Raw genomic sequence first — 72,089 nt, 5'->3', positions numbered from 1 at the left:
AAAATACCCAGGATCTGGCCAACAAGTATGCGAAGAAGCCAAAATCATGAGCCAGATGCGGGCATAACCCAGACCTAACCCAGACCTAACCGGTGTTATCCTCTAAAATATTGATCGAAACCAGGTTTAATTGACTGCTTCAGTGTGTTACCACATTACTACGTGATTCAAACACGAAAAAAACCCAAGATCTGGCCAACAAGTATGCGAAGAAGGCAAAATCATGAGCCAGATGCGGGCATAACCCAGACCTAACCCAGACCTAACCGGTGTTATCCTCTGAAATATTGATCGAAACCAGGTTTAATTGACTGCTTCAGTGTGTTACCACATTACTACATGATTCAAACACGAAAAAAACCCAAGATCTGGCCAACAAGTATGCGAAGATGGCAAAATCATGAGCCAGGTGCGGACATAACCCAGACGAAACCCAGTTCTAACCGGTGTTATCCTCTGAAATATTGATCGAAACCAGGTTTAATTGAATGCTTCAGTGTATTACCACATTACTACGTGATTCAAACACGAAAAAAACCCAGGATCTGGCCAACAAGTATGCGAAGAAGGCAAAATCATGAGCCAGATTTGGGCATGACCCAGACCTAACCCAGACCTATTCGGTGTTATCCTCTGAAATATTGATCGAAACCAGGTTTAATTGACTGCTTCAGTGTGTTACCACATTACTACGTGATTCAAACACGGAAAATACCCAGGATCTGGCCAACAAGTATGCGAAGAAGGCAAAATCATGAGCCAGATGCGGGCATAACCCAGACCTAACCCAGACCTAACCGGTGTTATCCTCTGAAATATTGATCGAAACCAGGTTTAATTGACTGCTTCAGTGTGTTACCACATTACTACGTGATTCAAACACGGAAAATACCCAGGATCTGGCCAACAAGTATGCGAAGACGGCAAAATCATGAGCCAGATGCGGGCATAACCCAGACCTAACCGGTGTTATCCTCTGAAATATTGATCGAAACCAGGTTTAATTGACTGCTTCAGTGTGTTACCACATTACTACGTGATTCAAACACGAAAAAACCCCAGGATCTGGCCAACAAGTATGCGAAGACGGCAAAATCATGAGCCAGATGCGGGCATAACCCAGTCCTAACCCAGACCTAACCGGTGTTATCCTCTAAAATATTGATCGAAACCAGGTTTAATTGACTGCTTCAGTGTGTTACCACATTACTACGTGATTCAAACATGAAAAAAACCCAGGATCTGGCCAACAAGTATGCGAAGAAGGCAAAATCATGAGCCAGATGCGGGCATAACCCAGACCTAACCCAGACCTAACCGGTGTTATCCTCTAAAATATTGATCGAAACCAGGTTTAATTGACTGCTTCAGTGTGTCACCACATTACTACGTGATTCAAACACGAAAAAACCCCAGGATCTGGCCAACAAGTATGCGAAGACGGCAAAATCATGAGCCAGATGCGGGCATAACCCAGACCTAACCGGTGTTATCCTCTGAAATATTGATCGAAACCAGGTTTAATTGACTGCTTCAGTGTGTTACCACATTACTACGTGATTCAAACACGAAAAAACCCCAGGATCTGGCCAACAAGTATGCGAAGACGGCAAAATCATGAGCCAGATGCGGGCATAACCCAGACCTAACCCAGACCTAACCGGTGTTATCCTCTAAAATATTGATCGAAACCAGGTTTAATTGACAGCTTCAGTGTGTTACCACATTATTACGTGATTCAAACACGAAAAAAACCCAGGATCTGGCCAACAAGTATGCGAAGAAGGCAAAATCATGAGCCAGATGCGCTCATTTCCCAGACCTAACCCAGACCTAACCGGCGTTATCCTCTGAAATATTGATCGAAACCAGGTTTAATTGACTGCTTCAGTGTGTCACCACATTACTACGTGATTCAAACACGCAAAATACCCAGGATCTGGCCAACAAGTATGCGAAGAAGGCAAAATCATGAGCCAGATGCGGGCATAACCCAGACCTCACCCAGACCTAACCGGTGTTATCCTCTAAAATATTGATCGAAACCAGGTTTAATTGACTGCTTCAGTGTGTCACCACATTACTACGTGATTCAAACACGGAAAATACCCAGGATCTGGCCAACAAGTATGCGAAGAAGGCAAAATCATGAGCCAGATGCGGGCATAACCCAGACCTAACCCAGACCTAACCTGTGTTATCCTCTAAAATATTGATCGAAACCAGGTTTAATTGACTGCTTCAGTGTGTTACCACATTACTACGTGATTCAAACACGAAAAAAACCCAAGATCTGGCCAACAAGTATGCGAAGAAGGCAAAATCATGAGCCAGATGCGGGCATAACCCAGACCTAACCCAGACCTAACCGGTGTTATCCTCTGAAATATTGATCGAAACCAGGTTTAATTGACTGCTTCAGTGTGTTACCACATTACTACATGATTCAAACACGAAAAAAACCCAAGATCTGGCCAACAAGTATGCGAAGATGGCAAAATCATGAGCCAGGTGCGGACATAACCCAGACGAAACCCAGTTCTAACCGGTGTTATCCTCTGAAATATTGATCGAAACCAGGTTTAATTGAATGCTTCAGTGTATTACCACATTACTACGTGATTCAAACACGAAAAAAACCCAGGATCTGGCCAACAAGTATGCGAAGAAGGCAAAATCATGAGCCAGATTTGGGCATGACCCAGACCTAACCCAGACCTATTCGGTGTTATCCTCTGAAATATTGATCGAAACCAGGTTTAATTGACTGCTTCAGTGTGTTACCACATTACTACGTGATTCAAACACGGAAAATACCCAGGATCTGGCCAACAAGTATGCGAAGACGGCAAAATCATGAGCCAGATGCGGGCATAACCCAGACCTAACCGGTGTTATCCTCTGAAATATTGATCGAAACCAGGTTTAATTGACTGCTTCAGTGTGTTACCACATTACTACGTGATTCAAACACGAAAAAACCCCAGGATCTGGCCAACAAGTATGCGAAGACGGCAAAATCATGAGCCTGATGCGGGCATAACCCAGTCCTAACCCAGACCTAACCGGTGTTATCCTCTAAAATATTGATCGAAACCAGGTTTAATTGACTGCTTCAGTGTGTTACCACATTACTACGTGATTCAAACATGAAAAAAACCCAGGATCTGGCCAACAAGTATGCGAAGAAGGCAAAATCATGAGCCAGATGCGGGCATAACCCAGACCTAACCCAGACCTAACCGGTGTTATCCTCTAAAATATTGATCGAAACCAGGTTTAATTGACTGCTTCAGTGTGTCACCACATTACTACGTGATTCAAACACGAAAAAACCCCAGGATCTGGCCAACAAGTATGCGAAGACGGCAAAATCATGAGCCAGATGCGGGCATAACCCAGACCTAACCGGTGTTATCCTCTGAAATATTGATCGAAACCAGGTTTAATTGACTGCTTCAGTGTGTTACCACATTACTACGTGATTCAAACACGAAAAAACCCCAGGATCTGGCCAACAAGTATGCGAAGACGGCAAAATCATGAGCCAGATGCGGGCATAACCCAGACCTAACCCAGACCTAACCGGTGTTATCCTCTAAAATATTGATCGAAACCAGGTTTAATTGACAGCTTCAGTGTGTTACCACATTATTACGTGATTCAAACACGAAAAAAACCCAGGATCTGGCCAACAAGTATGCGAAGAAGGCAAAATCATGAGCCAGATGCGCTCATTTCCCAGACCTAACCCAGACCTAACCGGCGTTATCCTCTGAAATATTGATCGAAACCAGGTTTAATTGACTGCTTCAGTGTGTCACCACATTACTACGTGATTCAAACCACGGAAAATACCCAGGATCTGGCCAACAAGTATGCGAAGAAGGCAAAATCATGAGCCAGATGCGGGCATAACCCAGACCTAACCCAGACCTAACCGGTGTTATCCTCTAAAATATTGATCGAAACCAGGTTTAATTGACTGCTTCAGTGTGTTACCACATTACTACGTGATTCAAACACGAAAAAAACCCAAGATCTGGCCAACAAGTATGCGAAGAAGGCAAAATCATGAGCCAGATGCGGGCATAACCCAGACCTAACCCAGACCTAACCGGTGTTATCCTCTAAAATATTGATCGAAACCAGGTTTAATTGACTGCTTCAGTGTGTCACCACATTACTACGTGATTCAAACACGGAAAAACCCCAGGATCTGGCCAACAAGTATGCGAAGACGGCAAAATCATGAGCCAGATGCGGGCATAACCCAGACCTCACCCAGACCTAACCGGTGTTATCCTCTAAAATATTGATCGAAACCAGGTTTAATTGACTGCTTCAGTGTGTCACCACATTACTACGTGATTCAAACACGGAAAATACCCAGGATCTGGCCAACAAGTATGCGAAGAAGGCAAAATCATGAGCCAGATGCGGGCATAACCCAGACCTAACCCAGACCTAACCGGTGTTATCCTCTAAAATATTGATCGAAACCAGGTTTAATTGACTGCTTCAGTGTGTCACCACATTACTACGTGATTCAAACACGAAAAAAACCCAAGATCTGGCCAACAAGTATGCGAAGAAGGCAAAATCATGAGCCAGATGCGGGCATAACCCAGACCTAACCGGTGTTATCCTCTAAAATATTGATCGAAACCAGGTTTAATTGACTGCTTCAGTGTGTTACCACATTACTACGTGATTCAAACACGAAAAAACCCCAGGATCTGGCCAACAAGTATGCGAAGACGGCAAAATCATGAGCCAGATGCGGGCATAACCCAGTCCTAACCCAGACCTAACCGGTGTTATCCTCTAAAATATTGATCGAAACCAGGTTTAATTGACTGCTTCAGTGTGTTACCACATTACTACGTGATTCAAACATGAAAAAAACCCAGGATCTGGCCAACAAGTATGCGAAGAAGGCAAAATCATGAGCCAGATGCGGGCATAACCCAGACCTAACCCAGACCTAACCGGTGTTATCCTCTAAAATATTGATCGAAACCAGGTTTAATTGACTGCTTCAGTGTGTCACCACATTACTACGTGATTCAAACACGAAAAAACCCCAGGATCTGGCCAACAAGTATGCGAAGACGGCAAAATCATGAGCCAGATGCGGGCATAACCCAGACCTAACCCAGACCTAACCGGTGTTATCCTCTAAAATATTGATCGAAACCAGGTTTAATTGACTGCTTCAGTGTGTCACCACATTACTACGTGATTCAAACACGGAAAATACCCAGGATCTGGCCAACAAGTATGCGAAGAAGGCAAAATCATGAGCCAGATGCGGGCATAACCCAGACCTAACCCAGACCTAACCGGTGTTATCCTCTAAAATATTGATCGAAACCAGGTTTAATTGACTGCTTCAGTGTGTCACCACATTACTACGTGATTCAAACACGGAAAATACCCAGGATCTGGCCAACAAGTATGCGAAGAAGGCAAAATCATGTGCCAGATGCGGGCATAACCCAGACCTAACCCAGACCTAACCGGCGTTATCCTCTAAAATATTGATCGAAACCAGGTTTAATTGACTGCTTCAGTGTGTCACCACATTACTACGTGATTCAAACACGAAAAAACCCCAGGATCTGGCCAACAAGTATGCGAAGACGGCAAAATCATGAGCCAGATGCGGGCATAACCCAGACCTAACCGGTGTTATCCTCTGAAATATTGATCGAAACCAGGTTTAATTGACTGCTTCAGTGTGTTACCACATTACTACGTGATTCAAACACGAAAAAACCCCAGGATCTGGCCAACAAGTATGCGAAGACGGCAAAATCATGAGCCAGATGCGGGCATAACCCAGTCCTAACCCAGACCTAACCGGTGTTATCCTCTAAAATATTGATCGAAACCAGGTTTAATTGACTGCTTCAGTGTGTTACCACATTACTACGTGATTCAAACATGAAAAAAACCCAGGATCTGGCCAACAAGTATGCGAAGAAGGCAAAATCATGAGCCAGATGCGGGCATAACCCAGACCTAACCCAGACCTAACCGGTGTTATCCTCTAAAATATTGATCGAAACCAGGTTTAATTGACTGCTTCAGTGTGTCACCACATTACTACGTGATTCAAACACGAAAAAACCCCAGGATCTGGCCAACAAGTATGCGAAGACGGCAAAATCATGAGCCAGATGCGGGCATAACCCAGACCTAACCCAGACCTAACCGGTGTTATCCTCTAAAATATTGATCGAAACCAGGTTTAATTGACTGCTTCAGTGTGTCACCACATTACTACGTGATTCAAACACGAAAAAACCCCAGGATCTGGCCAACAAGTATGCGAAGACGGCAAAATCATGAGCCAGATGCGGGCATAACCCAGACCTAACCCAGACCTAACCGGTGTTATCCTCTAAAATATTGATCGAAACCAGGTTTAATTGACTGCTTCAGTGTGTCACCACATTACTACGTGATTCAAACACGGAAAATACCCAGGATCTGGCCAACAAGTATGCGAAGAAGGCAAAATCATGAGCCAGATGCGGGCATAACCCAGACCTAACCCAGACCTAACCGGTGTTATCCTCTAAAATATTGATCGAAACCAGGTTTAATTGACAGCTTCAGTGTGTTACCACATTATTACGTGATTCAAACACGAAAAAACCCCAGGATCTGGCCAACAAGTATGCGAAGACGGCAAAATCATGAGCCAGATGCGGGCATAACCCAGACCTAACCCAGACCTAACCGGCGTTATCCTCTAAAATATTGATCGAAACCAGGTTTAATTGACTGCTTCAGTGTGTCACCACATTACTACGTGATTCAAACACGAAAAAACCCCAGGATCTGGCCAACAAGTATGCCAAGAAGGCAAAATCATGAGCCAGATGCGGGCATAACCCAGACCTAACCCAGACCTAACCGGCGTTATCCTCTAAAATATTGATCGAAACCAGGTTTAATTGACTGCTTCAGTGTGTCACCACATTACTACGTGATTCAAACACGAAAAAACCCCAGGATCTGGCCAACAAGTATGCGAAGACGGCAAAATCATGAGCCAGATGCGGGCATAACCCAGACCTAACCGGTGTTATCCTCTGAAATATTGATCGAAACCAGGTTTAATTGACTGCTTCAGTGTGTTACCACATTATTACGTGATTCAAACACGAAAAAAACCCAGGATCTGGCCAACAAGTATGCGAAGAAGGCAAAATCATGAGCCAGATGCGCTCATTTCCCAGACCTAACCCAGACCTAACCGGCGTTATCCTCTGAAATATTGATCGAAACCAGGTTTAATTGACTGCTTCAGTGTGTCACCACATTACTACGTGATTCAAACACGGAAAATACCCAGGATCTGGCCAACAAGTATGCGAAGAAGGCAAAATCATGAGCCAGATGCGGGCATAACCCAGACCTAACCCAGACCCAACCGGTGTTATCCTCTAAAATATTGATCGAAACCAGGTTTAATTGACTGCTTCAGTGTGTTACCACATTACTACGTGATTCAAACACGAAAAAAACCCAAGATCTGGCCAACAAGTATGCGAAGAAGGCAAAATCATGAGCCAGATGCGGGCATAACCCAGACCTAACCCAGACCTAACCGGTGTTATCCTCTAAAATATTGATCGAAACCAGGTTTAATTGACTGCTTCAGTGTGTCACCACATTACTACGTGATTCAAACACGGAAAAACCCCAGGATCTGGCCAACAAGTATGCGAAGACGGCAAAATCATGAGCCAGATGCGGGCATAACCCAGACCTCACCCAGACCTAACCGGTGTTATCCTCTAAAATATTGATCGAAACCAGGTTTAATTGACTGCTTCAGTGTGTCACCACATTACTACGTGATTCAAACACGGAAAATACCCAGGATCTGGCCAACAAGTATGCGAAGAAGGCAAAATCATGAGCCAGATGCGGGCATAACCCAGACCTAACCCAGACCTAACCGGTGTTATCCTCTGAAATATTGATCGAAACCAGGTTTAATTGACTGCTTCAGTGTGTTACCACATTACTACATGATTCAAACACGAAAAAAACCCAAGATCTGGCCAACAAGTATGCGAAGATGGCAAAATCATGAGCCAGGTGCGGACATAACCCAGACGAAACCCAGTTCTAACCGGTGTTATCCTCTGAAATATTGATCGAAACCAGGTTTAATTGACTGCTTCAGTGTATTACACCATTACTACGTGATTCAAACACGAAAAAAACCCAGGATCTGGCCAACAAGTATGCGAAGAAGGCAAAATCATGAGCCAGATGCGCTCATTTCCCAGACCTAACCCAGACCTAACCGGCGTTATCCTCTGAAATATTGATCGAAACCAGGTTTAATTGACTGCTTCAGTGTGTTACCACATTACTACGTGATTCAAACACGGAAAATACCCAGGATCTGGCCAACAAGTATGCGAAGACGGCAAAATCATGAGCCAGATGCGGGCATAACCCAGACCTAACCCAGACCTAACCGGTGTTATCCTCTAAAATATTGATCGAAACCAGGTTTAATTGACTGCTTCAGTGTGTCACCACATTACTACGTGATTCAAACACGGAAAATACCCAGGATCTGGCCAACAAGTATGCGAAGAAGGCAAAATCATGAGCCAGATGCGGGCATAACCCAGACCTAACCCAGACCTAACCGGTGTTATCCTCTAAAATATTGATCGAAACCAGGTTTAATTGACAGCTTCAGTGTGTTACCACATTATTACGTGATTCAAACACGAAAAAACCCCAGGATCTGGCCAACAAGTATGCGAAGACGGCAAAATCATGAGCCAGATGCGGGCATAACCCAGACCTAACCCAGACCTAACCGGCGTTATCCTCTAAAATATTGATCGAAACCAGGTTTAATTGACTGCTTCAGTGTGTCACCACATTACTACGTGATTCAAACACGAAAAAACCCCAGGATCTGGCCAACAAGTATGCGAAGAAGGCAAAATCATGAGCCAGATGCGGGCATAACCCAGACCTAACCCAGACCTAACCGGCGTTATCCTCTAAAATATTGATCGAAACCAGGTTTAATTGACTGCTTCAGTGTGTCACCACATTACTACGTGATTCAAACACGAAAAAACCCCAGGATCTGGCCAACAAGTATGCGAAGACGGCAAAATCATGAGCCAGATGCGGGCATAACCCAGACCTAACCGGTGTTATCCTCTGAAATATTGATCGAAACCAGGTTTAATTGACTGCTTCAGTGTGTTACCACATTACTACGTGATTCAAACACGAAAAAACCCCAGGATCTGGCCAACAAGTATGCGAAGACGGCAAAATCATGAGCCAGATGCGGGCATAACCCAGTCCTAACCCAGACCTAACCGGTGTTATCCTCTAAAATATTGATCGAAACCAGGTTTAATTGACTGCTTCAGTGTGTTACCACATTACTACGTGATTCAAACATGAAAAAAACCCAGGATCTGGCCAACAAGTATGCGAAGAAGGCAAAATCATGAGCCAGATGCGGGCATAACCCAGACCTAACCCAGACCTAACCGGTGTTATCCTCTAAAATATTGATCGAAACCAGGTTTAATTGACTGCTTCAGTGTGTCATCACATTACTACGTGATTCAAACACGAAAAAACCCCAGGATCTGGCCAACAAGTATGCGAAGACGGCAAAATCATGAGCCAGATGCGGGCATAACCCAGACCTAACCCAGACCTAACCGGTGTTATCCTCTAAAATATTGATCGAAACCAGGTTTAATTGACTGCTTCAGTGTGTCACCACATTACTACGTGATTCAAACACGAAAAAACCCCAGGATCTGGCCAACAAGTATGCGAAGACGGCAAAATCATGAGCCAGATGCGGGCATAACCCAGACCTAACCCAGACCTAACCGGTGTTATCCTCTAAAATATTGATCGAAACCAGGTTTAATTGACTGCTTCAGTGTGTCACCACATTACTACGTGATTCAAACACGGAAAATACCCAGGATCTGGCCAACAAGTATGCGAAGAAGGCAAAATCATGAGCCAGATGCGGGCATAACCCAGACCTAACCCAGACCTAACCGGTGTTATCCTCTAAAATATTGATCGAAACCAGGTTTAATTGACAGCTTCAGTGTGTTACCACATTATTACGTGATTCAAACACGAAAAAAACCCAGGATCTGGCCAACAAGTATGCGAAGAAGGCAAAATCATGAGCCAGATGCGCTCATTTCCCAGACCTAACCCAGACCTAACCGGCGTTATCCTCTAAAATATTGATCGAAACCAGGTTTAATTGACTGCTTCAATGTGGTACCTCATTACTGCGGTATTCAAAACCGAAAAAAACCCAGGATCTAGCCAACAAGTTTGCGAAAAAGGCGAAAGTATAAGCCAGATGCGCGCATATCCCAGACCTAACCCAGACCTAACCGGTGTTATCCTCTGAAATATTGATCGAAACCAGGTTTAATTGACTGCTTCAGTGTGTCACCACATTACTACGTGTTTCAAACACGGAAAATACCCAGGATCTGGCCAACAAGTTTGCGAAAAAGGCGAAAGTATAAGCCATATGCGCGCAAATCCCAGACCTAACCGGTGTGTTCCTCTAAAATATTGATCGAAACCAGGTTTAATTGACTGCTTCAGTTTGTTACCACATTACTACGTGATTCAAACCCGAAAAAAACCCAGGATCTAGTAAACATAGTAGTATAGAGGGTGTTCGGCCAGCCCTGAGAAACATTTTAATAGGATATTCTAGAGGCCAAACTAAGACGAAAATCAAGAATACCAATTTGTTGATGGAGGCTTCGTTAAAAAGTTATTAACAATTTGATTCAAAAATTTCAAATCGTTCCAGGAAAATTATTTTCGGCTGCGGAGGTCAATTACAAGCATTTTTAGTGAATAGACATATATTCGAAATCCTACTCAGTTTCGAGAAAAAAATTCGAGTATGTGTTGATATTTTTCGGCGAAAAACAAATTTTTCAAATCGTTCTAAAAAAATTATTTTCGGTTACAGGGGTCAATTACAATCATTTTTGGTCATTACACATACCCCCGAAATCCTACGCACTTTCGAGAAAAAAATTCCTTACCGAAAATCTAATCGGGTGCCTATATTTTTCGATGAAAAAGAAAGATTTCAAATCGTTCTGTGAAAAATTATTTTCAGTTGCGAGGGTCGGTGACAATCATTTTTTATGTATAGACATACCCCCGTAATCTTGCGCATTTTCGAGAAAAAAATTCAGTACGAGCGGAACTTTAAACATTAATAACTTTTTAATAGTGCCTCCATCAACAAATTGGTATTCTTGATTTTCGTCTTATTTTGACCTCTAGAATCCCCCATTAAAATTTTTCCCATGGATGGCCGAACACCCTGTATGTAGGGAACCGTGCAGTTGAAAATTATTAAATCGCGCACGAATTTTTGGCCGAACAGCGAATCGTTCGCTGTCCACGAGCTTGCACGAGCGAAGACGGTTACCGCCGAAAAAGCCGTCAACACGCGGCGAGCGTACGGCCGAACAGCTGATGGGTGAATAACCCAGAAAGCGAGAAAAGACAGCACGGAAGAGAGAAAGATTGAAGAAAAGTACGTAGTAGGTGTGACTGTGTTTAACGAAATAAATACGAGTGTGCCGATTAACGAACAAACACGGTTCCTGATAATCCCATACATACATACGTACAGTGTTGTTCCAAGTGGAGTTTGAAAAAGATGCTAATAAAAATGTTGCATAGTCATAACCACCTGGTTCAGTTACTACATTCACCCTGTAAAAACAACACAATAATATTATTTATTATTTTCTTTTCACGTTCTTAACTTTATTTTTATTTTTAGTTTGAGTTTTACATTTCTCCTTCTCTTCGTCTTGCTTTTCTTTCTCCTTTTCCTTTTCATTTTTCTGTTTTTCTTTCTTTTTTCAATAGCTTTTCTTCTTTTAATTTTTCGGCTTGTTTTTTTCTTTTCTAATCGTTCTTCTTTCATTCTTTGTTTTTCTTTTTCCTGGTTATCAATTGCTTCTATTTTTTCAAGCTGAGTCTATTTCCATGTCTTTGATGTAACTTTGATTGCACACACCTTTCTATATTTCTTTTCTTTTCTTTTCTTTTCTTTGTTGTTTTTTCAATTTTTTGATAATGTTGATAATGTTTATCCAGAATAGATTCTGAAGAATCTTTGTCTTTACGAGAAAATAAGTAAAGTAACGTTGTAGAATTAATGTAGTTTGATTTCAGTACCATCGGAAACAAAACAATTCCCATTAGAAAAAAGTAAAAGCATCATTGTCATGAAATATTAAAGTTAATTAATGATCAGTATATCATATATTAGTTTCTTCTAGCGAAACGTTGTTAAATTAGTCTTCTACACTGGTATTGGTTTTACTGTTACTATGAACTGCACTGCGTTGAACATCAGCAGTGCTTTCTCTCTGCGAGTTGTGTCTTGTGTTGTGTCTTAGTTGTGTCCCGATTGTATTTTAATATTTTCTATATAGAAAAGAAAATTGTTCCCCTCTCAGATCATCTGGAATATGCTCTTGAATGCTATGTAAAACTACCTATATTGCTGTCATTGATGTCAGTTTCATCTGGCGACATGAATTCTAATTTATTTTCTTCTTTCTGAAATACGTTTTGTCTAGTAAATTGTATTTGAGTTAAACGGTCATAGGCCACCACAAGCTTTAAAAGCATTTCCTTCTTCATGGAATTTATATATGGTATGATATATATATTGGTGCGAAATTCACCTTCGTAATGGGTTTAGTCTACCTACGTACTTTGTCTATGTTCCTGTACTACCTTTCGCCATGCAACTTTTAATCGTCTAAATATTTCTACATCGCATGGCTGGAAAATATGAGTTGCATTAGGTAATATACAAAAAAGTAAAATGAGTTTACTCAAAACAAAAATTATGTAAATTGAAATTTATGCAGGACCTGCGACCATCTAATAATACCAGTATAGGAAAGGTGACTCCATTCTCAACCATTTATGGGCTACACACAATATATGTATTAGTGTGGGGGGATTGAAATGAATTCGGTCAAGGTGTAATTTCATTAATATTGATTTAATATATACAGGGTGTTTGGCCACCCCTGGGAAAAATTTTAATGGGAGATTCTAGAAGCCAAAATAAGACGAAAATTAAGAATATCAATTTTTCGACTGAGGTTTCGTTAAAAAGTAGTTATTAATAACATTAAATAAAAAAATTTCAAATCGTTCTGAAAAAATTATTTTTGGTCGCGGAGGTCAGTTAGAATCGTACCCCCGAAATCCTACTCAGTTTCGACAAAAAAAATTCAAGTAAAAAAGAATTTCGAATCGTCTTGGAAGAATTAGTTTTCGTTGCAGGGGTCAGTTACAAGCATTTTTTTTTTTTGGTCGACAGCCGGATTGAACGATTTTAATGTTTCAAACAGCAACACAACGCATATTTTAATGGAGAATATGTAGAGATGTTGGAAAAGTTGTTCCTTGACCCCGTAAAGTGAGAAAAATCCCATATAACTGGTCAAATTTTCAAACAGCCCCCGCAACTCCTACTGATATAGTGAATAGTGAATATATTCCAATGAAACGTTTTTTTTCGCGAGTAGAGCTCATGGGTACCTACACAAAGAGTATTATTAAACAACTATTTTACAAACTGAATAAAAATCAGAAAGGAATTTTTAAGAAAAATCGACAGACAGTGCCTAAATTTTTCGACGAAAGAAAAAGAAAATTTCAAATCGTTCTGAAAAAATTACTTTCGGTTTCGGGGGTCAATTACAATTATTTTCGGTGAATAGACATACCACATACGAAATCCTGCGCATTTTCGAGAAAAAAATTCGAAAGTAAGAGCGGAACTTTAAACGTCAATAACTTGTTTAGTATCGTATTACTCCATCAACAAATTGGTATTCTTGATTTTCATCCTACTTTAACCTCTAGAATCTCCCATTACAATTTCTCCCAGGGGATTCTAGAGACCAAAGTAAGACGAAAATCAAGAATACCAATTTGTTAATGGAGGCTTTATTAAAAAGTTATTAACGTTTAAAGTTCCGCCCGTACTGAATTTCTTTCTCGAAAATGCGCATGATTAGGGGGGTATGACGATTCACCCAAAATGGTTGTAAGTAACCCCCGCAACCGATAACAATTTTTCCAAAACGATTTGAAATTTTTCTTTTCCATCGAAAAAATTTCACACATTCTCGAATTTTTATCTCGAAAGTGGGTAAGATTTCGGAGGTATGTGTATTCACCAAAAATGATTGCAATTGACCCCCGCAACCGATAACAATTTTTCCAGAACGATTTGAAATTTTTGAGTTTAATTGTTAATAACTTTTCAACGTAGCCTCTATCAACAAATTGGTATTCTTGATTTTCGTCTGTATTTTCGTATTTTGGCATCTAGAATCCCCCATTAAAATTTTTCCCAGGGGTGGCCGAACACCCTGTACATATGTGTTCCCCGAGCAGGAAAACGACTTTTCGCTAAAATCATGAAAGTAAAAATTCTGTCCAAATGAGGAGTAGGAGTGATTTTCTAAGTAATTTTTATGTAAAAGTATAGATTGAGAAAGTGGCACGTGAGGAACGTACGTAACCTAGATCGATGCACGTGTTTTACTGCACCGGGCACGAACGTACGACGATTTACACACACACAGTCAATATCGCCGGTTTTTACAAAAGGTAAAGTCTTAAGTAAACATTTTGTTTTATAATTTTCTATTAAAGCCTCTGTAAGTTTTATCGCTTTTGCATTCTTGCAACTTAATTTAATTGGTTGTTTTTTGGAAAACAGATAAAACTATAAAAAGAATAAAAAACGGTTTTGACGAGTCCTGTACCTATGTTTAGTTCAGAATTTCGAATTCAGCGGTAAAAGTATGTAAATCTATATTATCCAATACACAGGACATAAAGGTAAGAGGAATGGATATTTTTACCAATATATTCATATTCTTAAATATCTGAATATTCTTCCTACTTGACCGACTTACTTTATAAATATATTTTTTAGGGACACATGTCGTTCGGTTGAAGGAAACAGGATATCTATACAGTGTATAGGTATTCAAAAACCCTTGGGAAAAATTTTAGACTTTGTTGAAAAGTTATGGAACATTATATTCCTAGCAAACGCTAGGCCCGTTCACGGATCGGGGTGAGTTATACATTATTCGATTCGCCTAATTCAGTACATTATTGATATGCATTTCTATGCATCTGTGGAAATTCGTTATTTTTTTATAAACTGTTACTGTTATTGTTAGAAATATGACTTAAAATTCGTTAGTTTGTTTAGTGTTTAGGAGTGTGTGTGTGTGTTTGTGAGAGAAGCACACGTCGAGGAATGTTCTTTTAGTTTTTAAGTTTTCTTTTCACAATGGAAAATAAGTGTGTTTGTTTTGTAACAAGATTCATTATAATAAATAATATAAACAGTATTTTAACATGGTAGCAGAGGTCCGTGGTTTGTTCGTTAACAGTAAAGAAAAGAAATTTAGTTGTGAAAGGAAGATAACCTAAGTTTGAAGCATGGCAAGTGAAAAAAAGGACGATTTCATGTTACAAATATTTTATGGAACTGGAAATTCAGGCTAAATTTATTTTTAGAAATGAAAGACTGTAACGAGGTTATTCTACATGATGAAAGACCGGCTGAAATAAGAGTCGAAGATTGGAATAAAAAAGGAAATTAAAGCAAAAAGTTACATCGTAAACAGTATTTCAAACACTCAGTTAGAATTAATAATATCAGAAACGACTGCGAAAAATATGATTGCAAAGCTTGACGAAATTTATCTAGTTAAAAACAGTGCAGTAAAGCTATTGTGTAAAAGAAGATTGTTAGAATTAAAAATGAAAGAAGGTGAAAATCCAAGTGACTTCTTTAACGAATTTGAAACGCATATAAATAGGCTCAAAAATACTGGTGAGACTGTGAATGAAGAGGATAAATTGAATTATCTGTTATTAACGTTAACTTCTCACGTATTGTTGATATTATTGATGCACTGCCAACGAAGGAGAAAACAGTTGAGTATGTAAAATCTAAATTACTGTTAGAGTATCAAAAGAGAAACGGTAAAAGTTACTACTTTGAGTACAGCAGAAATTACACTCGCACGTTTAGTTCAAATTTAACTAAAAATCCTAGAGGTCATAGGTTTCGACACGTACAACGCAATCAGAACAAGTATCTCAATTCAAAGGATAATCAGCATAGCAGTGCAACGACTACTGAAGCGGTATGTTAAGTCAGTGTAATAAGTCAGGGCACATCCAACGTTACTGCCCAGAAAACTTTAATAATTATTACAAAAGGCAACCTTTTCAAACATATACAAAATAGACACGATAGAAAAGTGGCTGGAAATTCGAGTCTAGATGACAGTAGAAATTACAATTCATTCAAGGTTGAAGTAATGAAAAGTAGCAAAATAGAAGAAGTAGAAATATTAAATGGCTACTAGATAGTGGTTGCTCAGATCACATAATAAACACAGATGAGTACTTTTATGAATCCAAAAATCTACAAAACCCGGTTGATATTAAAGTTGGTGATGGTTTTAAACTAATATCTGGAAAGATTGGTAATGTAATGATTAACATTAAATCGTTGCTATGTTCATTTTAAAAATTATAAATAATTTATCTAATTGGATCTATTCTACATTGTCAAATGGGAATTTGTAGAAGAATTTGTATGATGCATAAAAATCATTTTTTTAGGCATAGAACTTCCACGAGTCGGTCAGGTGGACAGTATTAAAACCAGGTATGTAGACAGTACATGCAGCAACAGTAAAAAATGTCTCCCCGCCGCTGACAGTGTTTACAATATATAGTAAATTACTATTGCACGCAGTACGTTGGCTTAACTTGTTTTTATTATTAAATTTCATTATCATCTAAGTCTGGTATATTTTGATTTTTTACAGAATCAATCATCATCAAATGAAATTTCTGAAATTTCTTTTAAGAACTGATTAAATAAATCATCCTTTCCTTGCTTGGAAGGTTTATAAAACACGTAATGGCTTAAGTACCCAATGAAATTATCTTTTTTGCTGAAAATAGAAAATATAATATTTATTATTTTGTATTATATGTTAGAAAAACATATTAAAAAACGTGTGGAACTGCAAATACTAACCGACAATATTCAGGCAAAAAGTGTTTACTATGCTTCCACGTAGTTTCTGTTTTATTCGTATGAGCGCCTGTTTCTGGATCTTTAAAATGTAAACTATTTACGGTTTACGGTGAGATGTTTATACCCTTAGTTTTTAAAAGCCATTGCATTATATAAAGATATTTGAAAAGCAAAGAACGTGGTTTTCTAAAAACAAACTCAGTTACAGATATTGTTTTAAAATTACCATATATGCTAACGTATAATTATGAGCAATGTCGTGATATATTATATAACTAACATTAAATAAAAATACTGCGCAGCAATTGTGGAAGGGTAGAGTAGATAGAGACTGATGAATCAACATTTTGTTGTAGAAATAATGGCACAGAGGCCATTTGAAAATTAATCACAGCGTCAATTTTCAAGATCTCATTACTGATGCTTACATGAATTAAATTGAAGACACCACTTTTTTCTAACATATAATACTATCAATATTTTATATTTCCAATAAGAGTAACTTCATTGGATACCTGAGCCATTATGTATTTAGTAAATGTATATATAATAGAAAGATGGTGATTTATTCAATGAGATATTTGCAGAAATAGCAGAAATTTCATTCAACAAATGTTATTGTTAACAAATTAGCATTTTACTAGCTGGCATTTTGAACACAGGTAACGACAGTCACTTGTTTCCACCTGCGAACCTATCAGAATATATTTAAAATACTTAGTTACTTTGTAAAAATACCGAATTTCCGCAGATAATGAAATGCATATACTAATGAAATAATATACTGAATTAGACGAATCGAATTACGTATAACTCATCCCGATCGTTGAACGGGTCGTTTGCTAGGAATATACCAAAAAACGTTCTTGACAAGTCTATAAAATACTTCAGTTCACTTTCATTATTAGATGCGTTGACTTTAATTCTATAAATTATAATGATAAGTTCAAGATTTTACAGAAAGAGTTTATTTGTAATATTAAAGATTTCCTATATAAGGACAAGAAGAATACTTTTACCAATATCTATCCATCTATCTTAATATTCTTCCCACTTGGCCCACTTACTTTAACGAGCCTGAGTAAATCATCAGTACTATCTCTATTTTTATTAATAAAATGAATCTGTGATTCCATATCCAAAGATATAGTAAAAGCTACAAAATTCAGATTATTCAAGTTACTTCTATCACTCATCAAATTTTTTATGAAATTCTATGCTAATTCATGCTCTTTAAAATATTTATAATCTACTGGGACTTCATTAACTTTATGTTTTAATAAATCAATAATCAAAGTATCTATAATTAATATTAAAATCAAATAACAGTGTCAAAATAGTATTAATATTATCTTTTATTAATACTACTGGTATTTAAATTTTATTAAATATTTCAAATCTGTTATCACCTTGTTCAAATAATTTATTACTAGTTTTGATAATATATTTTGGGATGGATTTTTTTAGAATGATAGCAATTCAGTTGTGAATTTTTATGAGGAACAAAGGGTTATTATTATACAATTAACATGTATATAATTCATTAACTAGCCCATTTAGGGGTAACATGTTATGCATAAATAGAGATTTACATACTTGTATAAATACCCACACTAAAATCATGTAAATATCTAAATCATTTTTAAATCTATGATTTGGAAAATTTTAGGGACTTGGAACTTAATTCATCCTTTATCTTACAGTTTTATCGTCAACACGTGGCCAACACGTATGCGAAGAAGGCAAAATCATGAGCCAGATGCTGGTATAACCCAGACCTAACCAAGACCTAACCGGTGTTATCCTCTAAAATATTGATCGAAACCAGGTTTAATTGACTGCTTCAGTGTGTTACCACATTAGTACGTGATTCAAACACGAAAAAAACCCAGGATCTGGCCAACACGTATGCGAAGAAGGCAAAATCATGAGCCAGATGCGGGCATAACCCAGACCTCACCCAGACCTAACCGGTGTTATCCTCTAAAATATTGATCGAAACCAGGTTTAATTGACTGCTTCAGTGTGTCACCACATTACTACGTGATTCAAACACGGAAAATACCCAGGATCTGGCCAACAAGTATGCGAAGAAGCCAAAATCATGAGCCAGATGCGGGCATAACCCAGACCTAACCCAGACCTAACCGGTGTTATCCTCTAAAATATTGATCGAAACCAGGTTTAATTGACTGCTTCAGTGTGTTACCACATTACTACGTGATTCAAACACGAAAAAAACCCAAGATCTGGCCAACAAGTATGCGAAGAAGGCAAAATCATGAGCCAGATGCGGGCATAACCCAGACCTAACCCAGACCTAACCGGTGTTATCCTCTGAAATATTGATCGAAACCAGGTTTAATTGACTGCTTCAGTGTGTTACCACATTACTACATGATTCAAACACGAAAAAAACCCAAGATCTGGCCAACAAGTATGCGAAGATGGCAAAATCATGAGCCAGGTGCGGACATAACCCAGACGAAACCCAGTTCTAACCGGTGTTATCCTCTGAAATATTGATCGAAACCAGGTTTAATTGAATGCTTCAGTGTATTACCACATTACTACGTGATTCAAACACGAAAAAAACCCAGGATCTGGCCAACAAGTATGCGAAGAAGGCAAAATCATGAGCCAGATTTGGGCATGACCCAGACCTAACCCAGACCTATTCGGTGTTATCCTCTGAAATATTGATCGAAACCAGGTTTAATTGACTGCTTCAGTGTGTTACCACATTACTACGTGATTCAAACACGGAAAATACCCAGGATCTGGCCAACAAGTATGCGAAGAAGGCAAAATCATGAGCCAGATGCGGGCATAACCCAGACCTAACCCAGACCTAACCGGTGTTATCCTCTGAAATATTGATCGAAACCAGGTTTAATTGACTGCTTCAGTGTGTTACCACATTACTACGTGATTCAAACACGGAAAATACCCAGGATCTGGCCAACAAGTATGCGAAGACGGCAAAATCATGAGCCAGATGCGGGCATAACCCAGACCTAACCGGTGTTATCCTCTGAAATATTGATCGAAACCAGGTTTAATTGACTGCTTCAGTGTGTTACCACATTACTACGTGATTCAAACACGAAAAAACCCCAGGATCTGGCCAACAAGTATGCGAAGACGGCAAAATCATGAGCCAGATGCGGGCATAACCCAGTCCTAACCCAGACCTAACCGGTGTTATCCTCTAAAATATTGATCGAAACCAGGTTTAATTGACTGCTTCAGTGTGTTACCACATTACTACGTGATTCAAACATGAAAAAAACCCAGGATCTGGCCAACAAGTATGCGAAGAAGGCAAAATCATGAGCCAGATGCGGGCATAACCCAGACCTAACCCAGACCTAACCGGTGTTATCCTCTAAAATATTGATCGAAACCAGGTTTAATTGACTGCTTCAGTGTGTCACCACATTACTACGTGATTCAAACACGAAAAAACCCCAGGATCTGGCCAACAAGTATGCGAAGACGGCAAAATCATGAGCCAGATGCGGGCATAACCCAGACCTAACCGGTGTTATCCTCTGAAATATTGATCGAAACCAGGTTTAATTGACTGCTTCAGTGTGTTACCACATTACTACGTGATTCAAACACGAAAAAACCCCAGGATCTGGCCAACAAGTATGCGAAGACGGCAAAATCATGAGCCAGATGCGGGCATAACCCAGACCTAACCCAGACCTAACCGGTGTTATCCTCTAAAATATTGATCGAAACCAGGTTTAATTGACAGCTTCAGTGTGTTACCACATTATTACGTGATTCAAACACGAAAAAAACCCAGGATCTGGCCAACAAGTATGCGAAGAAGGCAAAATCATGAGCCAGATGCGCTCATTTCCCAGACCTAACCCAGACCTAACCGGCGTTATCCTCTGAAATATTGATCGAAACCAGGTTTAATTGACTGCTTCAGTGTGTCACCACATTACTACGTGATTCAAACACGCAAAATACCCAGGATCTGGCCAACAAGTATGCGAAGAAGGCAAAATCATGAGCCAGATGCGGGCATAACCCAGACCTAACCCAGACCTAACCGGTGTTATCCTCTAAAATATTGATCGAAACCAGGTTTAATTGACTGCTTCAGTGTGTTACCACATTACTACGTGATTCAAACACGAAAAAAACCCAAGATCTGGCCAACAAGTATGCGAAGAAGGCAAAATCATGAGCCAGATGCGGGCATAACCCAGACCTAACCCAGACCTAACCGGTGTTATCCTCTAAAATATTGATCGAAACCAGGTTTAATTGACTGCTTCAGTGTGTCACCACATTACTACGTGATTCAAACACGGAAAAACCCCAGGATCTGGCCAACAAGTATGCGAAGACGGCAAAATCATGAGCCAGATGCGGGCATAACCCAGACCTCACCCAGACCTAACCGGTGTTATCCTCTAAAATATTGATCGAAACCAGGTTTAATTGACTGCTTCAGTGTGTCACCACATTACTACGTGATTCAAACACGGAAAATACCCAGGATCTGGCCAACAAGTATGCGAAGAAGGCAAAATCATGAGCCAGATGCGGGCATAACCCAGACCTAACCCAGACCTAACCGGTGTTATCCTCTAAAATATTGATCGAAACCAGGTTTAATTGACTGCTTCAGTGTGTCACCACAGTACTACGTGATTCAAACACGAAAAAAACCCAAGATCTGGCCAACAAGTATGCGAAGAAGGCAAAATCATGAGCCAGATGCGGGCATAACCCAGACCTAACCGGTGTTATCCTCTAAAATATTGATCGAAACCAGGTTTAATTGACTGCTTCAGTGTGTTACCACATTACTACGTGATTCAAACACGAAAAAACCCCAGGATCTGGCCAACAAGTATGCGAAGACGGCAAAATCATGAGCCAGATGCGGGCATAACCCAGTCCTAACCCAGACCTAACCGGTGTTATCCTCTAAAATATTGATCGAAACCAGGTTTAATTGACTGCTTCAGTGTGTTACCACATTACTACGTGATTCAAACATGAAAAAAACCCAGGATCTGGCCAACAAGTATGCGAAGAAGGCAAAATCATGAGCCAGATGCGGGCATAACCCAGACCTAACCCAGACCTAACCGGTGTTATCCTCTAAAATATTGATCGAAACCAGGTTTAATTGACTGCTTCAGTGTGTCACCACATTACTACGTGATTCAAACACGAAAAAACCCCAGGATCTGGCCAACAAGTATGCGAAGACGGCAAAATCATGAGCCAGATGCGGGCATAACCCAGACCTAACCCAGACCTAACCGGTGTTATCCTCTAAAATATTGATCGAAACCAGGTTTAATTGACTGCTTCAGTGTGTCACCACATTACTACGTGATTCAAACACGAAAAAACCCCAGGATCTGGCCAACAAGTATGCGAAGACGGCAAAATCATGAGCCAGATGCGGGCATAACCCAGACCTAACCCAGACCTAACCGGTGTTATCCTCTAAAATATTGATCGAAACCAGGTTTAATTGACTGCTTCAGTGTGTCACCACATTACTACGTGATTCAAACACGGAAAATACCCAGGATCTGGCCAACAAGTATGCGAAGAAGGCAAAATCATGAGCCAGATGCGGGCATAACCCAGACCTAACCCAGACCTAACCGGTGTTATCCTCTAAAATATTGATCGAAACCAGGTTTAATTGACTGCTTCAGTGTGTCACCACATTACTACGTGATTCAAACACGGAAAATACCCAGGATCTGGCCAACAAGTATGCGAAGAAGGCAAAATCATGTGCCAGATGCGGGCATAACCCAGACCTAACCCAGACCTAACCGGCGTTATCCTCTAAAATATTGATCGAAACCAGGTTTAATTGACTGCTTCAGTGTGTCACCACATTACTACGTGATTCAAACACGAAAAAACCCCAGGATCTGGCCAACAAGTATGCGAAGACGGCAAAATCATGAGCCAGATGCGGGCATAACCCAGACCTAACCGGTGTTATCCTCTGAAATATTGATCGAAACCAGGTTTAATTGACTGCTTCAGTGTGTTACCACATTACTACGTGATTCAAACACGAAAAAACCCCAGGATCTGGCCAACAAGTATGCGAAGACGGCAAAATCATGAGCCAGATGCGGGCATAACCCAGTCCTAACCCAGACCTAACCGGTGTTATCCTCTAAAATATTGATCGAAACCAGGTTTAATTGACTGCTTCAGTGTGTTACCACATTACTACGTGATTCAAACATGAAAAAAACCCAGGATCTGGCCAACAAGTATGCGAAGAAGGCAAAATCATGAGCCAGATGCGGGCATAACCCAGACCTAACCCAGACCTAACCGGTGTTATCCTCTAAAATATTGATCGAAACCAGGTTTAATTGACTGCTTCAGTGTGTCACCACATTACTACGTGATTCAAACACGAAAAAACCCCAGGATCTGGCCAACAAGTATGCGAAGACGGCAAAATCATGAGCCAGATGCGGGCATAACCCAGACCTAACCCAGACCTAACCGGTGTTATCCCCTAAAATATTGATCGAAACCAGGTTTAATTGACTGCTTCAGTGTGTCACCACATTACTACGTGATTCAAACACGAAAAAACCCCAGGATCTGGCCAACAAGTATGCGAAGACGGCAAAATCATGAGCCAGATGCGGGCATAACCCAGACCTAACCCAGACCTAACCGGTGTTATCCTCTAAAATATTGATCGAAACCAGGTTTAATTGACTGCTTCAGTGTGTCACCACATTACTACGTGATTCAAACACGGAAAATACCCAGGATCTGGCCAACAAGTATGCGAAGAAGGCAAAATCATGAGCCAGATGCGGGCATAACCCAGACCTAACCCAGACCTAACCGGTGTTATCCTCTAAAATATTGATCGAAACCAGGTTTAATTGACAGCTTCAGTGTGTTACCACATTATTACGTGATTCAAACACGAAAAAACCCCAGGATCTGGCCAACAAGTATGCGAAGACGGCAAAATCATGAGCCAGATGCGGGCATAACCCAGACCTAACCCAGACCTAACCGGCGTTATCCTCTAAAATATTGATCGAAACCAGGTTTAATTGACTGCTTCAGTGTGTCACCACATTACTACGTGATTCAAACACGAAAAAACCCCAGGATCTGGCCAACAAGTATGCGAAGAAGGCAAAATCATGAGCCAGATGCGGGCATAACCCAGACCTAACCCAGACCTAACCGGCGTTATCCTCTAAAATATTGATCGAAACCAGGTTTAATTGACTGCTTCAGTGTGTCACCACATTACTACGTGATTCAAACACGAAAAAACCCCAGGATCTGGCCAACAAGTATGCGAAGACGGCAAAATCATGAGCCAGATGCGGGCATAACCCAGACCTAACCCAGACCTAACCGGTGTTATCCTCTAAAATATTGATCGAAACCAGGTTTAATTGACTGCTTCAGTGTGTCACCACATTACTACGTGATTCAAACACGAAAAAACCCCAGGATCTGGCCAACAAGTATGCGAAGACGGCAAAATCATGAGCCAGATGCGGGCATAACCCAGACCTAACCCAGACCTAACCGGTGTTATCCTCTAAAATATTGATCGAAACCAGGTTTAATTGACTGCTTCAGTGTGTCACCACATTACTACGTGATTCAAACACGGAAAATACCCAGGATCTGGCCAACAAGTATGCGAAGAAGGCAAAATCATGAGCCAGATGCGGGCATAACCCAGACCTAACCCAGACCTAACCGGTGTTATCCTCTAAAATATTGATCGAAACCAGGTTTAATTGACAGCTTCAGTGTGTTACCACATTATTACGTGATTCAAACACGAAAAAAACCCAGGATCTGGCCAACAAGTATGCGAAGAAGGCAAAATCATGAGCCAGATGCGCTCATTTCCCAGACCTAACCCAGACCTAACCGGCGTTATCCTCTGAAATATTGATCGAAACCAGGTTTAATTGACTGCTTCAGTGTGTCACCACATTACTACGTGATTCAAACACGGAAAATACCCAGGATCTGGCCAACAAGTATGCGAAGAAGGCAAAATCATGAGCCAGATGCGGGCATAACCCAGACCTAACCCAGACCTAACCGGTGTTATCCTCTAAAATATTGATCGAAACCAGGTTTAATTGACTGCTTCAGTGTGTTACCACATTACTACGTGATTCAAACACGAAAAAAACCCAAGATCTGGCCAACAAGTATGCGAAGAAGGCAAAATCATGAGCCAGATGCGGGCATAACCCAGACCTAACCCAGACCTAACCGGTGTTATCCTCTAAAATATTGATCGAAACCAGGTTTAATTGACTGCTTCAGTGTGTCACCACATTACTACGTGATTCAAACACGGAAAAACCCCAGGATCTGGCCAACAAGTATGCGAAGACGGCAAAATCATGAGCCAGATGCGGGCATAACCCAGACCTCACCCAGACCTAACCGGTGTTATCCTCTAAAATATTGATCGAAACCAGGTTTAATTGACTGCTTCAGTGTGTCACCACATTACTACGTGATTCAAACACGGAAAATACCCAGGATCTGGCCAACAAGTATGCGAAGAAGGCAAAATCATGAGCCAGATGCGGGCATAACCCAGACCTAACCCAGACCTAACCGGTGTTATCCTCTGAAATATTGATCGAAACCAGGTTTAATTGACTGCTTCAGTGTGTTACCACATTACTACATGATTCAAACACGAAAAAAACCCAAGATCTGGCCAACAAGTATGCGAAGATGGCAAAATCATGAGCCAGGTGCGGACATAACCCAGACGAAACCCAGTTCTAACCGGTGTTATCCTCTGAAATATTGATCGAAACCAGGTTTAATTGACTGCTTCAGTGTATTACACCATTACTACGTGATTCAAACACGAAAAAAACCCAGGATCTGGCCAACAAGTATGCGAAGAAGGCAAAATCATGAGCCAGATGCGCTCATTTCCCAGACCTAACCCAGACCTAACCGGCGTTATCCTCTGAAATATTGATCGAAACCAGGTTTAATTGACTGCTTCAGTGTGTTACCACATTACTACGTGATTCAAACACGGAAAATACCCAGGATCTGGCCAACAAGTATGCGAAGACGGCAAAATCATGAGCCAGATGCGGGCATAACCCAGACCTAACCCAGACCTAACCGGTGTTATCCTCTAAAATATTGATCGAAACCAGGTTTAATTGACTGCTTCAGTGTGTCACCACATTACTACGTGATTCAAACACGGAAAATACCCAGGATCTGGCCAACAAGTATGCGAAGAAGGCAAAATCATGAGCCAGATGCGGGCATAACCCAGACCTAACCCAGACCTAACCGGTGTTATCCTCTAAAATATTGATCGAAACCAGGTTTAATTGACAGCTTCAGTGTGTTACCACATTATTACGTGATTCAAACACGAAAAAACCCCAGGATCTGGCCAACAAGTATGCGAAGACGGCAAAATCATGAGCCAGATGCGGGCATAACCCAGACCTAACCCAGACCTAACCGGCGTTATCCTCTAAAATATTGATCGAAACCAGGTTTAATTGACTGCTTCAGTGTGTCACCACATTACTACGTGATTCAAACACGAAAAAACCCCAGGATCTGGCCAACAAGTATGCGAAGAAGGCAAAATCATGAGCCAGATGCGGGCATAACCCAGACCTAACCCAGACCTAACCGGCGTTATCCTCTAAAATATTGATCGAAACCAGGTTTAATTGACTGCTTCAGTGTGTCACCACATTACTACGTGATTCAAACACGAAAAAACCCCAGGATCTGGCCAACAAGTATGCGAAGACGGCAAAATCATGAGCCAGATGCGGGCATAACCCAGACCTAACCGGTGTTATCCTCTGAAATATTGATCGAAACCAGGTTTAATTGACTGCTTCAGTGTGTTACCACATTACTACGTGATTCAAACACGAAAAAACCCCAGGATCTGGCCAACAAGTATGCGAAGACGGCAAAATCATGAGCCAGATGCGGGCATAACCCAGTCCTAACCCAGACCTAACCGGTGTTATCCTCTAAAATATTGATCGAAACCAGGTTTAATTGACTGCTTCAGTGTGTTACCACATTACTACGTGATTCAAACATGAAAAAAACCCAGGATCTGGCCAACAAGTATGCGAAGAAGGCATAATCATGAGCCAGATGCGGGCATAACCCAGACCTAACCCAGACCTAACCGGTGTTATCCTCTAAAATATTGATCGAAACCAGGTTTAATTGACTGCTTCAATGTGGTACCACATTACTGCGGTATTCAAACCCGAAAAAAACCCAGGATCTAGCCAACAAGTTTGCGAAAAAGGCGAAAGTATAAGCCAGATGCGCGCATATCCCAGACCTAACCCAGACCTAACCGGTGTTATCCTCTGAAATATTGATCGAAACCAGGTTTAATTGACTGCTTCAGTGTGTCACCACATTACTACATGATTCAAACACGAAAAAAACCCAAGATCTGGCCAACAAGTATGCGAAGAAGGCAAAATCATGAGCCAGGTGCGGACATAACCCAGAAGAAACCCAGACCTAACCGGTGTTATCCTCTGAAATATTGATCGAAACCAGGTTTAATTGACTGCTTCAGTGTGTTACCACATTACTACGTGATTGAAACACGAAAAAAACCCAGGATCTGGCCAACAAGTATGCGAAGAAGGCAAAATCATGAGCCAGATGCGGGCATAACCCAGACCTAACCCAGACCTAACCGGTGTTATCCTCTGAAATATTGATCGAAACCAGGTTTAATTGACTGCTTCAGTGTGTTACCACATTGCTACGTGATTCAAACACGGAAAATACCCAGGATCTGGCCAACAAGTTTGCGAAAAAGGCGAAAGTATAAGCCAGATGCGCGCATTTCCCAGACCTAACCCAGACCTACCCGGTGTTATCCTCTGAAATATTGATCGAAACCAGGTTTAATTGACTGCTTCAGTGTGTTACCACATTACTACGTGATTCAAACACGGAAAAACCCCAGGATCTGGCCAACAAGTATGCGAAGAAGGCAAAATCATGAGCCAGATGCGGGCATAACCGAGACCTAACCCAGACCTAACCGGTGATATCCTCTAAAATATTGATCGAAACCAGGTTTAATTGACTGCTTCAGTGTGTTACCACATTACTACGTGTTTCAAACACGGAAAATACCCAGGATCTGGCCAACAAGTTTGCGAAAAAGGCGAAAGCATAAGCCAGATTCGCGCATATCCCAGACCTAACCCAGACCTAACCGGTGTTATCCCCTGAAATATTGATCGAAACCAGGTTTAATTGACTGCTTCAGTGTGGTACCACATTACTGCGGTATTCAAACCCGAAAAAAACCCAGGATCTAGCCAACAAGTTTGCGAAAAAGGCGAAAGTATAAGCCAGATGCGCGCATATCCCAGACCTAACCCAGACCTAACCGGCGTTATCCTCTAAAATATTGATCGAAACCAGGTTTAATTGACTGCTTCAGTGTGTCACCACATTACTACGTGATTCAAACACGAAAAAAACCCAGGATCTGGCCAACAAGTATGCGATGAAGGCAAAATCGTGAGCCAGATGCGGGCATAACCCAGACCTAACCAAGACCTAACCGGTTTTATCCTCTAAAATATTGATCGAAACCAGGTTTAATTGACTGCTTCAGTGTGTTACCACATTAGTACGTGATTCAAACACGAAAAAAACCCAGGATCTGGCCAACAAGTATGCGATGAAGGCAAAATCGTGAGCCAGATGCGGGCATAACCCAGACCTAACCCAGACCTAACCGGTGTTATCCTCTAAAATATTGATCGAAACCAGGTTTAATTGACTGCATCAGTGTGTTACCACATTACTACGTGAATCAAACACGAAAAAAACCCAGGACCTGGCCAACAAGTATGCGAAGAAGGCAAAATCATGAGCCAGATGCGGGCATAACCCAGACCTAACCCAGACCTAACCGGTGTTATCCTCTGAAATATTGATCGAAACCAGGTTTAATTGACTGCTTCAGTGTGTGACCACATTACTACGTGATTCAAACACGGAAAAAACCCAGGATCTGGCCAACAAGTATGCGATGAAGGCAAAATCATGAGCCAGATGCGGGCATAACCCAGACCTAACCCAGACCTAACCGGTGTTATCCTCTAAAATATTGATCGAAACCAGGTTTAATTGACTGCTTCAGTGTGTCACCACATTACTACGTGATTCAAACACGGAAAAACCCCAGGATCTGGCCAACAAGTATGCGAAGAAGGCAAAATCATGAGCCAGATGCGGGCATAACCCAGACCTAACCCAGACCTAACAGGTGTTATCCTCTGAAATATTGATCGAAACCAGGTTTAATTGACTGCTTCAGTGTGGTACCACATTACTGCGGTATTCAAACCCGAAAAAAACCCAGGATCTAGCCAACAAGTTTGCGAAAAAGGCGAAAGTATAAGCCAGATGCGCGCTTATCCCAGACCTAACCCAGACCTAACCGGCGTTATCCTCTAAAATATTGATCGAAACCAGGTTTAATTGACTGCTTCAGTGTGTCACCGCATTACTACGTGATTCAAACACGGAAAAACCCCAGGATCTGGCCAACAAGTATGCGAAGACGGCAAAATCATGAGCCAGGTGCGGGCATAACCCAGACCTCACCCAGACCTAACCGGTGTTATCCTCTAAAATATTGATCGAAACCAGGTTTAATTGACTGCTTCAGTGTGTCACCACATTACTACGTGATTCAAACACGGAAAATACCCAGGATCTGGCCAACAAGTATGCGAAGAAGGCAAAATCATGAGCCAGATGCGGGCATAACCCAGACCTAACCCAGACCTAACCGGTGTTATCCTCTAAAATATTGATCGAAACCAGGTTTAATTGACTGCTTCAGTGTGTTACCACATTACTACGTGATTCAAACACGGAAAATACCCAGGATCTGGCCAACAAGTATGCGAAGACGGCAAAATCATGAGCCAGATGCGGGCATAACCCAGACCTAACCCAGACCTAACCGGTGTTATCCTCTGAAATATTGATCGAAACCAGGTTTAATTGACTGCTTCAGTGTGTTACCACATTACTACATGATTCAAACACGAAAAAATCCCAAGATCTGGCCAACAAGTATGCGAAGATGGCAAAATCATGAGCCAGGTGCGGACATAACCCAGACGAAACCCAGACCTAACCGGTGTTATCCTCTGAAATATTGATCGAAACCAGGTTTAATTGACTGCTTCAGTGTGTTACCACATTACTACGTGATTGAAACACGAAAAAACCCCAGGATCTGGCCAACAAGTATGCGAAGAAGGCAAAATCATGAGCCAGATGCGGGCATAACCCAGACCTAACCCAGACCTAACCGGTGTTATCCTCTAAAATATTGATCGAAACCAGGTTTAATTGACTGCTTCAGTGTATTACCACATTACTACGTGATTCAAACACGAAAAAAACCCAGGATCTGGCCAACAAGTATGCGAAGAAGGCAAAATCATGAGCCAGATGCGGGCATAACCCAGACCTAACCCAGACCTAACCGGTGTTATCCTCTGAAATATTGATCGAAACCAGGTTTAATTGACTGCTTCAGTGTGTTACCACATTACTACGTGATTCAAACACGGAAAATACCCAGGATCTGGCCAACAAGTATGCGAAGACGGCAAAATCATGAGCCAGATGCGGGCATAACCCAGACCTAACCCAGACCTAACCGGTGTTATCCTCTAAAATATTGATCGAAACACGGTTTAATTGACTGCTTCAGTGTGTCACCACATTACTACGTGATTCAAACACGGAAAATACCCAGGATCTGGCCAACAAGTATGCGAAGAAGGCAAAATCATGAGCCAGATGCGGGCATAACCCAGACCTAACCCAGACCTAACCGGTGTTATCCTCTAAAATATTGATCGAAACCAGGTTTAATTAACTGCTTCAGTGTGTCACCACATTACTACGTGATTCAAACACGAAAAAACCCCAGGATCTGGCCAACAAGTATGCGAAGAAGGCAAAATCATGAGCCAGATGCGGGCATAACCCAGACCTAACCCAGACCTAACCGGTGTTATCCTCTAAAATATTGATCGAAACCAGGTTTAATTGACAGCTTCAGTGTGTTACCACATTATTACGTGATTCAAACACGAAAAAAACCCAGGATCTAGCCAACAAGTTTGCGAAAAAGGCGAAAGTATAAGCCAGATGCGCGCATATCCCAGACCTAACCCAGACCTAACCGGCGTTATCCTCTAAAATATTGATCGAAACCAGGTTTAATTGACTGCTTCAGTGTGTCACCACATTACTACGTGATTCAAACACGAAAAAAACCCAGGATCTGGCCAACAAGTATGCGATGAAGGCAAAATCGTGAGCCAGATGCGGGCATAACCCAGACCTAACCAAGACCTAACCGGTTTTATCCTCTAAAATATTGATCGAAACCAGGTTTAATTGACTGCTTCAGTGTGTTACCACATTAGTACGTGATTCAAACACGAAAAAAACCCAGGATCTGGCCAACAAGTATGCGATGAAGGCAAAATCGTGAGCCAGATGCGGGCATAACCCAGACCTAACCCAGACCTAACCGGTGTTATCCTCTAAAATATTGATCGAAACCAGGTTTAATTGACTGCATCAGTGTGTTACCACATTACTACGTGAATCAAACACGAAAAAAACCCAGGACCTGGCCAACAAGTATGCGAAGAAGGCAAAATCATGAGCCAGATGCGGGCATAACCCAGACCTAACCCAGACCTAACCGGTGTTATCCTCTGAAATATTGATCGAAACCAGGTTTAATTGACTGCTTCAGTGTGTGACCACATTACTACGTGATTCAAACACGGAAAAAACCCAGGATCTGGCCAACAAGTATGCGATGAAGGCAAAATCATGAGCCAGATGCGGGCATAACCCAGACCTAACCCAGACCTAACCGGTGTTATCCTCTAAAATATTGATCGAAACCAGGTTTAATTGACTGCTTCAGTGTGTCACCACATTACTACGTGATTCAAACACGGAAAAACCCCAGGATCTGGCCAACAAGTATGCGAAGAAGGCAAAATCATGAGCCAGATGCGGGCATAACCCAGACCTAACCCAGACCTAACAGGTGTTATCCTCTGAAATATTGATCGAAACCAGGTTTAATTGACTGCTTCAGTGTGGTACCACATTACTGCGGTATTCAAACCCGAAAAAAACCCAGGATCTAGCCAACAAGTTTGCGAAAAAGGCGAAAGTATAAGCCAGATGCGCGCTTATCCCAGACCTAACCCAGACCTAACCGGCGTTATCCTCTAAAATATTGATCGAAACCAGGTTTAATTGACTGCTTCAGTGTGTCACCACATTACTACGTGATTCAAACACGGAAAAACCCCAGGATCTGGCCAACAAGTATGCGAAGACGGCAAAATCATGAGCCAGGTGCGGGCATAACCCAGACCTCACCCAGACCTAACCGGTGTTATCCTCTAAAATATTGATCGAAACCAGGTTTAATTGACTGCTTCAGTGTGTCACCACATTACTACGTGATTCAAACACGGAAAATACCCAGGATCTGGCCAACAAGTATGCGAAGAAGGCAAAATCATGAGCCAGATGCGGGCATAACCCAGACCTAACCCAGACCTAACCGGTGTTATCCTCTAAAATATTGATCGAAACCAGGTTTAATTGACTGCTTCAGTGTGTTACCACATTACTACGTGATTCAAACACGGAAAATACCCAGGATCTGGCCAACAAGTATGCGAAGACGGCAAAATCATGAGCCAGATGCGGGCATAACCCAGACCTAACCCAGACCTAACCGGTGTTATCCTCTGAAATATTGATCGAAACCAGGTTTAATTGACTGCTTCAGTGTGTTACCACATTACTACATGATTCAAACACGAAAAAATCCCAAGATCTGGCCAACAAGTATGCGAAGATGGCAAAATCATGAGCCAGGTGCGGACATAACCCAGACGAAACCCAGACCTAACCGGTGTTATCCTCTGAAATATTGATCGAAACCAGGTTTAATTGACTGCTTCAGTGTGTTACCACATTACTACGTGATTGAAACACGAAAAAACCCCAGGATCTGGCCAACAAGTATGCGAAGAAGGCAAAATCATGAGCCAGATGCGGGCATAACCCAGACCTAACCCAGACCTAACCGGTGTTATCCTCTAAAATATTGATCGAAACCAGGTTTAATTGACTGCTTCAGTGTATTACCACATTACTACGTGATTCAAACACGAAAAAAACCCAGGATCTGGCCAACAAGTATGCGAAGAAGGCAAAATCATGAGCCAGATGCGGGCATAACCCAGACCTAACCCAGACCTAACCGGTGTTATCCTCTGAAATATTGATCGAAACCAGGTTTAATTGACTGCTTCAGTGTGTTACCACATTACTACGTGATTCAAACACGGAAAATACCCAGGATCTGGCCAACAAGTATGCGAAGACGGCAAAATCATGAGCCAGATGCGGGCATAACCCAGACCTAACCCAGACCTAACCGGTGTTATCCTCTAAAATATTGATCGAAACACGGTTTAATTGACTGCTTCAGTGTGTCACCACATTACTACGTGATTCAAACACGGAAAATACCCAGGATCTGGCCAACAAGTATGCGAAGAAGGCAAAATCATGAGCCAGATGCGGGCATAACCCAGACCTAACCCAGACCTAACCGGTGTTATCCTCTAAAATATTGATCGAAACCAGGTTTAATTAACTGCTTCAGTGTGTCACCACATTACTACGTGATTCAAACACGAAAAAACCCCAGGATCTGGCCAACAAGTATGCGAAGAAGGCAAAATCATGAGCCAGATGCGGGCATAACCCAGACCTAACCCAGACCTAACCGGTGTTATCCTCTAAAATATTGATCGAAACCAGGTTTAATTGACAGCTTCAGTGTGTTACCACATTATTACGTGATTCAAACACGAAAAAACCCCAGGATCTGGCCAACAAGTATGCGAAGACGGCAAAATCATGAGCCAGATGCGGGCATAACCCAGACCTAACCCAGACCTAACCGGCGTTATCCTCTAAAATATTGATCGAAACCAGGTTTAATTAACTGCTTCAGTGTGTCACCACATTACTACGTGATTCAAACACAAAAAAACCCCAGGATCTGGCCAACAAGTATGCGAAGAAGGCAAAATCATGAGCCAGATGCGGGCATAACCCAGACCTAACCCAGACCTAACCGGCGTTATCCTCTAAAATATTGATCGAAACCAGGTTTAATTGACTGCTTCAGTGTGTCACCACATTACTACGTGATTCAAACACGAAAAAACCCCAGGATCTGGCCAACAAGTATGCGAAGAAGGCAAAATCATGAGCCAGATGCGCTCATTTCCCAGACCTAACCCAGACCTAACCGGCGTTATCCTCTAAAATATTGATCGAAACCAGGTTTAATTGAATGCTTCAATGTGGTACCACATTACTGCGGTATTCAAAACCGAAAAAAACCCAGGATCTAGCCAACAAGTTTGCGAAAAAGGCGAAAGTATAAGCCAGATGCGCGCATATCCCAGACCTAACCCAGACCTAACCGGTGTTATCCTCTGAAATATTGATCGAAACCAGGTTTAATTGACTGCTTCAGTGTGTCACCACATTACTACGTGATTCAAACACGGAAAATACCCAGGATCTGGCCAACAAGTATGCGAAGAAGGCAAAATCATGAGCCAGATGCGGGCATAACCCAGACCTAACCCAGACCTAACCGGTGTTATCCTCTAAAATATTGATCGAAACCAGGTTTAATTGACTGCTTCAGTGTGTTACCACATTACTACGTGATTCAAACACGAAAAAAACCCAAGATCTGGCCAACAAGTATGCGAAGAAGGCAAAATCATGAGCCAGATGCGGGCATAACCCAGACCTAACCCAGACCTAACCGGTGTTATCCTCTAAAATATTGATCGAAACCAGGTTTAATTGACTGCTTCAGTGTGTCACCACATTACTACGTGATTCAAACACGAAAAGAACCCAAGATCTGGCCAACAAGTATGCGAAGAAGGCAAAATCATGAGCCAGATGCGGGCATAACCCAGACCTAACCCAGACCTAACCGGTGTTATCCTCTAAAATATTGATCGAAACCAGGTTTAATTGACTGCTTCAGTGTGTCACCACATTACTACGTGATTCAAACACGGAAAAACCCCAGGATCTGGCCAACAAGTATGCGAAGACGGCAAAATCATGAGCCAGATGCGGGCATAACCCAGACCTCACCCAGACCTAACCGGTGTTATCCTCTAAAATATTGATCGAAACCAGGTTTAATTGACTGCTTCAGTGTGTCACCACATTACTACGTGATTCAAACACGGAAAATACCCAGGATCTGGCCAACAAGTATGCGAAGAAGGCAAAATCATGAGCCAGATGCGGGCATAACCCAGACCTAACCCAGACCTAACCGGTGTTATCCTCTAAAATATTGATCGAAACCAGGTTTAATTGACTGCTTCAGTGTGTTACCACATTACTACGTGATTCAAACACGAAAAAAACCCAAGATCTGGCCAACAAGTATGCGAAGAAGGCAAAATCATGAGCCAGATGCGGGCATAACCCAGACCTAACCCAGACCTAACCGGTGTTATCCTCTGAAATATTGATCGAAACCAGGTTTAATTGACTGCTTCAGTGTGTTACCACATTACTACATGATTCAAACACGAAAAAAACCCAAGATCTGGCCAAGAAGTATGCGAAGATGGCAAAATCATGAGCCAGGTGCGGACATAACCCAGACGAAACCCAGTTCTAACCGGTGTTATCCTCTGAAATATTGATCGAAACCAGGTTTAATTGACTGCTTCAGTGTGTTACCACATTACTACGTGATTCAAACACGAAAAAACCCCAGGATCTGGCCAACAAGTATGCGAAGACGGCAAAATCATGAGCCAGATGCGGGCATAACCCAGACCTAACCGGTGTTATCCTCTGAAATATTGATCGAAACCAGGTTTAATTGACTGCTTCAGTGTGTTACCACATTACTACGTGATTCAAACACGAAAAAACCCCAGGATCTGGCCAACAAGTATGCGAAGACGGCAAAATCATGAGCCAGATGCGGGCATAACCCAGTCCTAACCCAGACCTAACCGGTGTTATCCTCTAAAATATTGATCGAAACCAGGTTTAATTGACTGCTTCAGTGTGTTACCACATTACTACGTGATTCAAACATGAAAAAAACCCAGGATCTGGCCAACAAGTATGCGAAGAAGGCAAAATCATGAGCCAGATGCGGGCATAACCCAGACCTAACCCAGACCTAACCGGTGTTATCCTCTAAAATATTGATCGAAACACGGTTTAATTGACTGCTTCAGTGTGGCACCACATTACTACGTGATTCAAACACGAAAAAACTCCAGGATCTGGCCAACACGTATGCGAAGACGGCAAAATCATGAGCCAGATGCGGGCATAACCCAGACCTAACCCAGACCTAACCGGTGTTATCCTCTAAAATATTGATCGAAACCAGGTTTAATTGACTGCTTCAGTGTGTCACCACATTACTACGTGATTCAAACACGGAAAATACCCAGGATCTGGCCAACAAGTATGCGAAGAAGGCAAAATCATGAGCCAGATGCGGGCATAACCCAGACCTAACCCAGACCTAACCGGTGTTATCCTCTAAAATATTGATCGAAACCAGGTTTAATTAACTGCTTCAGTGTGTCACCACATTACTACGTGATTCAAACACGAAAAAACCCCAGGATCTGGCCAACAAGTATGCGAAGAAGGCAAAATCATGAGCCAGATGCGGGCATAACCCAGACCTAACCCAGACCTAACCGGTGTTATCCTCTAAAATATTGATCGAAACCAGGTTTAATTGACAGCTTCAGTGTGTTACCACATTATTACGTGATTCAAACACGAAAAAACCCCAGGATCTGGCCAACAAGTATGCGAAGACGGCAAAATCATGAGCCAGATGCGGGCATAACCCAGACCTAACCCAGACCTAACCGGCGTTATCCTCTAAAATATTGATCGAAACCAGGTTTAATTAACTGCTTCAGTGTGTCACCACATTACTACGTGATTCAAACACAAAAAAACCCCAGGATCTGGCCAACAAGTATGCGAAGAAGGCAAAATCATGAGCCAGATGCGGGCATAACCCAGACCTAACCCAGACCTAACCGGCGTTATCCTCTAAAATATTGATCGAAACCAGGTTTAATTGACTGCTTCAGTGTGTCACCACATTACTACGTGATTCAAACACGAAAAAACCCCAGGATCTGGCCAACAAGTATGCGAAGAAGGCAAAATCATGAGCCAGATGCGCTCATTTCCCAGACCTAACCCAGACCTAACCGGCGTTATCCTCTAAAATATTGATCGAAACCAGGTTTAATTGAATGCTTCAATGTGGTACCACATTACTGCGGTATTCAAAACCGAAAAAAACCCAGGATCTAGCCAACAAGTTTGCGAAAAAGGCGAAAGTATAAGCCAGATGCGCGCATATCCCAGACCTAACCCAGACCTAACCGGTGTTATCCTCTGAAATATTGATCGAAACCAGGTTTAATTGACTGCTTCAGTGTGTCACCACATTACTACGTGATTCAAACACGGAAAATACCCAGGATCTGGCCAACAAGTATGCGAAGAAGGCAAAATCATGAGCCAGATGCGGGCATAACCCAGACCTAACCCAGACCTAACCGGTGTTATCCTCTAAAATATTGATCGAAACCAGGTTTAATTGACTGCTTCAGTGTGTTACCACATTACTACGTGATTCAAACACGAAAAAAACCCAAGATCTGGCCAACAAGTATGCGAAGAAGGCAAAATCATGAGCCAGATGCGGGCATAACCCAGACCTAACCCAGACCTAACCGGTGTTATCCTCTAAAATATTGATCGAAACCAGGTTTAATTGACTGCTTCAGTGTGTCACCACATTACTACGTGATTCAAACACGAAAAGAACCCAAGATCTGGCCAACAAGTATGCGAAGAAGGCAAAATCATGAGCCAGATGCGGGCATAACCCAGACCTAACCCAGACCTAACCGGTGTTATCCTCTAAAATATTGATCGAAACCAGGTTTAATTGACTGCTTCAGTGTGTCACCACATTACTACGTGATTCAAACACGGAAAAACCCCAGGATCTGGCCAACAAGTATGCGAAGACGGCAAAATCATGAGCCAGATGCGGGCATAACCCAGACCTCACCCAGACCTAACCGGTGTTATCCTCTAAAATATTGATCGAAACCAGGTTTAATTGACTGCTTCAGTGTGTCACCACATTACTACGTGATTCAAACACGGAAAATACCCAGGATCTGGCCAACAAGTATGCGAAGAAGGCAAAATCATGAGCCAGATGCGGGCATAACCCAGACCTAACCCAGACCTAACCGGTGTTATCCTCTAAAATATTGATCGAAACCAGGTTTAATTGACTGCTTCAGTGTGTTACCACATTACTACGTGATTCAAACACGAAAAAAACCCAAGATCTGGCCAACAAGTATGCGAAGAAGGCAAAATCATGAGCCAGATGCGGGCATAACCCAGACCTAACCCAGACCTAACCGGTGTTATCCTCTGAAATATTGATCGAAACCAGGTTTAATTGACTGCTTCAGTGTGTTACCACATTACTACATGATTCAAACACGAAAAAAACCCAAGATCTGGCCAAGAAGTATGCGAAGATGGCAAAATCATGAGCCAGGTGCGGACATAACCCAGACGAAACCCAGTTCTAACCGGTGTTATCCTCTGAAATATTGATCGAAACCAGGTTTAATTGACTGCTTCAGTGTGTTACCACATTACTACGTGATTCAAACACGAAAAAACCCCAGGATCTGGCCAACAAGTATGCGAAGACGGCAAAATCATGAGCCAGATGCGGGCATAACCCAGACCTAACCGGTGTTATCCTCTGAAATATTGATCGAAACCAGGTTTAATTGACTGCTTCAGTGTGTTACCACATTACTACGTGATTCAAACACGAAAAAACCCCAGGATCTGGCCAACAAGTATGCGAAGACGGCAAAATCATGAGCCAGATGCGGGCATAACCCAGTCCTAACCCAGACCTAACCGGTGTTATCCTCTAAAATATTGATCGAAACCAGGTTTAATTGACTGCTTCAGTGTGTTACCACATTACTACGTGATTCAAACATGAAAAAAACCCAGGATCTGGCCAACAAGTATGCGAAGAAGGCAAAATCATGAGCCAGATGCGGGCATAACCCAGACCTAACCCAGACCTAACCGGTGTTATCCTCTAAAATATTGATCGAAACACGGTTTAATTGACTGCTTCAGTGTGTCACCACATTACTACGTGATTCAAACACGAAAAAACCCCAGGATCTGGCCAACAAGTATGCGAAGACGGCAAAATCATGAGCCAGATGCGGGCATAACCCAGACCTAACCCAGACCTAACCGGTGTTATCCTCTAAAATATTGATCGAAACCAGGTTTAATTGACTGCTTCAGTGTGTCACCACATTACTACGTGATTCAAACACGAAAAAACCCCAGGATCTGGCCAACAAGTATGCGAAGACGGCAAAATCATGAGCCAGATGCGGGCATAACCCAGACCTAACCCAGACCTAACCGGTGTTATCCTCTAAAATATTGATCGAAACCAGGTTTAATTGACTGCTTCAGTGTGTCACCACATTACTACGTGATTCAAACACGGAAAATACCCAGGATCTGGCCAACAAGTATGCGAAGAAGGCAAAATCATGAGCCAGATGCGGGCATAACCCAGACCTAACCCAGACCTAACCGGTGTTATCCTCTAAAATATTGATCGAAACCAGGTTTAATTGACAGCTTCAGTGTGTTACCACATTATTACGTGATTCAAACACGAAAAAAACCCAGGATCTGGCCAACAAGTATGCGAAGAAGGCAAAATCATGAGCCAGATGCGCTCATTTCCCAGACCTAACCCAGACCTAACCGGCGTTATCCTCTAAAATATTGATCGAAACCAGGTTTAATTGACTGCTTCAATGTGGTACCTCATTACTGCGGTATTCAAAACCGAAAAAAACCCAGGATCTAGCCAACAAGTTTGCGAAAAAGGCGAAAGTATAAGCCAGATGCGCGCATATCCCAGACCTAACCCAGACCTAACCGGTGTTATCCTCTGAAATATTGATCGAAACCAGGTTTAATTGACTGCTTCAGTGTGTCACCACATTACTACGTGTTTCAAACACGGAAAATACCCAGGATCTGGCCAACAAGTTTGCGAAAAAGGCGAAAGTATAAGCCATATGCGCGCAAATCCCAGACCTAACCGGTGTGTTCCTCTAAAATATTGATCGAAACCAGGTTTAATTGACTGCTTCAGTTTGTTACCACATTACTACGTGATTCAAACCCGAAAAAAACCCAGGATCTAGTAAACATAGTAGTATAGAGGGTGTTCGGCCAGCCCTGAGAAACATTTTAATAGGATATTCTAGAGGCCAAACTAAGACGAAAATCAAGAATACCAATTTGTTGATGGAGGCTTCGTTAAAAAGTTATTAACAATTTGATTCAAAAATTTCAAATCGTTCCAGGAAAATTATTTTCGGCTGCGGAGGTCAATTACAAGCATTTTTAGTGAATAGACATATATTCGAAATCCTACTCAGTTTCGAGAAAAAAATTCGAGTATGTGTTGATATTTTTCGGCGAAAAACAAATTTTTCAAATCGTTCTAAAAAAATTATTTTCGGTTACAGGGGTCAATTACAATCATTTTTGGTCATTACACATACCCCCGAAATCCTACGCACTTTCGAGAAAAAAATTCCTTACCGAAAATCTAATCGGGTGCCTATATTTTTCGATGAAAAAGAAAGATTTCAAATCGTTCTGTGAAAAATTATTTTCAGTTGCGAGGGTCGGTGACAATCATTTTTTATGTATAGACATACCCCCGTAATCTTGCGCATTTTCGAGAAAAAAATTCAGTACGAGCGGAACTTTAAACATTAATAACTTTTTAATAGTGCCTCCATCAACAAATTGGTATTCTTGATTTTCGTCTTATTTTGACCTCTAGAATCCCCCATTAAAATTTTTCCCATGGATGGCCGAACACCCTGTATGTAGGGAACCGTGCAGTTGAAAATTATTAAATCGCGCACGAATTTTTGGCCGAACAGCGAATCGTTCGCTGTCCACGAGCTTGCACGAGCGAAGACGGTTACCGCCGAAAAAGCCGTCAACACGCGGCGAGCGTACGGCCGAACAGCTGATGGGTGAATAACCCAGAAAGCGAGAAAAGACAGCACGGAAGAGAGAAAGATTGAAGAAAAGTACGTAGTAGGTGTGACTGTGTTTAACGAAATAAATACGAGTGTGCCGATTAACGAACAAACACGGTTCCTGATAATCCCATACATACATACGTACAGTGTTGTTCCAAGTGGAGTTTGAAAAAGATGCTAATAAAAATGTTGCATAGTCATAACCACCTGGTTCAGTTACTACATTCACCCTGTAAAAACAACACAATAATATTATTTATTATTTTCTTTTCACGTTCTTAACTTTATTTTTATTTTTAGTTTGAGTTTTACATTTCTCCTTCTCTTCGTCTTGCTTTTCTTTCTCCTTTTCCTTTTCATTTTTCTGTTTTTCTTTCTTTTTTCAATAGCTTTTCTTCTTTTAATTTCTCGGCTTGTTTTTTTCTTTTCTAATCGTTCTTCTTTCATTCTTTGTTTTTCTTTTTCCTGGTTATCAATTGCTTCTATTTTTTCAAGCTGAGTCTATTTCCATGTCTTTGATGTAACTTTGATTGCACACACCTTTCTATATTTCTTTTCTTTTCTTTTCTTTTCTTTGTTGTTTTTTCAATTTTTTGATAATGTTGATAATGTTTATCCAGAATAGATTCTGAAGAATCTTTGTCTTTACGAGAAAATAAGTAAAGTAACGTTGTAGAATTAATGTAGTTTGATTTCAGTACCATCGGAAACAAAACAATTCCCATTAGAAAAAAGTAAAAGCATCATTGTCATGAAATATTAAAGTTAATTAATGATCAGTATATCATATATTAGTTTCTTCTAGCGAAACGTTGTTAAATTAGTCTTCTACACTGGTATTGGTTTTACTGTTACTATGAACTGCACTGCGTTGAACATCAGCAGTGCTTTCTCTCTGCGAGTTGTGTCTTGTGTTGTGTCTTAGTTGTGTCCCGATTGTATTTTAATATTTTCTATATAGAAAAGAAAATTGTTCCCCTCTCAGATCATCTGGAATATGCTCTTGAATGCTATGTAAAACTACCTATATTGCTGTCATTGATGTCAGTTTCATCTGGCGACATGAATTCTATTTTATTTTCTTCTTTCTGAAATACGTTTTGTCTAGTAAATTGTATTTGAGTTAAACGGTCATAGGCCACCACAAGCTTTAAAAGCATTTCCTTCTTCATGGAATTTATATATGGTATGATATATATATTGGTGCGAAATTCACCTTCGTAATGGGTTTAGTCTACCTACGTACTTTGTCTATGTTCCTGTACTACCTTTCGCCATGCAACTTTTAATCGTCTAAATATTTCTACATCGCATGGCTGGAAAATATGAGTTGCATTAGGTAATATACAAAAAAGTAAAATGAGTTTACTCAAAACAAAAATTATGTAAATTGAAATTTATGCAGGACCTGCGACCATCTAATAATACCAGTATAGGAAAGGTGACTCCATTCTCAACCATTTATGGGCTACACACAATATATGTATTAGTGTGGGGGGATTGAAATGAATTCGGTCAAGGTGTAATTTCATTAATATTGATTTAATATATACAGGGTGTCTGGCCACCCCTGGGAAAAATTTTAATGGGAGATTCTAGAAGCCAAAATAAGACGAAAATTAAGAATATCAATTTTTCGACTGAGGTTTCGTTAAAAAGTAGTTATTAATAACATTAAATAAAAAAATTTCAAATCGTTCTGAAAAAATTATTTTTGGTCGCGGAGGTCAGTTAGAATCGTACCCCCGAAATCCTACTCAGTTTCGACAAAAAAAATTCAAGTAAAAAAGAATTTCGAATCGTCTTGGAAGAATTAGTTTTCGTTGCAGGGGTCAGTTACAAGCATTTTTTTTTTTTGGTCGACAGCCGGATTGAACGATTTTAATGTTTCAAACAGCAACACAACGCATATTTTAATGGAGAATATGTAGAGATGTTGGAAAAGTTGTTCCTTGACCCCGTAAAGTGAGAAAAATCCCATATAACTGGTCAAATTTTCAAACAGCCCCCGCAACTCCTACTGATATAGTGAATAGTGAATATATTCCAATGAAACGTTTTTTTTCGCGAGTAGAGCTCATGGGTACCTACACAAAGAGTATTATTAAACAACTATTTTACAAACTGAATAAAAATCAGAAAGGAATTTTTAAGAAAAATCGACAGACAGTGCCTAAATTTTTCGACGAAAGAAAAAGAAAATTTCAAATCGTTCTGAAAAAATTACTTTCGGTTTCGGGGGTCAATTACAATTATTTTCGGTGAATAGACATACCACATACGAAATCCTGCGCATTTTCGAGAAAAAAATTCGAAAGTAAGAGCGGAACTTTAAACGTCAATAACTTGTTTAGTATCGTATTACTCCATCAACAAATTGGTATTCTTGATTTTCATCCTACTTTAACCTCTAGAATCTCCCATTACAATTTCTCCCAGGGGATTCTAGAGACCAAAGTAAGACGAAAATCAAGAATACCAATTTGTTAATGGAGGCTTTATTAAAAAGTTATTAACGTTTAAAGTTCCGCCCGTACTGAATTTCTTTCTCGAAAATGCGCATGATTAGGGGGATATGACGATTCACCCAAAATGGTTGTAAGTAACCCCCGCAACCGAAGATAATTTTTCCAAAACGATTTGAAATTTTTCTTTTCCATCGAACAAATTTCACACATTCTCGAATTTTTATCTCGAAAGTGGGTAAGATTTCGGAGGTATGTGTATTCACCAAAAATGATTGCAATTGACCCCCGCAACCGATAACAATTTTTCCAGAACGATTTGAAATTTTTGAGTTTAATTGTTAATAACTTTTCAACGTAGCCTCTATCAACAAATTGGTATTCTTGATTTTCGTCTGTATTTTCGTATTTTGGCATCTAGAATCCCCCATTAAAATTTTTCCCAGGGGTGGCCGAACACCCTGTACATATGTGTTCCCCGAGCAGGAAAACGACTTTTCGCTAAAATCATGAAAGTAAAAATTCTGTCCAAATGAGGAGTAGGAGTGATTTTCTAAGTAATTTTTATGTAAAAGTATAGATTGAGAAAGTGGCACGTGAGGAACGTACGTAACCTAGATCGATGCACGTGTTTTACTGCACCGGGCACGAACGTACGACGATTTACACACACACAGTCAATATCGCCGGTTTTTACAAAAGGTAAAGTCTTAAGTAAACATTTTGTTTTATAATTTTCTATTAAAGCCTCTGTAAGTTTTATCGCTTTTGCATTCTTGCAACTTAATTTAATTGGTTGTTTTTTGGAAAACAGATAAAACTATAAAAAGAATAAAAAACGGTTTTTACGAGTCCTGTACCTATGTTTAGTTCAGAATTTCGAATTCAGCGGTAAAAGTATGTAAATCTATATTATCCAATACACAGGACATAAAGGTAAGAGGAATGGATATTTTTACCAATATATTCATATTCTTAAATATCTGAATATTCTTCCTACTTGACCGACTTACTTTATAAATATATTTTTTAGGGACACATGTCGTTCGGTTGAAGGAAACAGGATATCTATACAGTGTATAGGTATTCAAAAACCCTTGGGAAAAATTTTAGACTTTGTTGAAAAGTTATGGAACATTATATTCCTAGCAAACGCTAGGCCCGTTCACGGATCGGGGTGAGTTATACATTATTCGATTCGCCTAATTCAGTACATTATTGATATGCATTTCTATGCATCTGTGGAAATTCGTTATTTTTTTATAAACTGTTACTGTTATTGTTAGAAATATGACTTAAAATTCGTTAGTTTGTTTAGTGTTTAGGAGTGTGTGTGTGTGTTTGTGAGAGAAGCACACGTCGAGGAATGTTCTTTTAGTTTTTAAGTTTTCTTTTCACAATGGAAAATAAGTGTGTTTGTTTTGTAACAAGATTCATTATAATAAATAATATAAACAGTATTTTAACATGGTAGCAGAGGTCCGTGGTTTGTTCGTTAACAGTAAAGAAAAGAAATTTAGTTGTGAAAGGAAGATAACCTAAGTTTGAAGCATGGCAAGTGAAAAAAGGACGATTTCATGTTACAAATATTTTATGGAACTGGAAATTCAGGCTAAATTTATTTTTAGAAATGAAAGACTGTAACGAGGTTATTCTACATGATGAAAGACCGGCTGAAATAAGAGTCGAAGATTGGAATAAAAAAGGAAATTAAAGCAAAAAGTTACATCGTAAACAGTATTTCAAACACTCAGTTAGAATTAATAATATCAGAAACGACTGCGAAAAATATGATTGCAAAGCTTGACGAAATTTATCTAGTTAAAAACAGTGCAGTAAAGCTATTGTGTAAAAGAAGATTGTTAGAATTAAAAATGAAAGAAGGTGAAAATCCAAGTGACTTCTTTAACGAATTTGAAACGCATATAAATAGGCTCAAAAATACTGGTGAGACTGTGAATGAAGAGGATAAATTGAATTATCTATTATTAACGTTAACTTCTCACGTATTGTTGATATTATTGATGCACTGCCAACGAAGGAGAAAACAGTTGAGTATGTAAAATCTAAATTACTGTTAGAGTATCAAAAGAGAAACGGTAAAAGTTACTACTTTGAGTACAGCAGAAATTACACTCGCACGTTTAGTTCAAATTTAACTAAAAATCCTAGAGGTCATAGGTTTCGACACGTACAACGCAATCAGAACAAGTATCTCAATTCAAAGGATAATCAGCATAGCAGTGCAACGACTACTGAAGCGGTATGTTAAGTCAGTGTAATAAGTCAGGGCACATCCAACGTTACTGCCCAGAAAACTTTAATAATTATTACAAAAGGCAACCTTTTCAAACATATACAAAATAGACACGATAGAAAAGTGGCTGGAAATTCGAGTCTAGATGACAGTAGAAATTACAATTCATTCAAGGTTGAAGTAATGAAAAGTAGCAAAATAGAAGAAGTAGAAATATTAAATGGCTACTAGATAGTGGTTGCTCAGATCACATAATAAACACAGATGAGTACTTTTATGAATCCAAAAATCTACAAAACCCGGTTGATATTAAAGTTGGTGATGGTTTTAAACTAATATCTGGAAAGATTGGTAATGTAATGATTAACATTAAATCGTTGCTATGTTCATTTTAAAAATTATAAATAATTTATCTAATTGGATCTATTCTACATTGTCAAATGGGAATTTGTAGAAGAATTTGTATGATGCATAAAAATCATTTTTTTAGGCATAGAACTTCCACGAGTCGGTCAGGTGGACAGTATTAAAACCAGGTATGTAGACAGTACATGCAGCAACAGTAAAAAATGTCTCCCCGCCGCTGACAGTGTTTACAATATATAGTAAATTACTATTGCACGCAGTACGTTGGCTTAACTTGTTTTTATTATTAAATTTCATTATCATCTAAGTCTGGTATATTTTGATTTTTTACAGAATCAATCATCATCAAATGAAATTTCTGAAATTTCTTTTAAGAACTGATTAAATAAATCATCCTTTCCTTGCTTGGAAGGTTTATAAAACACGTAATGGCTTAAGTACCCAATGAAATTATCTTTTTTGCTGAAAATAGAAAATATAATATTTATTATTTTGTATTATATGTTAGAAAAACATATTAAAAAACGTGTGGAACTGCAAATACTAACCGACAATATTCAGGCAAAAAGTGTTTACTATGCTTCCACGTAGTTTCTGTTTTATTCGTATGAGCGCCTGTTTCTGGATCTTTAAAATGTAAACTATTTACGGTTTACGGTGAGATGTTTATACCCTTAGTTTTTAAAAGCCATTGCATTATATAAAGATATTTGAAAAGCAAAGAACGTGGTTTTCTAAAAACAAACTCAGTTACAGATATTGTTTTAAAATTACCATATATGCTAACGTATAATTATGAGCAATGTCGTGATATATTATATAACTAACATTAAATAAAAATACTGCGCAGCAATTGTGGAAGGGTAGAGTAGATAGAGACTGATGAATCAACATTTTGTTGTAGAAATAATGGCACAGAGGCCATTTGAAAATTAATCACAGCGTCAATTTTCAAGATCTCATTACTGATGCTTACATGAATTAAATTGAAGACACCACTTTTTTCTAACATATAATACTATCAATATTTTATATTTCCAATAAGAGTAACTTCATTGGATACCTGAGCCATTATGTATTTAGTAAATGTATATATAATAGAAAGATGGTGATTTATTCAATGAGATATTTGCAGAAATAGCAGAAATTTCATTCAACAAATGTTATTGTTAACAAATTAGCATTTTACTAGCTGGCATTTTGAACACAGGTAACGACAGTCACTTGTTTCCACCTGTGAACCTATCAGAATATATTTAAAATACTTAGTTACTTTGTAAAAATACCGAATTTCCGCAGATAATGAAATGCATATACTAATGAAATAATATACTGAATTAGACGAATCGAATTACGTATAACTCATCCCGATCGTTGAACGGGTCGTTTGCTAGGAATATACCAAAAAACGTTCTTGACAAGTCTATAAAATACTTCAGTTCACTTTCATTATTAGATGCGTTGACTTTAATTCTATAAATTATAATGATAAGTTCAAGATTTTACAGAAAGAGTTTATTTGTAATATTAAAGATTTCCTATATAAGGACAAGAAGAATACTTTTACCAATATCTATCCATCTATCTTAATATTCTTCCCACTTGGCCCACTTACTTTAACGAGCCTGAGTAAATCATCAGTACTATCTCTATTTTTATTAATAAAATGAATCTGTGATTCCATATCCAAAGATATAGTAAAAGCTACAAAATTCAGATTATTCAAGTTACTTCTATCACTCATCAAATTTTTTATGAAATTCTATGCTAATTCATGCTCTTTAAAATATTTATAATCTACTGGGACTTCATTAACTTTATGTTTTAATAAATCAATAATCAAAGTATCTATAATTAATATTAAAATCAAATAACAGTGTCAAAATAGTATTAATATTATCTTTTATTAATACTACTGGTATTTAAATTTTATTAAATATTTCAAATCTGTTATCACCTTGTTCAAATAATTTATTACTAGTTTTGATAATATATTTTGGGATGGATTTTTTTAGAATGATAGCAATTCAGTTGTGAATTTTTATGAGGAACAAAGGGTTATTATTATACAATTAACATGTATATAATTCATTAACTTGCCCATTTAGGGGTAACATGTTATGCATAAATAGAGATTTACATACTTGTATAAATACCCACACTAAAATCATGTAAATATCTAAATCATTTTTAAATCTATGATTTGGAAAATTTTAGGGACTTGGAACTAAATTCATCCTTTATCTTACAGTTTTATCGTCAACACGTGGCCAACACGTATGCGAAGAAGGCAAAATCATGAGCCAGATGCTGGTATAACCCAGACCTAACCAAGACCTAACCGGTGTTATCCTCTAAAATATTGATCGAAACCAGGTTTAATTGACTGCTTCAGTGTGTTACCACATTAGTACGTGATTCAAACACGAAAAAAACCCAGGATCTGGCCAACACGTATGCGAAGAAGGCAAAATCATGAGCCAGATGCGGGCATAACCGAGACCTAACCCAGACCTAACCGGTGTTATCCTCTAAAATATTGATCGAAACCAGGTTTAATTGACTGCTTCAGTGTGTCACCACATTACTACGTGATTCAAACACGGAAAATACCCAGGATCTGGCCAACAAGTTTGCGAAAAAGGCGAAAGTATAAGCCAGATGCGCGCATTTCCCAGACCTAACCCAGACCTAACCGGTGTTATCCTCTGAAATATTGATCGAAACCAGGTTTAATTGACTGCTTCAGTGTGTTACCACATTACTACGTGATTCAAACACGGAAAAACCCCAGGATCTGGCCAACAAGTATGCGAAGACGGCAAAATCATGAGCCAGATGCGGGCATGACCCAGACCTAACCCAGACCTAACCGGCGTTATCCTCTAAAATATTGATCGAAACCAGGTTTAATTGACTGCTTCAGTGTGTCACCACATTACTACGTGATTCAAACACGAAAAAACCCCAGGATCTGGCCAACAAGTATGCGAAGAAGGCAAAATCATGAGCCAGATGCGGGCATAACCCAGACCTAACCCAGACCTAACCGGCGTTATCCTCTAAAATATTGATCGAAACCAGGTTTAATTGACTGCTTCAATGTGGTACCACATTACTGCGGTATTCAAACCCGAAAAAAACCCAGGATCTAGCCAACAAGTTTGCGAAAAAGGCGAAAGTATAAGCCAGATGCGCGCATATCCCAGACCTAACCCAGACCTAACCGGTGTTATCCTCTGAAATATTGATCGAAACCAGGTTTAATTGACTGCTTCAGTGTGTCACCACATTACTACATGATTCAAACACGAAAAAAACCCAAGATCTGGCCAACAAGTATGCGAAGAAGGCAAAATCATGAGCCAGGTGCGGACATAACCCAGAAGAAACCCAGACCTAACCGGTGTTATCCTCTGAAATATTGATCGAAACCAGGTTTAATTGACTGCTTCAGTGTGTTACCACATTACTACGTGATTGAAACACGAAAAAAACCCTGGATCTGGCCAACAAGTATGCGAAGAAGGCAAAATCATGAGCCAGATGCGGGCATAACCCAGACCTAACCCAGACCTAACCGGTGTTATCCTCTGAAATATTGATCGAAACCAGGTTTAATTGACTGCTTCAGTGTGTTACCACATTGCTACGTGATTCAAACACGGAAAATACCCAGGATCTGGCCAACAAGTTTGCGAAAAAGGCGAAAGTATAAGCCAGATGCGCGCATTTCCCAGACCTAACCCAGACCTAACCGGTGTTATCCTCTGAAATATTGATCGAAACCAGGTTTAATTGACTGCTTCAGTGTGTCACCACATTACTACATGATTCAAACACGAAAAAAACCCAAGATCTGGCCAACAAGTATGCGAAGAAGGCAAAATCATGAGCCAGGTGCGGACATAACCCAGAAGAAACCCAGACCTAACCGGTGATATCCTCTAAAATATTGATCGAAACCAGGTTTAATTGACTGCTTCAGTGTGTTACCACATTACTACGTGTTTCAAACACGGAAAATACCCAGGATCTGGCCAACAAGTTTGCGAAAAAGGCGAAAGCATAAGCCAGATGCGCGCATATCCCAGACCTAACCCAGACCTAACCGGTGTTATCCCCTGAAATATTGATCGAAACCAGGTTTAATTGACTGCTTCAGTGTGGTACCACATTACTGCGGTATTCAAACCCGAAAAAACCCAGGATCTAGCCAACAAGTTTGCGAAAAAGGCGAAAGTATAAGCCAGATGCGCGCATATCCCAGACCTAACCCAGACCAAACCGGCGTTATCCTCTAAAATATTGATCGAAACCAGGTTTAATTGACTGCTTCAGTGTGTCACCACATTACTACGTGATTCAAACACGAAAAAAACCCAGGATCTGGCCAACAAGTATGCGATGAAGGCAAAATCGTGAGCCAGATGCGGGCATAACCCAGACCTAACCAAGACCTAACCGGTGTTATCCTCTAAAATATTGATCGAAACCAGGTTTAATTGACTGCTTCAGTGTGTTACCACATTCCTACGTGATTCAAACACGAAAAAAACCCAGGATCTGGCCAACAAGTATGCGATGAAGGCAAAATCGTGAGCCAGATGCGGGCATAACCCAGACCTAACCCAGACCTAACCGGTGTTATCCTCTAAAATATTGATCGAAACCAGGTTTAATTGACTGCTTCAGTGTGTTACCACATTACTACGTGAATCAAACACGAAAAAACCCCAGGATCTGGCCAACAAGTATGCGAAGACGGCAAAATCATGAGCCAGATGCGGGCATAACCCAGACCTAACCCAGACCTAACCGGTGTTATCCTCTAAAATATTGATCGAAACCAGGTTTAATTGACTGCTTCAGTGTGGTACCACATTACTGCGGTATTCAAACCAGAAAAAAACCCAGGATCTATCCAACAAGTTTGCGAAGAAGGCAAAATCATGAGCCAGATGCGGGCATAACCCAGACCTAACCCAGACCTAACCGGTGTTATCCTCTGAAATATTGATCGAAACCAGGTTTAATTGACTGCTTCAGTGTGTTACCACATTACTACATGATTCAAACACGAAAAAAACCCAAGATCTGGCCAACAAGTATGCGAAGATGGCAAAATCATGAGCCAGGTGCGGACATAACCCAGACGAAACCCAGACCTAACCGGTGTTATCCTCTGAAATATTGATCGAAACCAGGTTTAATTGACTGCTTCAGTGTGTTACCACATTACTACGTGATTGAAACACGAAAAAACCCCAGGATCTGGCCAACAAGTATGCGAAGAAGGCAAAATCATGAGCCAGATGCGGGCATAACCCAGACCTAACCCAGACCTAACCGGTGTTATCCTCTAAAATATTGATCGAAACCAGGTTTAATTGACTGCTTCAGTGTATTACCACATTACTACGTGATTCAAACACGAAAAAAACCCAGGATCTGGCCAACAAGTATGCAAAGAAGGCAAAATCATGAGCCAGATGCGGGCATAACCCAGACCTAACCCAGACCTAACCGGTGTTATCCTCTGAAATATTGATCGAAACCAGGTTTAATTGACTGCTTCAGTGTGTTACCACATTACTACGTGATTCAAACACGGAAAATACCCAGGATCTGGCCAACAAGTATGCGAAGACGGCAAAATCATGAGCCAGATGCGGGCATAACCCAGACCTAACCCAGACATAACCGGTGTTATCCTCTAAAATATTGATCGAAACCAGGTTTAATTGACTGCTTCAGTGTGTCACCACATTACTACGTGATTCAAACACGGAAAATACCCAGGATCTGGCCAACAAGTATGCGAAGAAGGCAAAATCATGAGCCAGATGCGGGCATAACCCAGACCTAACCCAGACCTAACCGGTGTTATCCTCTAAAATATTGATCGAAACCAGGTTTAATTGACTGCTTCAGTGTGTTACCACATTACTACGTGATTCAAACACGAAAAAAACCCAAGATCTGGCCAACAAGTATGCGAAGAAGGCAAAATCATGAGCCAGATGCGGGCATAACCCAGACCTAACCCAGACCTAACCGGTGTTATCCTCTGAAATATTGATCGAAACCAGGTTTAATTGACTGCTTCAGTGTGTTACCACATTACTACATGATTCAAACACGAAAAAACCCCAGGATCTGGCCAACAAGTATGCGAAGACGGCAAAATCATGAGCCAGATGCGGGCATAACCCAGACCTAACCCAGACCTAACCGGTGTTATCCTCTAAAATATTGATCGAAACCAGGTTTAATTGACTGCTTCAGTGTGTCACCACATTACTACGTGATTCAAACACGGAAAATACCCAGGATCTGGCCAACAAGTATGCGAAGAAGGCAAAATCATGAGCCAGATGCGGGCATAACCCAGACCTAACCCAGACCTAACCGGTGTTATCCTCTGAAATATTGATCGAAACCAGGTTTAATTGACTGCTTCAGTGTGTTACCACATTGCTACGTGATTCAAACACGGAAAATACCCAGGATCTGGCCAACAAGTTTGCGAAAAAGGCGAAAGTATAAGCCAGATGCGCGCATAACCCAGACCTAACCCAGACCTAACCGGTGTTATCCTCTAAAATATTGGTCGAAACCAGGTTTAATTGACTGCTTCAGTGTGTCACCACATTACTACGTGATTCAAACACGGAAAAACCCCAGGATCTGGCCAACAATTATGCGAAGACGGCAAAATCATGAGCCAGATGCGGGCATAACCCAGACCTCACCCAGACCTAACCGGTGTTATCCTCTAAAATATTGATCGAAACCAGGTTTAATTGACTGCTTCAGTGTGTCGCCACATTACTACGTGATTCAAACACGGAAAAACCCCAGGATCTGGCCAACAAGTATGCGAAGACGGCAAAATCATGAGCCAGATGCGGGCATAACCCAGACCTAACCCAGACCTAACCGGCGTTATCCTCTAAAATATTGATCGAAACCAGGTTTAATTGAATGCTTCAATGTGGTACCACATTACTGCGGTATTCAAAACCGAAAAAAACCCAGGATCTAGCCAACAAGTTTGCGAAAAAGGCGAAAGTATAAGCCAGATGCGCGCATATCCCAGACCTAACCCAGACCTAACCGGTGTTATCCTCTGAAATATTGATCGAAACCAGGTTTAATTGACTGCTTCAGTGTGTCACCACATTACTACGTGATTCAAACACGGAAAATACCCAGGATCTGGCCAACAAGTATGCGAAGAAGGCAAAATCATGAGCCAGATGCGGGCATAACCCAGACCTAACCCAGACCTAACCGGTGTTATCCTCTAAAATATTGATCGAAACCAGGTTTAATTGACTGCTTCAGTGTGTCACCACATTACTACGTGATTCAAACACGAAAAAAACCCTAGATCTGGCCAACAAGTATGCGAAGAAGGCAAAATCATGAGCCAGATGCGGGCATAACCCAGACCTAACCCAGACCTAACCGGTGTTATCCTCTAAAATATTGATCGAAACCAGGTTTAATTGACTGCTTCAGTGTGTCACCACATTACTACGTGATTCAAACACGGAAAAACCCCAGGATCTGGCCAACAATTATGCGAAGACGGCAAAATCATGAGCCAGATGCGGGCATAACCCAGACCTCACCCAGACCTAACCGGTGTTATCCTCTAAAATATTGATCGAAACCAGGTTTAATTGACTGCTTCAGTGTGTCGCCACATTACTACGTGATTCAAACACGGAAAAACCCCAGGATCTGGCCAACAAGTATGCGAAGACGGCAAAATCATGAGCCAGATGCGGGCATAACCCAGACCTAACCCAGACCTAACCGGCGTTATCCTCTAAAATATTGATCGAAACCAGGTTTAATTGAATGCTTCAATGTGGTACCACATTACTGCGGTATTCAAAACCGAAAAAAACCCAGGATCTAGCCAACAAGTTTGCGAAAAAGGCGAAAGTATAAGCCAGATGCGCGCATATCCCAGACCTAACCCAGACCTAACCGGTGTTATCCTCTGAAATATTGATCGAAACCAGGTTTAATTGACTGCTTCAGTGTGTCACCACATTACTACGTGATTCAAACACGGAAAATACCCAGGATCTGGCCAACAAGTATGCGAAGAAGGCAAAATCATGAGCCAGATGCGGGCATAACCCAGACCAAACCCAGACCTAACCGGTGTTATCCTCCAAAATATTGATCGAAACCAGGTTTAATTGACTGCTTCAGTGTGTTACCACATTACTACGTGATTCAAACACGAAAAAAACCCAAGATCTGGCCAACAAGTATGCGAAGAAGGCAAAATCATGAGCCAGATGCGGGCATAACCCAGACCTAACCCAGACCTAACCGGTGTTATCCTCTAAAATATTGATCGAAACCAGGTTTAATTGACTGCTTCAGTGTGTCACCACATTACTACGTGATTCAAACACGGAAAAACCCCAGGATCTGGCCAACAAGTATGCGAAGACGGCAAAATCATGAGCCAGATGCGGGCATAACCCAGACCTCACCCAGACCTAACCGGTGTTATCCTCTAAAATATTGATCGAAACCAGGTTTAATTGACTGCTTCAGTGTGTCACCACATTACTACGTGATTCAAACACGGAAAATACCCAGGATCTGGCCAACAAGTATGCGAAGAAGGCAAAATCATGAGCCAGATGCGGGCATAACCCAGACCTAACCCAGACCTAACCGGTGTTATCCTCTAAAATATTGATCGAAACCAGGTTTAATTGACTGCTTCAGTGTGTCACCACATTACTACGTGATTCAAACACGGAAAAACCCCAGGATCTGGCCAACAAGTATGCGAAGACGGCAAAATCATGAGCCAGATGCGGGCATAACCCAGACCTCACCCAGACCTAACCGGTGTTATCCTCTAAAATATTGATCGAAACCAGGTTTAATTGACTGCTTCAGTGTGTCACCACATTACTACGTGATTCAAACACGGAAAATACCCAGGATCTGGCCAACAAGTATGCGAAGAAGGCAAAATCATGAGCCAGATGCGGGCATAACCCAGACCTAACCCAGACCTAACCGGTGTTATCCTCTAAAATATTGATCGAAACCAGGTTTAATTGACTGCTTCAGTGTGTTACCACATTACTACGTGATTCAAACACGAAAAAAACCCAAGATCTGGCCAACAAGTATGCGAAGAAGGCAAAATCATGAGCCAGATGCGGGCATAACCCAGACCTAACCCAGACCTAACCGGTGTTATCCTCTGAAATATTGATCGAAACCAGGTTTAATTGACTGCTTCAGTGTGTTACCACATTACTACATGATTCAAACACGAAAAAAACCCAAGATCTGGCCAACAAGTATGCGAAGATGGCAAAATCATGAGCCAGGTGCGGACATAACCCAGACGAAACCCAGTTCTAACCGGTGTTATCCTCTGAAATATTGATCGAAACCAGGTTTAATTGACTGCTTCAGTGTATTACCACATTACTACGTGATTCAAACACGAAAAAAACCCAGGATCTGGCCAACAAGTATGCGAAGAAGGCAAAATCATGAGCCAGATGCGGGCATAACCCAGACCTAACCCAGACCTAACCGGTGTTATCCTCTGAAATATTGATCGAAACCAGGTTTAATTGACTGCTTCAGTGTGTTACCACATTACTACGTGATTCAAACACGGAAAATACCCAGGATCTGGCCAACAAGTATGCGAAGACGGCAAAATCATGAGCCAGATGCGGGCATAACCCAGACCTAACCCAGACCTAACCGGTGTTATCCTCTAAAATATTGATCGAAACCAGGTTTAATTGACTGCTTCAGTGTGTCACCACATTACTACGTGATTCAAACACGGAAAATACCCAGGATCTGGCCAACAAGTATGCGAAGAAGGCAAAATCATGAGCCAGATGCGGGCATAACCCAGACCTAACCCAGACCTAACCGGTGTTATCCTCTAAAATATTGATCGAAACCAGGTTTAATTGACAGCTTCAGTGTGTTACCACATTATTACGTGATTCAAACACGAAAAAACCCCAGGATCTGGCCAACAAGTATGCGAAGACGGCAAAATCATGAGCCAGATGCGGGCATAACCCAGACCTAACCCAGACCTAACCGGCGTTATCCTCTAAAATATTGATCGAAACCAGGTTTAATTGACTGCTTCAGTGTGTCACCACATTACTACGTGATTCAAACACGAAAAAACCCCAGGATCTGGCCAACAAGTATGCGAAGAAGGCAAAATCATGAGCCAGATGCGGGCATAACCCAGACCTAACCCAGACCTAACCGGCGTTATCCTCTAAAATATTGATCGAAACCAGGTTTAATTGACTGCTTCAGTGTGTCACCACATTACTACGTGATTCAAACACGAAAAAACCCCAGGATCTGGCCAACAAGTATGCGAAGACGGCAAAATCATGAGCCAGATGCGGGCATAACCCAGACCTAACCGGTGTTATCCTCTGAAATATTGATCGAAACCAGGTTTAATTGACTGCTTCAGTGTGTTACCACATTACTACGTGATTCAAACACGAAAAAACCCCAGAATCTGGCCAACAAGTATGCGAAGACGGCAAAATCATGAGCCAGATGCGAGCATAACCCAGTCCTAACCCAGACCTAACCGGTGTTATCCTCTAAAATATTGATCGAAACCAGGTTTAATTGACTGCTTCAGTGTGTTACCACATTACTACGTGATTCAAACATGAAAAAAACCCAGGATCTGGCCAACAAGTATGCGAAGAAGGCAAAATCATGAGCCAGATGCCGGCATAACCCAGACCTAACCCAGACCTAACCGGTGTTATCCTCTAAAATATTGATCGAAACCAGGTTTAATTGACTGCTTCAGTGTGTCACCACATTACTACGTGATTCAAACACGAAAAAACCCCAGGATCTGGCCAACAAGTATGCGAAGACGGCAAAATCATGTGCCAGATGCGGGCATAACCCAGACCTAACCCAGACCTAACCGGTGTTATCCTCTAAAATATTGATCGAAACCAGGTTTAATTGACTGCTTCAGTGTGTCACCACATTACTACGTGATTCAAACACGAAAAAACCCCAGGATCTGGCCAACAAGTATGCGAAGACGGCAAAATCATGAGCCAGATGCGGGCATATCCCAGACCTAACCCAGACCTAACCGGTGTTATCCTCTAAAATATTGATCGAAACCAGGTTTAATTGACTGCTTCAGTGTGTCACCACATTACTACGTGATTCAAACACGGAAAATACCCAGGATCTGGCCAACAAGTATGCGAAGAAGGCAAAATCATGAGCCAGATGCGGGCATAACCCAGACCTAACCCAGACCTAACCGGTGTTATCCTCTAAAATATTGATCGAAACCAGGTTTAATTGACAGCTTCAGTGTGTTACCACATTATTACGTGATTCAAACACGAAAAAAACCCAGGATCTGGCCAACAAGTATGCGAAGAAGGCAAAATCATGAGCCAGATGCGCTCATTTCCCAGACCTAACCCAGACCTAACCGGCGTTATCCTCTAAAATATTGATCGAAACCAGGTTTAATTGACTGCTTCAATGTGGTACCTCATTACTGCGGTATTCAAAACCGAAAAAAACCCAGGATCTAGCCAACAAGTTTGCGAAAAAGGCGAAAGTATAAGCCATATGCGCGCAAATCCCAGACCTAACCGGTGTGTTCCTCTAAAATATTGATCGAAACCAGGTTTTATTGACTGCTTCAGTGTGTTACCACATTACTACGTGAGTCAAACATGAAAAAAACCCAGGATCTGGCCAACAAGTATGCGAAGAAGGCAAAATCATGAGCCAGATGCGGGCATAACCCAGACCTAACCCAGACCTAACCGGTGTTATCCTCTGAAATATTGATCGAAACCAGGTTTAATTGACTGCTTCAGTGTGTCACCACATTACTACGTGTTTCAAACACGGAAAATACCCAGGATCTGGCCAACAAGTTTGCGAAAAAGGCGAAAGTATAAGCCATATGCGCGCAAATCCCAGACCTAACCGGTGTGTTCCTCTAAAATATTGATCGAAACCAGGTTTAATTGACTGCTTCAGTTTGTTACCACATTACTACGTGATTCAAACCCGAAAAAAACCCAGGATCTAGTAAACATAGTAGTATAGAGGGTGTTCGGCCAGCCCTGAGAAACATTTTAATAGGATATTCTAGAGGCCAAACTAAGACGAAAATCAAGAATACCAATTTGTTGATGGAGGCTTCGTTAAAAAGTTATTAACAATTTGATTCAAAAATTTCAAATCGTTCCAGGAAAATTATTTTCGGCTGCGGAGGTCAATTACAAGCATTTTTAGTGAATAGACATATATTCGAAATCCTACTCAGTTTCGAGAAAAAAATTCGAGTATGTGTTGATATTTTTCGGCGAATAACAAATTTTTCAAATCGTTCTAAAAAAATTATTTTCGGTTACAGGGGTCAATTACAATCATTTTTGGTCATTACACATACCCCCGAAATCCTACGCACTTTCGAGAAAAAAATTCCTTACCGAAAATCTAATCGGGTGCCTATATTTTTCGATGAAAAAGAAAGATTTCAAATCGTTCTGTGAAAAATTATTTTCAGTTGCGAGGGTCGGTGACAATCATTTTTTATGTATAGACATACCCCCGTAATCTTGCGCATTTTCGAGAAAAAAATTCAGTACGAGCGGAACTTTAAACATTAATAACTTTTTAATAGTGCCTCCATCAACAAATTGGTATTCTTGATTTTCGTCTTATTTTGACCTCTAGAATCCCCCATTAAAATTTTTCCCATGGATGGCCGAACACCCTGTATGTAGGGAACCGTGCAGTTGAAAATTATTAAATCGCGCACGAATTTTTGGCCGAACAGCGAATCGTTCGCTGTCCACGAGCTTGCACGAGCGAAGACGGTTACCGCCGAAAAAGCCGTCAACACGCGGCGAGCGTACGGCCGAACAGCTGATGGGTGAATAACCCAGAAAGCGAGAAAAGACAGCACGGAAGAGAGAAAGATTGAAGAAAAGTACGTAGTAGGTGTGACTGTGTTTAACGAAATAAATACGAGTGTGCCGATTAACGAACAAACACGGTTCCTGATAATCCCATACATACATACGTACAGTGTTGTTCCAAGTGGAGTTTGAAAAAGATGCTAATAAAAATGTTGCATAGTCATAACCACCTGGTTCAGTTACTACATTCACCCTGTAAAAACAACACAATAATATTATTTATTATTTTCTTTTCACGTTCTTAACTTTATTTTTATTTTTAGTTTGAGTTTTACATTTCTCCTTCTCTTCGTCTTGCTTTTCTTTCTCCTTTTCCTTTTCATTTTTCTGTTTTTCTTTCTTTTTTCAATAGCTTTTCTTCTTTTAATTTCTCGGCTTGTTTTTTTCTTTTCTAATCGTTCTTCTTTCATTCTTTGTTTTTCTTTTTCCTGGTTATCAATTGCTTCTATTTTTTCAAGCTGAGTCTATTTCCATGTCTTTGATGTAACTTTGATTGCACACACCTTTCTATATTTCTTTTCTTTTCTTTTCTTTTCTTTGTTGTTTTTTCAATTTTTTGATAATGTTGATAATGTTTATCCAGAATAGATTCTGAAGAATCTTTGTCTTTACGAGAAAATAAGTAAAGTAACGTTGTAGAATTAATGTAGTTTGATTTCAGTACCATCGGAAACAAAACAATTCCCATTAGAAAAAAGTAAAAGCATCATTGTCATGAAATATTAAAGTTAATTAATGATCAGTATATCATATATTAGTTTCTTCTAGCGAAACGTTGTTAAATTAGTCTTCTACACTGGTATTGGTTTTACTGTTACTATGAACTGCACTGCGTTGAACATCAGCAGTGCTTTCTCTCTGCGAGTTGTGTCTTGTGTTGTGTCTTAGTTGTGTCCCGATTGTATTTTAATATTTTCTATATAGAAAAGAAAATTGTTCCCCTCTCAGATCATCTGGAATATGCTCTTGAATGCTATGTAAAACTACCTATATTGCTGTCATTGATGTCAGTTTCATCTGGCGACATGAATTCTAATTTATTTTCTTCTTTCTGAAATACGTTTTGTCTAGTAAATTGTATTTGAGTTAAACGGTCATAGGCCACCACAAGCTTTAAAAGCATTTCCTTCTTCATGGAATTTATATATGGTATGATATATATATTGGTGCGAAATTCACCTTCGTAATGGGTTTAGTCTACCTACGTACTTTGTCTATGTTCCTGTACTACCTTTCGCCATGCAACTTTTAATCGTCTAAATATTTCTACATCGCATGGCTGGAAAATATGAGTTGCATTAGGTAATATACAAAAAAGTAAAATGAGTTTACTCAAAACAAAAATTATGTAAATTGAAATTTATGCAGGACCTGCGACCATCTAATAATACCAGTATAGGAAAGGTGACTCCATTCTCAACCATTTATGGGCTACACACAATATATGTATTAGTGTGGGGGGATTGAAATGAATTCGGTCAAGGTGTAATTTCATTAATATTGATTTAATATATACAGGGTGTCTGACCACCCCTGGGAAAAATTTTAATGGGAGATTCTAGAAGCCAAAATAAGACGAAAATTAAGAATATCAATTTTTCGACTGAGGTTTCGTTAAAAAGTAGTTATTAATAACATTAAATAAAAAAATTTCAAATCGTTCTGAAAAAATTATTTTTGGTCGCGGAGGTCAGTTAGAATCGTACCCCCGAAATCCTACTCAGTTTCGACAAAAAAAATTCAAGTAAAAAAGAATTTCGAATCGTCTTGGAAGAATTAGTTTTCGTTGCAGGGGTCAGTTACAAGCATTTTTTTTTTTTGGTCGACAGCCGGATTGAACGATTTTAATGTTTCAAACAGCAACACAACGCATATTTTAATGGAGAATATGTAGAGATGTTGGAAAAGTTGTTCCTTGACCCCGTAAAGTGAGAAAAATCCCATATAACTGGTCAAATTTTCAAACAGCCCCCGCAACTCCTACTGATATAGTGAATAGTGAATATATTCCAATGAAACGTTTTTTTTCGCGAGTAGAGCTCATGGGTACCTACACAAAGAGTATTATTAAACAACTATTTTACAAACTGAATAAAAATCAGAAAGGAATTTTTAAGAAAAATCGACAGACAGTGCCTAAATTTTTCGACGAAAGAAAAAGAAAATTTCAAATCGTTCTGAAAAAATTACTTTCGGTTTCGGGGGTCAATTACAATTATTTTCGGTGAATAGACATACCACATACGAAATCCTGCGCATTTTCGAGAAAAAAATTCGAAAGTAAGAGCGGAACTTTAAACGTCAATAACTTGTTTAGTATCGTATTACTCCATCAACAAATTGGTATTCTTGATTTTCATCCTACTTTAACCTCTAGAATCTCCCATTACAATTTCTCCCAGGGGATTCTAGAGACCAAAGTAAGACGAAAATCAAGAATACCAATTTGTTAATGGAGGCTTTATTAAAAAGTTATTAACGTTTAAAGTTCCGCCCGTACTGAATTTCTTTCTCGAAAATGCGCATGATTAGGGGGGTATGACGATTCACCCAAAATGGTTGTAAGTAACCCCCGCAACCGATAACAATTTTTCCAAAACGATTTGAAATTTTTCTTTTCCATCGAAAAAATTTCACACATTCTCGAATTTTTATCTCGAAAGTGGGTAAGATTTCGGAGGTATGTGTATTCACCAAAAATGATTGCAATTGACCCCCGCAACCGATAACAATTTTTCCAGAACGATTTGAAATTTTTGAGTTTAATTGTTAATAACTTTTCAACGTAGCCTCTATCAACAAATTGGTATTCTTGATTTTCGTCTGTATTTTCGTATTTTGGCATCTAGAATCCCCCATTAAAATTTTTCCCAGGGGTGGCCGAACACCCTGTACATATGTGTTCCCCGAGCAGGAAAACGACTTTTCGCTAAAATCATGAAAGTAAAAATTCTGTCCAAATGAGGAGTAGGAGTGATTTTCTAAGTAATTTTTATGTAAAAGTATAGATTGAGAAAGTGGCACGTGAGGAACGTACGTAACCTAGATCGATGCACGTGTTTTACTGCACCGGGCACGAACGTACGACGATTTACACACACACAGTCAATATCGCCGGTTTTTACAAAAGGTAAAGTCTTAAGTAAACATTTTGTTTTATAATTTTCTATTAAAGCCTCTGTAAGTTTTATCGCTTTTGCATTCTTGCAACTTAATTTAATTGGTTGTTTTTTGGAAAACAGATAAAACTATAAAAAGAATAAAAAACGGTTTTTACGAGTCCTGTACCTATGTTTAGTTCAGAATTTCGAATTCAGCGGTAAAAGTATGTAAATCTATATTATCCAATACACAGGACATAAAGGTAAGAGGAATGGATATTTTTACCAATATATTCATATTCTTAAATATCTGAATATTCTTCCTACTTGACCGACTTACTTTATAAATATATTTTTTAGGGACACATGTCGTTCGGTTGAAGGAAACAGGATATCTATACAGTGTATAGGTATTCAAAAACCCTTGGGAAAAATTTTAGACTTTGTTGAAAAGTTATGGAACATTATATTCCTAGCAAACGCTAGGCCCGTTCACGGATCGGGGTGAGTTATACATTATTCGATTCGCCTAATTCAGTACATTATTGATATGCATTTCTATGCATCTGTGGAAATTCGTTATTTTTTTATAAACTGTTACTGTTATTGTTAGAAATATGACTTAAAATTCGTTAGTTTGTTTAGTGTTTAGGAGTGTGTGTGTGTGTTTGTGAGAGAAGCACACGTCGAGGAATGTTCTTTTAGTTTTTAAGTTTTCTTTTCACAATGGAAAATAAGTGTGTTTGTTTTGTAACAAGATTCATTATAATAAATAATATAAACAGTATTTTAACATGGTAGCAGAGGTCCGTGGTTTGTTCGTTAACAGTAAAGAAAAGAAATTTAGTTGTGAAAGGAAGATAACCTAAGTTTGAAGCATGGCAAGTGAAAAAAGGACGATTTCATGTTACAAATATTTTATGGAACTGGAAATTCAGGCTAAATTTATTTTTAGAAATGAAAGACTGTAACGAGGTTATTCTACATGATGAAAGACCGGCTGAAATAAGAGTCGAAGATTGGAATAAAAAAGGAAATTAAAGCAAAAAGTTACATCGTAAACAGTATTTCAAACACTCAGTTAGAATTAATAATATCAGAAACGACTGCGAAAAATATGATTGCAAAGCTTGACGAAATTTATCTAGTTAAAAACAGTGCAGTAAAGCTATTGTGTAAAAGAAGATTGTTAGAATTAAAAATGAAAGAAGGTGAAAATCCAAGTGACTTCTTTAACGAATTTGAAACGCATATAAATAGGCTCAAAAATACTGGTGAGACTGTGAATGAAGAGGATAAATTGAATTATCTATTATTAACGTTAACTTCTCACGTATTGTTGATATTATTGATGCACTGCCAACGAAGGAGAAAACAGTTGAGTATGTAAAATCTAAATTACTGTTAGAGTATCAAAAGAGAAACGGTAAAAGTTACTACTTTGAGTACAGCAGAAATTACACTCGCACGTTTAGTTCAAATTTAACTAAAAATCCTAGAGGTCATAGGTTTCGACACGTACAACGCAATCAGAACAAGTATCTCAATTCAAAGGATAATCAGCATAGCAGTGCAACGACTACTGAAGCGGTATGTTAAGTCAGTGTAATAAGTCAGGGCACATCCAACGTTACTGCCCAGAAAACTTTAATAATTATTACAAAAGGCAACCTTTTCAAACATATACAAAATAGACACGATAGAAAAGTGGCTGGAAATTCGAGTCTAGATGACAGTAGAAATTACAATTCATTCAAGGTTGAAGTAATGAAAAGTAGCAAAATAGAAGAAGTAGAAATATTAAATGGCTACTAGATAGTGGTTGCTCAGATCACATAATAAACACAGATGAGTACTTTTATGAATCCAAAAATCTACAAAACCCGGTTGATATTAAAGTTGGTGATGGTTTTAAACTAATATCTGGAAAGATTGGTAATGTAATGATTAACATTAAATCGTTGCTATGTTCATTTTAAAAATTATAAATAATTTATCTAATTGGATCTATTCTACATTGTCAAATGGGAATTTGTAGAAGAATTTGTATGATGCATAAAAATCATTTTTTTAGGCATAGAACTTCCACGAGTCGGTCAGGTGGACAGTATTAAAACCAGGTATGTAGACAGTACATGCAGCAACAGTAAAAAATGTCTCCCCGCCGCTGACAGTGTTTACAATATATAGTAAATTACTATTGCACGCAGTACGTTGGCTTAACTTGTTTTTATTATTAAATTTCATTATCATCTAAGTCTGGTATATTTTGATTTTTTACAGAATCAATCATCATCAAATGAAATTTCTGAAATTTCTTTTAAGAACTGATTAAATAAATCATCCTTTCCTTGCTTGGAAGGTTTATAAAACACGTAATGGCTTAAGTACCCAATGAAATTATCTTTTTTGCTGAAAATAGAAAATATAATATTTATTATTTTGTATTATATGTTAGAAAAACATATTAAAAAACGTGTGGAACTGCAAATACTAACCGACAATATTCAGGCAAAAAGTGTTTACTATGCTTCCACGTAGTTTCTGTTTTATTCGTATGAGCGCCTGTTTCTGGATCTTTAAAATGTAAACTATTTACGGTTTACGGTGAGATGTTTATACCCTTAGTTTTTAAAAGCCATTGCATTATATAAAGATATTTGAAAAGCAAAGAACGTGGTTTTCTAAAAACAAACTCAGTTACAGATATTGTTTTAAAATTACCATATATGCTAACGTATAATTATGAGCAATGTCGTGATATATTATATAACTAACATTAAATAAAAATACTGCGCAGCAATTGTGGAAGGGTAGAGTAGATAGAGACTGATGAATCAACATTTTGTTGTAGAAATAATGGCACAGAGGCCATTTGAAAATTAATCACAGCGTCAATTTTCAAGATCTCATTACTGATGCTTACATGAATTAAATTGAAGACACCACTTTTTTCTAACATATAATACTATCAATATTTTATATTTCCAATAAGAGTAACTTCATTGGATACCTGAGCCATTATGTATTTAGTAAATGTATATATAATAGAAAGATGGTGATTTATTCAATGAGATATTTGCAGAAATAGCAGAAATTTCATTCAACAAATGTTATTGTTAACAAATTAGCATTTTACTAGCTGGCATTTTGAACACAGGTAACGACAGTCACTTGTTTCCACCTGTGAACCTATCAGAATATATTTAAAATACTTAGTTACTTTGTAAAAATACCGAATTTCCGCAGATAATGAAATGCATATACTAATGAAATAATATACTGAATTAGACGAATCGAATTACGTATAACTCATCCCGATCGTTGAACGGGTCGTTTGCTAGGAATATACCAAAAAACGTTCTTGACAAGTCTATAAAATACTTCAGTTCACTTTCATTATTAGATGCGTTGACTTTAATTCTATAAATTATAATGATAAGTTCAAGATTTTACAGAAAGAGTTTATTTGTAATATTAAAGATTTCCTATATAAGGACAAGAAGAATACTTTTACCAATATCTATCCATCTATCTTAATATTCTTCCCACTTGGCCCACTTACTTTAACGAGCCTGAGTAAATCATCAGTACTATCTCTATTTTTATTAATAAAATGAATCTGTGATTCCATATCCAAAGATATAGTAAAAGCTACAAAATTCAGATTATTCAAGTTACTTCTATCACTCATCAAATTTTTTATGAAATTCTATGCTAATTCATGCTCTTTAAAATATTTATAATCTACTGGGACTTCATTAACTTTATGTTTTAATAAATCAATAATCAAAGTATCTATAATTAATATTAAAATCAAATAACAGTGTCAAAATAGTATTAATATTATCTTTTATTAATACTACTGGTATTTAAATTTTATTAAATATTTCAAATCTGTTATCACCTTGTTCAAATAATTTATTACTAGTTTTGATAATATATTTTGGGATGGATTTTTTTAGAATGATAGCAATTCAGTTGTGAATTTTTATGAGGAACAAAGGGTTATTATTATACAATTAACATGTATATAATTCATTAACTTGCCCATTTAGGGGTAACATGTTATGCATAAATAGAGATTTACATACTTGTATAAATACCCACACTAAAATCATGTAAATATCTAAATCATTTTTAAATCTATGATTTGGAAAATTTTAGGGACTTGGAACTAAATTCATCCTTTATCTTACAGTTTTATCGTCAACACGTGGCCAACACGTATGCGAAGAAGGCAAAATCATGAGCCAGATGCTGGTATAACCCAGACCTAACCAAGACCTAACCGGTGTTATCCTCTAAAATATTGATCGAAACCAGGTTTAATTGACTGCTTCAGTGTGTTACCACATTAGTACGTGATTCAAACACGAAAAAAACCCAGGATCTGGCCAACACGTATGCGAAGAAGGCAAAATCATGAGCCAGATGCGGGCATAACCGAGACCTAACCCAGACCTAACCGGTGTTATCCTCTAAAATATTGATCGAAACCAGGTTTAATTGACTGCTTCAGTGTGTCACCACATTACTACGTGATTCAAACACGGAAAATACCCAGGATCTGGCCAACAAGTTTGCGAAAAAGGCGAAAGTATAAGCCAGATGCGCGCATTTCCCAGACCTAACCCAGACCTAACCGGTGTTATCCTCTGAAATATTGATCGAAACCAGGTTTAATTGACTGCTTCAGTGTGTTACCACATTACTACGTGATTCAAACACGGAAAAACCCCAGGATCTGGCCAACAAGTATGCGAAGACGGCAAAATCATGAGCCAGATGCGGGCATGACCCAGACCTAACCCAGACCTAACCGGCGTTATCCTCTAAAATATTGATCGAAACCAGGTTTAATTGACTGCTTCAGTGTGTCACCACATTACTACGTGATTCAAACACGAAAAAACCCCAGGATCTGGCCAACAAGTATGCGAAGAAGGCAAAATCATGAGCCAGATGCGGGCATAACCCAGACCTAACCCAGACCTAACCGGCGTTATCCTCTAAAATATTGATCGAAACCAGGTTTAATTGACTGCTTCAATGTGGTACCACATTACTGCGGTATTCAAACCCGAAAAAAACCCTGGATCTAGCCAACAAGTTTGCGAAAAAGGCGAAAGTATAAGCCAGATGCGCGCATATCCCAGACCTAACCCAGACCTAACCGGTGTTATCCTCTGAAATATTGATCGAAACCAGGTTTAATTGACTGCTTCAGTGTGTCACCACATTACTACATGATTCAAACACGAAAAAAACCCAAGATCTGGCCAACAAGTATGCGAAGAAGGCAAAATCATGAGCCAGGTGCGGACATAACCCAGAAGAAACCCAGACCTAACCGGTGTTATCCTCTGAAATATTGATCGAAACCAGGTTTAATTGACTGCTTCAGTGTGTTACCACATTACTACGTGATTGAAACACGAAAAAAACCCTGGATCTGGCCAACAAGTATGCGAAGAAGGCAAAATCATGAGCCAGATGCGGGCATAACCCAGACCTAACCCAGACCTAACCGGTGTTATCCTCTGAAATATTGATCGAAACCAGGTTTAATTGACTGCTTCAGTGTGTTACCACATTGCTACGTGATTCAAACACGGAAAATACCCAGGATCTGGCCAACAAGTTTGCGAAAAAGGCGAAAGTATAAGCCAGATGCGCGCATTTCCCAGACCTAACCCAGACCTAACCGGTGTTATCCTCTGAAATATTGATCGAAACCAGGTTTAATTGACTGCTTCAGTGTGTCACCACATTACTACATGATTCAAACACGAAAAAAACCCAAGATCTGGCCAACAAGTATGCGAAGAAGGCAAAATCATGAGCCAGGTGCGGACATAACCCAGAAGAAACCCAGACCTAACCGGTGATATCCTCTAAAATATTGATCGAAACCAGGTTTAATTGACTGCTTCAGTGTGTTACCACATTACTACGTGTTTCAAACACGGAAAATACCCAGGATCTGGCCAACAAGTTTGCGAAAAAGGCGAAAGCATAAGCCAGATGCGCGCATATCCCAGACCTAACCCAGACCTAACCGGTGTTATCCCCTGAAATATTGATCGAAACCAGGTTTAATTGACTGCTTCAGTGTGGTACCACATTACTGCGGTATTCAAACCCGAAAAAACCCAGGATCTAGCCAACAAGTTTGCGAAAAAGGCGAAAGTATAAGCCAGATGCGCGCATATCCCAGACCTAACCCAGACCTAACCGGCGTTATCCTCTAAAATATTGATCGAAACCAGGTTTAATTGACTGCTTCAGTGTGTCACCACATTACTACGTGATTCAAACACGAAAAAAACCCAGGATCTGGCCAACAAGTATGCGATGAAGGCAAAATCGTGAGCCAGATGCGGGCATAACCCAGACCTAACCAAGACCTAACCGGTTTTATCCTCTAAAATATTGATCGAAACCAGGTTTAATTGACTGCTTCAGTGTGTTACCACATTAGTACGTGATTCAAACACGAAAAAAACCCAGGATCTGGCCAACAAGTATGCGATGAAGGCAAAATCGTGAGCCAGATGCGGGCATAACCCAGACCTAACCCAGACCTAACCGGTGTTATCCTCTAAAATATTGATCGAAACCAGGTTTAATTGACTGCTTCAGTGTGTTACCACATTACTACGTGAATCAAACACGAAAAAACCCAGGATCTGGCCAACAAGTATGCGAAGAAGGCAAAATCATGAGCCAGATGCGGGCATAACCCAGACCTAACCCAGACCTAACCGGTGTTATCCTCTGAAATATTGATCGAAACCAGGTTTAATTGACTGCTTCAGTGTGTTACCACATTCCTACGTGATTCAAACACGAAAAAAACCCAGGATCTGGCCAACAAGTATGCGATGAAGGCAAAATCGTGAGCCAGATGCGCGCATTTCCCAGACCTAACCCAGACCTAACCGGTGTTATCCTCTGAAATATTGATCGAAACCAGGTTTAATTGACTGCTTCAGTGTGTGACCACATTACTACGTGATTCAAACACGGAAAAAACCCAGGATCTGGCCAACAAGTATGCGATGAAGGCAAAATCATGAGCCAGATGCGGGCATAACCCAGACCTAACCGGTGTTATCCTCTAAAATATTGATCGAAACCAGGTTTAATTGACTGCTTCAGTGTGTTACCATATTACTACGTGATTCAAACACGAAAAAAACCCAAGATCTGGCCAACAAGTATGCGAAGAAGGCAAAATCATGAGCCAGATGCGGGCATAACCCAGACCTAACCCAGACCTAACCGGTGTTATCCTCTAAAATATTGATCGAAACCAGGTTTAATTGACTGCTTCAGTGTGTCACCACATTACTACGTGATTCAAACACGGAAAATACCCAGGATCTGGCCAACAAGTATGCGAAGAAGGCAAAATCATGAGCCAGATGCGGGCATAACCCAGACCTAACCCAGACCTAACCGGTGTTATCCTCTAAAATATTGATCGAAACCAGGTTTAATTGACTGCTTCAGTGTGTTACCACATTACTACGTGATTCAAACACGAAAAAAACCCAAGATCTGGCCAACAAGTATGCGAAGAAGGCAAAATCATGAGCCAGATGCGGGCATAACCCAGACCTAACCCAGACCTAACCGGTGTTATCCTCTGAAATATTGATCGAAACCAGGTTTAATTGACTGCTTCAGTGTGTTACCACATTACTACATGATTCAAACACGAAAAAACCCCAGGATCTGGCCAACAAGTATGCGAAGACGGCAAAATCATGAGCCAGATGCGGGCATAACCCAGACCTAACCCAGACCTAACCGGTGTTATCCTCTAAAATATTGATCGAAACCAGGTTTAATTGACTGCTTCAGTGTGGTACCACATTACTGCGGTATTCAAACCCGAAAAAAACCCAGGATCTATCCAACAAGTTTGCGAAAAAGGCGAAAGTATAAGCCAGATGCGCGCACATCCCAGACCTAACCCAGACCTAACCGGCGTTATCCTCTAAAATATTGATCGAAACCAGGTTTAATTGACTGCTTCAGTGTGTCACCACATTACTACGTGATTCAAACCCGGAAAAACCCCAGGATCTGGCCAACAAGTATGCGAAGACGGCAAAATCATGAGCCAGATGCGGGCATAACCCAGACCTAACCCAGACCTAACCGGTGTTATCCTCTAAAATATTGATCGAAACCAGGTTTAATTGACTGCTTCAGTGTGTTACCACATTACTACGTGATTCAAACACGAAAAAAACCCAAGATCTGGCCAACAAGTATGCGAAGAAGGCAAAATCATGAGCCAGATGCGGGCATAACCCAGACCTAACCCAGACCTAACCGGTGTTATCCTCTGAAATATTGATCGAAACCAGGTTTAATTGACTGCTTCAGTGTGTTACCACATTACTACATGATTCAAACACGAAAAAAACCCAAGATCTGGCCAACAAGTATGCGAAGATGGCAAAATCATGAGCCAGGTGCGGACATAACCCAGACGAAACCCAGACCTAACCGGTGTTATCCTCTGAAATATTGATCGAAACCAGGTTTAATTGACTGCTTCAGTGTGTTACCACATTGCTACGTGATTGAAACACGAAAAAACCCCAGGATCTGGCCAACAAGTATGCGAAGAAGGCAAAATCATGAGCCAGATGCGGGCATAACCCAGACCTAACCCAGACCTAACCGGTGTTATCCTCTAAAATATTGATCGAAACCAGGTTTAATTGACTGCTTCAGTGTATTACCACATTACTACGTGATTCAAACACGAAAAAAACCCAGGATCTGGCCAACAAGTATGCGAAGAAGGCAAAATCATGAGCCAGATGCGGGCATAACCCAGACCTAACCCAGACCTAACCGGTGTTATCCTCTGAAATATTGATCGAAACCAGGTTTAATTGACTGCTTCAGTGTGTTACCACATTACTACGTGATTCAAACACGGAAAATACCCAGGATCTGGCCAACAAGTATGCGAAGACGGCAAAATCATGAGCCAGATGCGGGCATAACCCAGACCTAACCCAGACATAACCGGTGTTATCCTCTAAAATATTGATCGAAACCAGGTTTAATTGACTGCTTCAGTGTGTCACCACATTACTACGTGATTCAAACACGGAAAATACCCAGGATCTGGCCAACAAGTATGCGAAGAAGGCAAAATCATGAGCCAGATGCG

Source organism: Colletes latitarsis, chromosome 9, assembly GCF_051014445.1.
Source record: "Colletes latitarsis isolate SP2378_abdomen chromosome 9, iyColLati1, whole genome shotgun sequence".
Taxonomy (NCBI): domain Eukaryota; kingdom Metazoa; phylum Arthropoda; class Insecta; order Hymenoptera; family Colletidae; genus Colletes; species Colletes latitarsis.
Note: the sequence above shows the minus strand (reverse complement) of the source record.